Raw genomic sequence first — 72,089 nt, forward strand, 5'->3', positions numbered from 1 at the left:
TCCTCTTGTGATCTAACCTTTTCTGTTATATAACACTCCCCAAATACCTATGGGAACATTTGTCAAAGCCTACTCAGAATAAACCCAGAGTCTCCTTACCTCTTACCACCTCTACTGTTACTCTCTTGCTCTGAGCCACCACCATATTCCATGGATATTTGAAGTGATGGCCTAACTGACCCATGGCCCTAACTCTACCCATTCCTTTCCAGTATATGGGTGATCATGTTACAATATAACCACACTTCTGTTCCAAAATGTTGAATGGGAAACCATCTTGGAGTCAAAGCCATAGTTGTTACAAAGATTTACAGAGCCAGAAAAAGGGTGTGTCCTATGTTAGTCCTTTTTTCCTTCCTTCCTTCCTTCCTTCCTTCCTTCCTTCCTTCCTTCCTTCCTTCCTTCCTTTTTTCCTAGTATCAGGGCTTGAACCTTCTCAGGGGTGGAGCACTTGCTCAGATGGCTTAATTATGACAGGTACTCTACCACCTGTGCCATGTCTCCAATCCTATTACTTCTAACTTGTACTCTTGCTCCTCGGCTCTCCTCCGATACCCTGGCCACCTTCCTGTTTAGGGAAGCTGGCCAAGACATTGCAGAGGCCTTTTTTACATGCAGTTCCTTGTGTGTAAAATGATCTTCCTCCAGATAACCTCTCTCTCTGCCTGCTTTAAGTCTTCGTTCAAGTGTTCCTTGCCTAATAGATCTTCCTTGGCTGTTCTATTTAAAAAGAAAACACATCCCCAAGACTCTTCCTTCTGTGCTTTACTTTTTGATGCTGCCATGGTTTGGGTTATTGTCACGTGGAAAGTACAAAGATGATTTCATTGCAATGCAGCTTCCAAGTCTACACCAAGCAAGCTGTCCTAGAAGGGCTGCCAAGTCAAATTTAAAGGACCTAATCACTGCTCTGATAGAGCAGTGGGGGTGAGTTCACTGCTTTACATGGCACAGAAATGAATAAAAGAACTGTAGTTCCCCCAGCCTCAGTTACCACAAGGCTCACATGGCTGTTTCTCCATCACAACAGCCTGCTCTGATGGTTAGAGAAGAGTTAAATTTAATCAAGCATTCTCAGCAGTCAAAAAAGCATCTGGAACCAGCACACAGCCATGCACTTGGTTTGCCAACTGGCCTGATGAGCAGCTAATGTTTGTGGGTTTTGAACAACAGCCACATGAGATCAGAATGAATTTTGCAAATGAGTGACCAAATTGAAAACCATGAATACTGAGTGCCTTCCATGCATTATGATGTGGTGATTACCAGGTATCCTGGCCCTGCCATTCCATTCTGTCCAGGCTAGTGTGATGATGCTCTCCTTCATCTTTGTACTATGTCTCAGATGCTAATTTACTTATTTCTCCAGTCTGGCTGATTATTTCTGTAGCTGAATTGACTGTTCTCAAGCAACACTGCATGCACAGGACAGCCTTGGCACATATCACATCCTTCCCATACTTCTTTTCTGTCTGTTGTGATTTGGATTCAAAATGTTCTTCCAAAAAGTCACGCACAGGAGGTTTGATCCCCAAATTGGCAGTGTTGTAAGATTCAGCCTTGAAAGGCGATTGGATCATGCGGGTTCTGGCTTCATCTATGGTGTCATGTTATCTAGGAGAGGTAGGTTCTAGTTGGATGAAGTAGGTCACAGGTGTGCCTTATTGGGTTGCCTATTTTATCCTGGGATCCTTGCTCATTTCCTCTGCTTCCCAGCATATGCCCCCACCATGATGCTCTGGTGGAATGATGGATCCAAATGACTACATCCTGAAACTTCTGCAACCAGGAGAAAAAAATCAACAGTTACTACTTTAATATTTTTGCCAGTCCTGGGGCTTAAACTCAGGGCCTATGCACTGTTCTTGAGCCTTCCTCAAGGCTAGAGCTCTACCACTTGAGCCACAGCATCACTCCTGGCTTTTCTATGTATGTGGTATCAAGGAATTGAACCCAGGTCTTTGTGTATGTTAGGCAAGCACTCTACCACTAGGCCAAACTCCTGGCCCCTGCTTTAATTTTTTTTTTCATTCACTTTGTCACAGCAGGCATGAAACTAACTTATCCATGCACCTAATGAGAACAAAAGGACAATGAACAAAATTATGTTTTTGGTTTTGGTTTTCTTATTTTTTCTCCCCCTCTCTCTCCCTGTTTTTATTTTTACTGACAATACTTAGCACCTGGATATGTACTTGGTAGAATGTCACTACTTAGAAATGTCAATTTTGAAACAAAAATGAATGGCATTCAGGAAACCACAAAGATGAAGTGTACGGGAACAGGATGGCTAATGACTTGGGCCAATGACTTGGATCAGGAAAGGAAGAAGAAAGTGAAAGCCAGTTTGGGGCCATGACCCTTGCCCAGCAATCCTTGCCAGGCCCAAGGGTGTGGTAGTAATTAGAATCTTCATTCTGAAACCCTGGAGGTCACCTCTTTTGGGGAGAAATATTCACAATGCTTTCTACACTCCCTATGTAGTTGCTTTTTCGCCCATGCCATTCACAAATGAGTTTAAATTATATGCCATCAAATGGACTGTCATAGTTATACCAAGAGTTCAACACTGCCATGAGGAGTAAAGCTAACATGACTTTCAGTATTCACTCTAACACTGTATTCGTTCAACCCAAAGGAGAACTGGATAGAAGTTGAAACCTAATGGATAGACTCATTCAGGCTTCGGGTTTTGTGTTAGTTTGGGCTGTTATGACAACTACTATAGGCTGAATGGCTACAATCACAGAATTTACTACCCCTGGTTGAGAAACGAACATCCTCAAGCTCAAGTTCCTAACCTATTTAACTCCTGGTGATGGCTGTCTTTCTGCCTTGAAAATATCTATTTTCACAAAAAGTATTTATATAGCCTTTCTGGTTCTTGGAAGTCTGGGAAGGGAGGAGGGCAGAAGAGAAACTAGAAGATGGAAAGAGAGAAAGAGAGAGAGCGAGAAAAAGAAGAAAGAAGGCCTTGGGGGGGAGAATTTCCTTTATAAAGCTAGGGCTCTGTGGGACTAGGACCCCACTTTTATAACTTAAATTAGATTTAATTGCCCTCTGAGGACAATATTCATAAATCTAGTCCTGCTTATGGTTGGGCTTCAACATTTAACTTGGAGAAGGGGAAAGTAAAGAGATTTGGCTCACAGCAGGCCTGATTTCTAACCAGTGCAGTATATTTGACATTTCTCTTCTTCCATATTACTTACCAACTTTAAAAATAATTATGCAGGGGAAGGGAAATGGGTACCAAGACATGTGAAAGGGTATCAATGTATGTAAATTAATGCACCTTCTATCTGGCAAATATCATGTAACCCTTTTATTAATTACAATAAAAATATATTAAAAAATTAATTATGCATTTCCTATAAAATCCACATGTTAATCCTTTACTATTCTTGACTTGCTTCCTTAGACATTGAAGTTTTGGCTCCAAATCTATTTGTTTAATCAGAGACTAGATTTTTCTAAATGGAATTTTAGGATATCGAGCCTATAAGCCTCAGAAGAGTTTTTGAAGAATAGATAGAAAGTCAGAAGTTGGAACTGTCTTGGAAAATCCTGGGTCTGGGAAATATGCTAATAATCTACTTCTCCATGCTTGTCTACCAGAGATCAAGGAGACCCTAATGCCACTAGTAGTCACAGATTCTGTCTGATAAACTGGATTTTTGGATAGTATTGATGCTGGACAACATAGAAGTTGAAAGCAGGCCCAGTTTGCGGTGGTCATAAGCCATAGCAGGTGATTTCACCAGAGACCCTGTATACAGTAACGCACTCTGATCGAGTCTACCCTATTCCATCCCATCCCCGTCCATTCTATAATGCAATGCTTATTATGACATAGTTGACTTCCCAAATCCAAATTCATCATGACTTCTAGTTTTTGTTTCCTTTCTGTTAACTATTTTTGAAGCCAGGTAGAAGTGGCTCACACCTATTGTCTTAGCTATCTAGGAGGATGAGATCTGAAGATGGAGATCTGAAGCCAGCCTGGGCAAGAAAGTATGGGTGACTCTTAATCCCAATTAACCACTAAAAAGCTGAATGTAGAGGTATGACTCGAGTTGCAGAAGGTTAGCCTTGGGTGTATTGGGGGGATGGGGGCAGGGAAGCTCAGAGACAGTGCCCAGGCCCTGAGTTTCATTCCCTTGAAATTTTAACTGTTGAAACTGATCTAGCCATGATAAGAGATGATCCGAGGGGCTGTAGAGGTCCACTCAGCATCTACCACTCATGGAGCGTGCAGGTGACAGCTACTCAGTGTCTGAATGCAGTGATCCTGAAAAAAATAGCTCACAATTGATTCCTTTGGATTTCTGTTTGATATTTCTGAATTCCAGTGTAGTTTACCAGCTGCCTAGTTGCTGTGATCTTGTTCTCCTTTGCAAATCTCACAGAATAGTTATTTGTTTTCTTCATCTTGAGTTTCCTGGCTGCTTTTCCAGCTCACAGTACCATAGTTGTTTTGGTGATATAGTTTAGGATCAGTCTTACTTTGGATAAGTATGGAGAGGTGATGGGGGGAACACCACCAGGATTTGATTGCACACCTCAAAATGCTGTCTGATGGCCAAAGAGCTGCAAAGGAATGGAAGAAACAGCCCTGTTTTCAGCTCACCAGGAAATGTACACTAGAAGCTGATAATTCATGAAGGTGGGTTGTGTGCTGCCATCTATTGGTTGGACTGTGAAACAGCAGTGTTTAGGTTTGAACAATTTTTAAAGGCCACTTGTCTGTTATTTAATACGTTGTTTCCAAAGAACTAAAGTTCCTTTTGCCTATCCACCAAAATTCAATTTCCAAAGCAATTTGAGTCAAGGGAAGAAATCATGATGGAGGTGACCCATTAACCCCAATGAAGCTGTTCTGCCATGGAGACCAAGGGAAGGGGGAATTCCCACCCGGCTCATGGCCCCAGCAGACATGCTTCCCCTTTAGGATGGTTTAAAGGAAGGAGGGACTGTCTGCCTGTCAGAGGACTTCAAAGGACACATTGTTTTAGTCCTTTAGATCTGCGATTGTTTTAAGGGCCCTCTGAGATTACCATATGTTATGGGCAAATGGCAGCTTTCAAACAACACAACATAGTTCTCCTCCCCCCTCCCAGTTTTGAAGTTTGTTGATTCTAAGTGCTCTACCCTTTGGGTTATTTGTTAGTAAGAGAAATGGGACATCAAATTCCAATCACTTCCATTTGTAACCCTAGGGACTCATGAGACTGAGACAGAGAGGTTGACTCTCCATGGCCAGAGTGGGCTGAAAAGAAGTTTTCAGAGCTCCACATCTCAACTACTAAGAAAAGCACAATGCCTGTCATCCTAGCGACATAGGATCGGCACACGCCTATCATCTGCGCATAGTGTTTAACATCCTAACCACTCAAGACTGTAGTCCGGGCAGTCGGGGGCACAATTACGAAGTCTATTTGAAAAATTACAACAACGGCAACAACAAAAACAAAAACAGGTCTGAGAGGATGGCACGTACTTGGTACAAGACCCTCAGTTCAAACCCCCCAAAGAGTTGATGGTTCAAAAGACTAACAAAATTCTAGCTATAAAACTTCCCAAAAGATAGGGTCACATTCATGGACAAATGTATATTGGTCATTATGTCATTATGTCTGATCCCCTGCCATAAAGATGGGGATTAGGGAACCTATGGGAATAGGGTGTAATTTTTGAGGTTATGCCATGGGAAAGCTGCATCTGAGCAGAGATTCCAAGTGTGGGGAGGAAGTAGCCACCTGTATATAAGGAAGAGGAGCACTCTACACCTGGGAGGTGGCCAGCAGGCTGTGCAAAGGACTCAAGGAAAGATATACCTAGAAAGAGAGCAGAGGTCAGGTCAGTCTTCTGGAGGTAAGGTGAGAGAGAATGTGGACTGTAACTGCTGTGGGCGCCAGTGAAATTTTTTTGTGGGTCATGGAGTTTGAACTCTTCAGCTCAAGGCTACCACCCTACCCTTGAGCCAAGCCCCACTTCTTACTTTTTCTAGAGGTTAATTGGAGATAAGAGTCTCAGGTCCTTTTGTGTCTGGGCTGGCATTGAACCTTGGTCCTCAGATCTCAACCTCTTGAGTAGCTAGGATTACACCCCAGCCACACCCTTGGATGTGCTCCTGCTTTCCCCTTCATTCTCACCCCCCAGTTTCTCCATATTTCTCAACTTCAATACAATCGGTGGATTGGACTGGATAATTCCTAATTGCTAGGGAGAAAGGGCTACCCTGTGCCTTTTAGAATGGTTGATTTTTTTTTTTTAGGAAACACCCAAAGTGAGTAAACAAAATGGTTTAGGAAACATTATATTATGAAATGGGTGGTGATATTATGAGATGGGTGGTGATACAGAGATAGAAACAGTTCAGTTTTCCATATTCTAATCAGAGAAATCAGAGCTCACAGGAAGTTTACCAGCCTTCTTGGCCTCTGTTCTCTGTCTGTTTATAGCTCTTTCCTTTAGGGCATGACAACCAGAGTTTCCAAACATTGCTAAATGTCACCAGAGAAGACCACTCTCAACTGTTTAACGCAAGAGTGTAATGGCTAAATTTTGTGACATGTCCTTTGTTTGACCTGCTTCATAAGGTCTCATGCCTATTCTCTATCTAGTCCTGTTCCTTAAGTAGCCCTGTTCCTCTCTTGTGTTTTAGGGGCTGATTTAAAAACATCCCCCCAGCCCTTCAATACATATCCTCAGAGCTCCACCATACTCACCACAACCCTGCCCACAGATCTTCCATGTTTAGGATACGAGGAAAACAGCTATTACAGACATCTGAGGTCCATTGTAAGATGGCATCCCGCTGATCTTTCCTTAGCTTTTGCCTTGGTAAGAAATAGGTTTTGCATTGTTGTTGTTGATGGTAATGCAGATGCCGGAAAATGAGAAGAAGGGGGGAAAAAAAGACGTTAGATGCCAAAATAATCTTTGGCAAAAACTCCTGGGAAACTCCCGGCCTAGTGGGAAAATTACTGGGTTTTGTATGATATTACAAGCATTCACTAATCCTGTGAGGACAGCTGTTAGCCAGGTTGCATAGGGAGAGACCAGCAAAACAAAATTTGTTATGAAATATTATCTGAAAATGTGAAGTGATGTGGAGATAGAATGAGAGCCCAGTGTCCCATATTATAAAAAGAAACTTAGGGCTGCTCGAGATAATCAGTGCAGTTTTATGTGGGATCAAAGCCAAGGCTTTCTACATGCTGTGTTCTTGACCACTGAGCCACATCTCCAACCCTGTCATTCTTTGATTTAGGAAATAACAAAACAGATCATTGCTTTGCCCAATAGATATAAATAGCATTAGAGTCAGGGTTTAAACTTATACCTCTCAATTCTTTGTTTTGATTTGTGATGAAGTGTTATAAGTCCATTGCAAAATTAAAGAAAAACAAAACAATTTGAGATCTCTTTCTAAGTATGAACTAAATTCACACCACTGTCTTTAATCCTGAGATTTATGCCCTTCTAGCCTGTCTAACTTTTGAGTAGAAATATTATCTCTGTTAGACAATAATGATTCTAAACTCATTTGGAGTTTTGGAGGGTTTTCTTAATGCCCTTATTTTATCAATCCAAAAGCTGTTTGTTACCTCTGCCCTTTTCTTAAAACAAACAGAATTCTGAGAACTACTGAAATAGTATACCTATGTCTGAAGAGCAAGACGGATTTGTTCCTAAAGAGCAAGACAGGATGCACAGGTCTGCTGTGTGAAAGAATATGGAGAACCAGCAATGAGCGAGTTTCACAACTAATGGCAGACCGACACTCAGACTTCCTGTACTTTGCTGAATTCCCTCTCCTTTCTCCTCTTCATGGCCTTGTTTCTCAGTAATCTAGAAGCTTCTTGAGTCCTTCAGCATGACTCTTGACTTGACGTCTCTGGGATCACTCAGGCTGTTGGATCCGATCTGAGCCAAATCAGGTCTGGTTAGAGTGAGTTAGAATAGGATTCAGAGCCCCTCAGTTTCCTTTCTGGCTATGACTTACCCTAGAATGCAAAAGCCTGAAGAAATCAGTTCCCTGCTACCATGAAGCCTTCTGCCTGAGAGAAGAATGTCAAGATCCAAGGAAAGACTTTTAGAGCTAGACTGGGTATCGTTTCCTTCACTGGCCCATTCACCATGGTTACTCTAGGAAATGAAAGACTCAAGTTACTAGAAAAATTTCGTCTTTGAGTTTTGAGTCTCTACCAAAATGTCCCAGAAAGGACAGCTAGCCCAGGCTATGTGGATCCCACATTTCCATTTTACCAAGGCTTCCAAGTTGTCTACTGAGGAACCCGGAGGCTCCCCATGGCTGGCACAGGCTTGAGATGGCCTTCCCATGGCGGCGAGTCACATCTGCTGCCATCAGCCCTCTTGGAAAGAACAGCAGGGGTTGGAAGAAAAATGTGACAGTGGTTGTCTCTGAGATCTTAGTGTATTTTCAAGGGAAAAGGAAATAAAAAAATGGAAAGACATTCAAGGTCAGTGTATAGCCTCATTTTCTCGTGGGATTTCTTTTCATCCATTTTCCTGTCTCGCAGATGTGAAAGGGACCAGATGTTATGTCTGGCTAAGGGTAAAGCTGCATTTACATCTGGACTATGTCATGGATAGTTTCATAGGGTCTTCCATGGACTTACCTGGAAACATTGCAAAATACCCTGTGGAGAGGAGAGCAGGAATCTCACCGGTATTGAACATTTCCGTAAGACCGGAGGGGTGTTGCAAAGCCTTCCATGGACGTTCTCATTTCATTGTCATAGCAGCCCCACATGGTAAGTGTATTATCCTTACTTTAGCGAGAAGGAAACATCTGTTTACTGGAGTTAGGTATCTTGACCCAGGTCAGTTGGCTTTAAGAAGACAGCGTGCCCTATTTAGGAGAGGATCAACCAGGATTTGACCTCAGATCCCCACCCCCCCAATGTGCCTGAAGTGATCTTTGATTGGGACCTGATTCTGTCCTATAAACTTGGCCACGAGATGCATTGTGAAAATGAGGATGAGGAGTGCAGCTTTGAGTCATGATGTTACAGAGAAGAAATCTATGGGACAGTGGTAGAGAGGCCTTATTTAGACCTATCACCCATCAATATGCAAGATCAAACTCATTGTGAGTGTCAGGCCTCCTTGTGGCTCCTCCTTGTGACTGTCTTTGAAGTTTTCCACGTGGGAGCCCTGCTGGACAACAGAGATATTTTGGCATAAGATAAAGAGAGATGTTTGTTCCGTTAAAAATAAAACCCCAAATGCTTGGATTTCAGATTTCAATTTTCCATCCAAGGCCATGGAAAGGTGGATGTGCTTGAGTGTGTATCCTTAACAATTTCTAGAGTTGAAACACATGACATTGTCACAACAAAAAATTATCATCTTGGGTTGATTGTTCTGTTTCAGATGACTAAGATAGAATAACGGATATACTACATATTAGATATGGGAAAAGAGCTATGCCTAATGAAGTATGTATATGTGTGTGTATTTTAATATGTGTCCATATAACGTCCTATATAAAATATATAATATATAAGCCTCACATGTATATATATATATATATATATATATACACACACACATGGGGGAAAGCATGAAATCTTAGGGATCCCATGTGACTTTGCACACCCCAGGAAATCCTCTGGCTTCTGTCTGGGGATTTGAAGACTGTTTACATTCCAGTGGAATTCCGGGGAAAGTCCAGAGCGCTCTGTGCTTTGCAAACAATGGCTTATGGAGACAAGCGCCCAACTTCACAACTTGAGAAAGAGAAGACCTGGGGTCCCCTTGGGCAAAGCAGGGCTTTGCCAGCATTCCTTTCTGCTTGCTCCCTCCTGCTGACACTAAGACTGCAAAGAGAGAAAACACATGGATGGATTCAGGCCTGCCAAACCCAACTAGGAAGGCTCTTCCTGCAGTATCTCTTGTCCCCAACAGCAGTGACCACAGATTGTGTCTGCAGGGTTTCAAGTTAATATTCATGGGTGCTGGTATCTTTTTCCTTCACTAGGGAGTTATGAAGTCAAAGTCTCCAGATTTAACAAATCCTTCTGTTTGTAGATGAAGAAACAGAGAACCTACACGTTTCAATCAATATTTTATTTCCTGTGTGTGTGTGTGTGTGTGTGTGTGTGTGTGTGTGTGTGTATACCAATACTGGGGTTTGAACTCAAAGCCTTGCACGCTCATTTGGCTTTCCTGCTCAAGACTAGAGTTCTACTGCATAAGCCATAGTGTTACTTCTGGCTTCTTTGCTGGTTACTTGGAGATAAGAGTCTCACAGACTTTTCTATCCGAACTGGTTTCAGACTGCCATCCTCACATTGTCAACTTCCTGAGCAGTGAGGAATACAAGCATGAGCTACTAGCACCCAGCTCAATCAGTACAGTTGGTTTAGTGGGTAGGCCAAGGCAAAGAGCCAAGTTTCATTTATCTATTAAATCAAGTCATACACTATGTTCTGGGGTCAACTTAGAACAAGGATAGAAAAATTAAATCTATGCAGAAATGAATGGCAGGGGATTTTAATGTAGGATATGCATATGAGGACAAGTAGTAGATATATCCAAAGAGGTTAGGGTTGAGGTAAAGAAGAGCTTTCTTTCTTTCTTTTTTGTTATTGTTGTTGTTGTTGGTCATGGGGCTTGAACTCTGGGCCTGGGCGCTGTCCCTGAACTCTTCAGCTCAAAGCTAGTACTCTACCACTTAAGCCACAGTGCCACTTCTGGTTTTCTGGTGTTTAAGTGGACATAGGAATCTCATAGGCTTTTGAACTCTGGCTGGTTTTGAACTGTGATCCTCAGATCTCAGCCTTCTTAGTAGTTTAGGATTACAAAGGAGAGCTTTCTTAAGGTAGAAAGGAGAAGTCCACATAAACTGCTGTGCAACAGGTCCCACTGGTAACAGAAGCACCTCACAGGCAGTTGGATGAGATAGAGCTCATTAGGCCAGTGATTTCTTATGTTAAACATCGATAGGGAAGTCTGAAGACATGCACAATGCGCAAAGTGTGTGGGACAAAAAGGACATCAGATACTGTATTAGACATGAAGGAATGTCTTGCAGGTTTTAGAACGTTCTAGTGATAGTTCATGACCCCTGGTTCTACTTTTCTCAGAGCCTGACAAGAATGGCTTCATCTAGGCATTGACAATTTTCATATCCAGCATCCGGAAGGGAAGAGCAGTGAGTGAAAGGAGGGATGGCTTGGGGCGTGAGTTCATCCTCCCGGTCTGTTCAGTCATCAGCCATTTGGGAAAGAAAATTCACTTCCCAATTCAATCAAAAGGACAGCGAACTCAGGACTGAGTTTGGAGGTGTGTGTATGAACCACATGTGAAGGGAATTGGCTATAGGGTTTACAAATGTTGGTGGGGGTCCATTTTTAGGCACAGAATGTGGTCACATATCATGTGCTACATGGAGCTAAGGGACTGAGCCCGCTGGCAGACTGAGGCTGCTGCTGAACAAAGCTGGGAAAACACCTGTGTCCTTGACATCATTGGCCCTCTGAGAAAGCACACTGGGAGGCCTTTGTTTATATGTGATCTGATAAAACTGATCTTACTGATGAAGTCAGCTCAGTTAGGTTTTGTAATGCTTGCAACTGAAAATATCCTTTCAAAGATTTTTAAAGTTTCAGTAGCAGGTCATTTTGAGAGTTTCTGTCCCGAATCCATTATATAGATTCTGTGTAAGTAATAAGATGGGAAATCTGAGGGAAGTAGATACTGGAAATCAGATTTGTAGAACCAATCAGGAGTGCTGCTGATATCTGAAACTGTGGGATTCTAGTAGGGATTACCTGTCCACCAAATGGCTATTCTCCAGCTGTGCTCAGCAGGCCAAAGAGAGGAACTCAGAAGGTAGGTCATTGCATTCCACAAGGTGTGGGGGTTTTCCACGCCGGTGCTTTCTTGTCTCTGCTCCATCATATCATTGTCTTCAAGATGTCAGTTCAGTTCAGTATTAATAAGTATCTGCCATGTATAAGACATGCATGTAGGCATTCACATATGAGTATTAAAAATATTCTATATTTCCTGTGAAAACAGATTGGCCCAGACATATTCAGACAATTTCCTAGAGAATACGTGACTTCCTAGCACTAAAGGATCTTCAGTTATAAGAGTCAAGAAGTTCATAGGTTGTTGGGTGCCGGTGGCTCGTGCCTGTTAGCCCATCTACTCAGGAAGCTAAGATCTGAGGATTGAGGTTTGAAGCTAGCTAAGTCCAATTAAGCAGCAAAAAGTTAGAAGTGGAGGTTTGGTTCAAATAGTAAAGTACTAGCCTTGAGCAAATAAAGGTAAGGGAGAGTGCAGACCCAGAGTTCAGGTCTTCTAACCAGCAGTAAAAAACAAACAAACAAAAAAGAATTCATGTGGTTGCAAAGATTTGATAGCTAACAAGGATATAAAATATATATATATATATATATATATATAAGGAAAATAGGATAAATTCCCATTAGCTACTTTGGAATGTCTTTGGTTTAAAGTGATAAGAATACGGTGATGCAACATTACAGGTGGAGTTCAGCCAATAGCAGAATGAGATTGTGCCTGTGACTTTGAGCATTTAGTGTTCTAGCTACAGTGGATAAGGCTGTTTCTTCAGGGCATACCGAGATGTCCAGAGATCACAGATTCAAGCGTCTAAGTTGAGAATTTGAATCCTTAATGACATCCTTTTCTTTTCCCATTTTGTCCAGAAACATTAACAACAAACAACCAAAGGTTTTGTTTTGTTTTTGGTGGTAGTGGTGGGACTTAAACTCTGGGCCTGGGCATTGTCCCTGAGCTCTTCAGCTAAAGGTTATTGCCCTACCCCTTGAGCCACAGAGCCACTTCCAGTTTTCTGGTGATTAATTGGAGATCAGAGTCTTGTGGACATTTTAGTGTCTGGGCTGGCTTTGAGCCTTGATCCTCAGATCCTCAAATCTAAGTAATATGGTGCATATTACTTAGCTCCTTGGTTCATATGAATAGTTAACAAGGGATATCCAATGAAGATCAGTTCTATTTCTATGAGCAACCCTGCCATAGACTATCAGAGCTCTCTTCTGTTTATCAACATCTTTTTCTTATTTCTTTTCCTTTTTCATTATTTTCTATCAGTCCTAGGGCTTAAACTCAGAGCCTGATCACTGGTCCTGAGTTTTTTGCTCAAGGCTAGCATTCTACCACTTTGAGTCATAGCTCCAATTTTGGTTTTCAGATGTTTAATTAGAGATAAGATTAATATGGACTTTCTTGCCCATGCTGGCTTTGAACCATTACCTTCAGATCTCAGACTCCTGAGTAGCTAAGACTACAGCAAGCCACCAGGGCCCAGCCCATCTTTAAATCCAATTAGATTAGACTTCCAATTCCAGAAAATTCAGAAAAATATTTTTTAAAACTCTTAAATTTTTATTTTCCTGGGCCAGGAGTTTGACCTAGTGGTAAGAGTGCTTGCCTAGCATACACGAAGACCCAGGTTTGATTCCTCAGTACCACATACATAGAAAAAGCCAGAAGTGGTGCTGTAGTTCAAGCTGTAGTCTTGAGCAAAAAGTATCCAAGGACAGTGCTCAGACCCTGAGTTCAAGCCCCAGGATTGGCAAAAAAAAAAAAAAAAAATCTACTTTCCTGTAACTAGTCTTGGTACCAAAAAATGTGTTAGTTTTGATTCTTCATGGAGAAAAAATTCCATATTCTCCATATTCTTCAGGGAAAGTAGGAAAGGCATAATTTGTTCTAAAAGCTGAAGAACAAGGAAGCTAGTGGTATGTCCTGGTCATGTCTGAGGACAGGAGAAGATGAACAGCTCAGCCAACAGAGAGAACAATAGGATTATAGTTCCAAACAACATATGGTTTTAAACATCCTAGTTCCCTCAATAGACCAGATGATGCCTGTCCAGACTGGTGAGGGTGATTTGTTTTTCACTGTTTCAAATGCTAATCTCATCTGGAAACAAATATAAGTATTGGGTTTTTTTTCTAGCTATTAGGGCATCCCTTTGTCCAGTCAAATTGACAAATACAAAGTGACCACCACACCCTCGATAAGCTTGTGCACTAAAATTGAATATTTCTTTCTAGGCTATGCCTACTTGGGTAGAGGTTCAGGAAAGTTGGGACCTGGGTACTGAGGGGTCTGGCCCATGAGGCTAATCCATGAAATGGGATAGGAAGAGCCTTTGAGTCTTGAATGGAAGGCACATCTTATAAATCACATCATTTAAATCCATGCATTTCTTATTTATTAAATTATTAAAGCTTCTTAGCCTGAAAAGTACAAAGGAGTTTGGCCCTGTTTCCCATATAGCTAAGGATATAAAACAGTGATATAAATTCAGGGGCATTCTAGTGGTCCTAGTGTCAAAACACCAAAAAATTTCCAAGAAAACAGATCAAATCATAGCAACAAGGCTCAGCCATCCTGTAGACATGAGGTTCTTACTCTAGCATTATTTTTTAAAATCTTGATGCATTGCATTAGGATTGGAGACATTGGCTTTTCTTTTTGTTTGAAACTATAAGAGGTCTTACGCAGAGACAACTAAGTCTATATGTGCTGTTTTAAGATCTTCTATTCATCTACATTCCCATCCCATCTGCCTTTTTTTTTGCCAGTCCTGGGTCTTGAACTCAGGACCTAAGCACTGTCCTTGGGCTTTCCCAAGACTAGAGCTCTACCACTTGAGCCATAGCACCACTTCTGGCTTTTATCTATGTATGTGGTAGCAAGGAATCGAACCGGGTCTTTATGCATGCTAGGCAAGCACTCTACCAGTAGGCCAAACTCCCAGCCCCCAAATCTGCTTTTTATGACACACTTCTGTCAGTGGTAATATCTAACACCAACCATCCCTGTTTCCATAAATTCCTAAACTTCCCAGCTTAATGACCCCTTGGACTTGAAAGATTAGTTGAAGCTTTCCATGGACCAGGCCCAATGCAAATACCTAGTCAGAATTTGTGAATTCATGAACAACATCAAACTAAATGACAAGGGATAAATAAACATCTAATAATCAACTAAAAAATGACTTTCCTGCCGTTTTCCTAAGTATCCTTAAAAAATAATTGAGAAAGGAAGATTGTTTCCTGTCTCCTTTTTCACTGCCAAAGGACTTTCTCCTTTCAGTAGCTTAGTAGTAAGTAGCATTTCCAATGTCCTGAGACCAAATGGCAACAAGAATAAACCTAAGAGCAAAGACTCAGGGTAAGGGACAACTTTAATTAGACTTAGAATATACCCCCAGGGCACTGGAAACTGTCTCATGTGGATTCCTAGGCATTCCCCTGGCCTTCTTATTTCTCAGAGTGGAGTTTCTCAGACTTACTTTCACCCCTACAGAGATGCTATTATGTTTTTGTTCCCCCTTGACCTTTCTCCTTCAGTAATTTCCAAATTGGTTTCCAGGGCTGTGGGATGCAACGCTTATCACCCCGATCACATCTGCTCTGGCCGCTCCTTGGCATGGGATGGTGGGGAGTTCCATGCCATTTCCTACAAGCCTCTGATGTGTTTCCATCTCAGCCCAGCCCATGAAACCCCAGGAACAAAACATCCCACCAGATCTGACCTCTGACCATCCCCTGAGGCAACCTGCCTACTTCTACCTTCCAAACTGTGCACAGACAAATCTTTCCTTGTTTGTCAGAATTCTGACCACCATGCATGAAAAGCCAATCTCAGGGCTTTCATTGCCAAATAAAACCAGGAATGTGCTGTGCTATAGTATTCTGTTGTTGATACACCCAAGGAGCACAAGAGGTTTGACAGCCTTTTGTGATTGACTAAAGCTGTATACTCACTCAGAGGAGAGGGAAGAGGGAATAAAAATGGAGAGACACTGTGGTCCATGAGACAGGCCATCTAAGAACCCAAATTGTTAAATAATAATAATAATAAAACAACCAGAGCCAGGTATTGTGGGGTCAGAGTATGTACAGTCTATTGGATGTACGTGGGCACGTTTAATGATTTACTTCTGAACTCTTCATCATATTGGAGGGCTCATAGTGCTTTTTTAGATAATATAGTTGGCAAAGTATAGTGCAGTAGTCAACAGAAATTTCTGGAACATTTGCTTTAAGAAAATTGAGTGGGAGAGGAGAGGAACTAGTATTAAAGATTTTCAATAGGGAACTTGCAGACAACAACAACAACAAAACCTACTTTCAGTTGACATTTAAAGATACTATTCTAGACATCATTTCTTTTGGAAGGATAAAGAAGGATATTTAGCTTAGATGTATATTTTATTTCTAGACATTGGGTAAAGCCTGAGCCTAAAAGGAAAGACCATCAAAGCAAATTATGGTCAGTAGATGAGGCCTAGAGATGTCTTCTTCTTATACAAGTTTAAAAAAGTAGATGAGACATAGCTTGGGGAAGGAAACTCTGATCCTTCCTCTATTTCCTGTTTCTTGACCTATCACTTAGAAGAAGTACACTTGAGGCCCAAGCCACCAAGTATACTTTTCCCCACAGTAAAGTTCAGCTTATTGTCTGGATCAAGTTCACCTTGAAGAAGAAACAGCAGCAGGTCAAAAATGAGCCAGGAAAGGATGAGTAAAGAGAGTGTGGAATCAGCAGTAATGAATATTTAATGAAAACAGTCTTTTCTATTCAATTCTTGACAAGTAGGTCATATATGAGGGAGAGAGGGAGAGAGAGAGAGAGAGAGAGAGAGAGAGAGAGAGAGAGAGAGAGAGAGAGAGAGAGAGAAAGAGAGAGAGAGCGCCCATACAGGAGCTTGAATTCAAGTTATTATATGGTTACGTGGCCTGTCTTGTCCTCAGATCTCAGCTTCCTGAGTAGCTAGGATTATAGGTATGAGTCACCTGTACTGGACTCAAGCATAGGCATTTTTTTTGCCAGTCCTGGGCTTGAGCTCAGGGCCTGAGCACTGTCCTTGAGGGTCTTTTTTTTTTTTCTCAAAGCTAGAACTCTACCACTAGAGCCACACTTCTGGCTTTTTCTATGTATGTGGTACCAAGGAATTGAACCTGGGTCTTCGTGCAAGCTAGGCAAGCATTAGTGGTAACTAGGCCAAACTCCCAGCCCAAGCACAGGCATTTTTAAGTGAAGGAAGTAAAGAAATAAAGCAAGGCCAAAGAGTCACTTCATAAAGCAAAACATTTCAGCTCAGCCCTGTATCTGGAAGAGAAGGGAGAATCATAATTAAGAGGAACTCAATTTAAAAATGCCAACTTCAGCTAGGTTATGGTAGCTCACACTTGTAATCCTAGCTACTCAAAATGCTGAGATCTGAGGATCACAGTTCCAAGCCAGCCTGGGCAGGAAAGTCCATAAGACTCTAATTCCAATAAACTACTCAAATAAATAAATAAGCCAGGAGTAGAGCTGCAGTTGAAGTGATAGAGTGCTAGCCTTGAACAAAAGAAGTTCAGAGACAGTGTCCAGGCCCTAGGACCAGCACAAAAACAAAAACTAAACAATGGAAAGAAACAGTCAGCTGTCTCTTAGGAGATGTACAGTTTTCCAAACAGATGCCTCAGAGCTGAGCAACCTCAATGTGAAAACTCAGCCTGGTGATGTAAAAGATGATTGTGATTTGAAGTAGAATGCCAAACAAGAGAAAAATGAAGTGCACACTGCCTTAAATATGTTTGTGTGTTTTCTAAACGGTTTTTACATGTGGTAGTTTTCAACACCTGAGTAGATGGAGGAAATGATGGAGGTTTTGACCCAGATTGCAAAAGCACTAGAGAGGCTCGGGGTGGCAATGGTGGGGATTTCGATTATGCTGACAAAGTAGATTCATCCGTGCTAAAAGCACAAGCCTGGGAAATTTCTGACTTACCTGACTGAACGCTGACTCTCCCAGAAGAAACAAGAACTGCGGAGAGAAACTTGGATCCTGAATGAATGGTGAGCAGCAAGTGAAAGCAGGCCGGTGCACTGAAAGCAAGGGAGAGGAAGGTAGAGAGGAAAAGGACAAAACAGTTCCTGAGGCCACCATATGTCACCTGTCACCCAAGACACTTACACTGTGCACCCCACTTGTGTGTCACCCTGAGAGGGAATGTACAATGACAGCACCAAGCCTAGAGAGAAGAAATAATGACTTTTGGTCAGTTGACTGTTGCGGGCAGCTGCAGGTTTCCAGCAAATTCCTGACTAACATTTGGATTCCTTAATAACTCTTCAGAAAAATAGACATGGCCTCTGACTAGTGCCACACATTTAAACTGGATCTAAGAAGACAATCTAGAAGGTTCCCTTAAGCATCACAGGAAAAGGAGAAAAGTCCACATGAAGAATATGAGGGGCTAGGAGTTTGGCCTAGTGGTAGAGTGCTTGCCTAGCATGCACGAAGACCCGGGTTCGATTCCTCGGTACCACATACATAGAAAAAAAAAGCTGGAAATGATGCTGAGGCTCTAGTGGTAGAGCTCTAGCCTTGAGAAAGTCCAAGGACAGTGCTCAGGCCCTGAGCTCAAGCCCAAGACTGGCAAAAAAAAAAAAAGAAGAATATGAAAGTCAGGCACAGTGGCTCACACCTGTAATCCTAGCTACTCAAGAGCCTGAGATCTGATGATGATCAAGGGTCTAAGCCAGCCTGGCACTAAAGACCTTGAGACTTATCTCCAATTAACCACTGGAAAACTGGAAGTGGTGCTGTGGCTCAAGGGGTAGGGTGGTAGCCTTGAGCTGAAGAGCTCAAGGTCAATACCCAGGCTCAGGGATAGGGAGGTAGCCTTGAACTGAAGAGCTCAGGGACAGCATCCAGGCCCAGGGTTTAAGCCCCACGACCAACAACAACAACAAAAAAACCCAAGTAATATGGAAGGGAAATGCTAGCCAGGACCTAGCTCGCTTAGTAGGAACAAAGGATTAGAAGACAAATTAAATTTGGAGGGACCCATCTCTGCCTTTGACATCCTCAAACTTGTGCCCAGTCCTGGATGATGTGATATTAATAGGGAACATGGAGAGCACTAAATATCCGATAGCTGTTTTGGTTTTGTTGTCTCCATCAATTGTTTCCGTTGTTTAGATAGCCACGCTTGCCTGAACTCTTATTATTCCCCTCCTTAGCTTCCTGCAGGGATTACAAGTATGCGGTACCAGGCCTGGCTACGTCGGCAGTGTTACCTCAAACTCTTGTAAAAAGCCTCTTAGAACATTTGTCTAAAGTGTATTTAAGTCTCTTGGCCTAAACTAATGAACCATCTGAAGAAAGGATTTAAGGGTCACAAAGCTACATGACTCTGTGGGAGGAAGAATGGCACAGTACAGAATGATGGGATATTAGAGATGAAACTTTGTGTGTGTGTGTGCATGTGTGTGCGTGTGTATGTGTGTGTGAGTTGATATTAGGGCTTGAGTGTGTGTATGTGTGTGTGTGTTGGCATTAGGGCTTGAACTCAAGTCCTCCCACTCTCCCTTGGCTTTTCATTCAAGGCTGACACTCTGCCAACTGAAGCCAAAGCTCCACCTCTGACATTTTGATGATTAATTGAAGATAAGGGTCCCAGATTGTTCTTCCCAGGTTAGCTTTGAACAGTGATTCTCAGATCTCCCAAGTAGCTAGGATTAAAGGTATGAACTATCAGCACCCAGCTTGTACATTACATTTTGAATACTACATGCCAGAGTCTGGCAAACCAGACACACACCAGAACAGATGGCAAATTGGCATAGATTCCTTCCAAACAATGCAGAAGGGACTCAACCCATTTCTCAGGAAAGCACTTCTCCCAGGAGACAATGGAGGGCCGGGGAAGGTGGTGTTAAAGCCGTTCACACCTATGGCAGTGAAAAGGAGATTTGGTACAGAACATAACAAGTGAGTTAAGTGCACTTGTGTGGCAGGGATCGCAGGTAAGGAAATGCTGCTCATAAAACTAGGTCATCTTGGAGTGAAATTTTTAAGAAGTTTCCCTCAGTATTGGGATTTAAAATTTCTGTTTTAGCTGGATGCTGGTGGCTCATACCTGCAAGAGGCTAAGACCTGAGGATTGCTGTTCAAAGCCAACCCCGGCAGGAAACTCTTTGAGACTCTTGTCTCCAATTAACCTTCAGAAAACCAGAAGTAGTCATGTGGCTCAAAGTGGTAGAGTGCTAGTCTGAAAATAAAAAGAACTCAGGGACAGGGCCCAGATACTGAGCTCAAGCCCCATGACCAGAAAAACAAATGTTTTTTCGTTATATATGCAGTCGACTAGCTTTTTAGTAGAAGTTCCAGTAACTTACACCGATCACTGAGCAGAAGGATTGCAACACTGGATATCCAATAGATGATTTAAAAGGAACTTGATGGATTGGAACGGGGATCCATAAAAGAAGCAAAGAAGATGGTCAATGGTAGGTTAGACTTGGATTAAAAAATGAGCTTACAGATACATGTCCAAAGAGTAGCGCCTGTAGAGAATAATATGGAGCTGTGATCAAATTAAAATGAGACCAGAGTATGCGGAAGACCTGAAAACTTGACCCAGGATTATTTGTTTCATTCATGAAATATATAATCTTGATCAAGACAGCTAAACAGTCTGTTCTATTCAGGCCACAAGACAACTTACTCCAAAAGGAGTATTTGCAGCAATTAGCAACATAGCCAGTAAAGAGGAGTAATGATGGGATATTAGAGATAATAAATAACAGAAAAGATTTGGCCTGGACATCTCTCTATAGACTTAGAAGACCGAACAAAGTCAGTGAAGAATATTTTGAGCTAATAGAATCAACATTCTAAGTATTATAGAGGTGCAGCCCCAAACTGCCTCATTGTATGTTTTCATTCTTTCTTTCTCTACTTCTCCTCTCCTCCCCACCCTCCTCCTCTTTCTTCTCATAGACTTTCCTGCCTACGCTGGCTTTAAACTATGATCCTTAGATCTCAGCTTTCTGAGTAGCTAGGATTACAGGCATGAACACCAGTGTTCAGCCTTGTAAACACAGGTAGATGAGAAGCAGTAATTCCAATATTCTGATCCCTTGAGAGAAAGGTAGGATGCTCTGTTCCCATCTGAAAGGCCACTGTTCTCCAGCATTCTAACCTTCTTGGTGTAGTGGACCATCCAGGTGGACGAGCCCAGCTGGTCATCCTGAGTGACAGAGCCCATCACAACAAAGTTCTTAGGGAAAAGCAACTTTATTGAGGAAGTCCCTACACGGACCAGCCAGAGTCGTAGCCCACAGGCTCAGGAGCTGAATAGTAAGAGCCCAAATGGCCCACAGGCTAGGGTTTTTAAAGGCAAAATCCATGCAGTCAAGACTGGTCATAGGCAGATAACCAATGGGATTGTAACACACACAAAGGATGATAAAGACACACCAGACCACACGCAGGTAGCCAGTAAGGTTACAGTTTATCTCATAATGGCTGTTAAAACCAGCCTATCACTTTGGTTTAAACTGGCACACGAGTTTGGCCGGCAAAAGGCGGGGTTTCTCTTAGGTGGGCAAAAGGCAGGTAGATTACTAAAGGTATTTTTCATAGTTTAAGCATTGCCTAAGGGCCGTGAGACAAGATGAAATCCAGAAGTCCACAAGATGAATTAAAGTTTACACTGAGGTTATGCATAGACAGACCCTTACTCAACTTAATTTGGGGGGCTCCATTTCCTATTTCATTGGTAGAAAAGTATGTAGTCAGTTCTCCATTACCTGCTAATAAGCGAGGGTAAATGCAAATGTGATTAACTAATGGATTCCACGCTTGATGTATGCCATCACCACCATAGAAATGTCTTAAAATCTTGTTACGAGAAAAAAAATAGGTCTAACAAAGGACAATAAGAAATAATCTTTTATAAATATTTAGAGGAAGATCTGGTGTTAAGCCAAGACCCTCAGATTCTTTTTTTTTAAATTGTATTTTATTGTCAAGGTGATATACAGAGGGGTTACAGTTACATAAGTAAGGTAATGAGTAGATCCTCAAATTCTTTTGACATTTGTTTCTAAGTTGTTTATCCTAAACAACCACATTCACGTCCCTACCTCTGCTATGAATTGTAAGCTGTGATTCTCACTTTGCAGTTGGCTGAAGTTTTGACATAGATGTGGACTGCCTCCCTGCAGAGCAAAGAAGCAGAAGAAAAGCTATGTCAGGCAAAGCTGAGTAAGATACTCACAGAGAAGCCTCAGAACTTTCCAGGTCTGTTACATTTCGTTCCTAAAGTTTGGCAGCCTTTCTTTTCTTGGAATTCTTGAAATACACTTCTAGTTTTCTGAGTAAATGTCCCCTTGCTAAAAATAGAAAGGAAAGCAAAAGCAAAAAAACAAGACCCGGTCATTATGTGAGCTATCCTTTAAGCTTTTACTACACTGATGAAAACTTCCCTGATCACTTCAGCCTGAGCAATGAAGTCTTCTGGATTCTTATAAGAGCATTTATCACCTCCAATGAACTTCACTGTCTGTCTGACTGTCTGACTGTCTGTCTATCTGCCATGTCTACATTGGCAGTTATAAGCATATACACCTCAAGAGATTCTATTATTTGAAACTGCAGTATTTTCACTGCGTCCAATTTCACATTACACCAAGTAAAGCATGAGTTTATTGAGACTCAAATAAATTGATACTGATGAATCCAGGCCATGCATGGCAGCTCAAGTTGAACTTGTAGAGAAAGCATTGGTATTAAGTTGGATTTGGTTTTAAAACATGGCCTTACCACATAGGAAACCAAAGGTGGGATTCTTATTGTAATGCTAGTTGGGATTTTCCACTCTTTAAATTAGGGTAGATATTTTTTTAAGGCTCTCAAGATGGTGTGCAAGTTGGGATTAGTCACTGTGAGAAATAGAATGTATGAACAGTTGAACAAATGTAGTCAGTCGCAGACTTGTTATGCATGCTCTGCAATTTGCCTAAGTTTCATGTGTTAACAATCATCTTTGCTAAGCCTTTCCATATTTACATCACCCAAAAAAAAGAAGGAACTTATCGTACAAGTACAGGTTTGGGGAAGTCTTGTCTTGGCAGGCATTATTGCAAAATAAAATAAAATAAATAGATCTTGGTGTACTAACTGATTTCAAGCCCAACGTGAATGGAGAGTTTGCATTTCTTTCTTTTTTATTCTTTTCTTTCCCCCCCTCTCTTTTCTTTTTTTCTCTCTTTCTCTCTCTCTTTCTTTCTTTCTTTCTCTTGCTCTCTTTCTTTCTCTCTCTCTTTCTTTCTTTCTTTCTTTCCTTCTTTCTTTCTTTCTTTCTTTCTTTCTTTCTTTCTTTCTTTCTTTCTTTCTTTCTTCCTTTCTTTCTTGTCCTGGGTGTTAAATTCAGGGCCTGAGCACTGTCCTTGGGCTTTCTCAAGGCTAGAGCTCTACCACTTGAGCCTCAGTGCCACTTCCGGTTTTTTTCTATGTATGTGGTATTGAGGAATCAAATATGGGTCTTCGTGTGTGCTAGGCAAGCACTCTACTAAACTCCCACCCCTGCTTTAATTTCTTAACCAGGCAAATTTAGTCTTAGGTTAGAATAAGCAGAGAATTGCTTTGGCTTACAATGGGATGTTTTTGGTAGTCTAGAAGGCCAGTCTACTCCATGGAGCTGGACTTGACTATTGAAAACTATTCAGAGATCTCCCTTTTGCACCTCCCTACACATGGCCTGTGAAACATTCCACAGTTACGTGGCAGTTATCACAGCTTTTGTCTACATTCCTGACACTTCTAGTCATATTAATTCTACCCACTAAGCCACATAGAACAAGGCTCTCTCACCTCTTTCACCATAATAGAAAAGCAGTTACAAAACAGCCCAAATGTCAGGTCTGCAATATCTCTTCATTCGCTTTAACCTTCTCAAAGTATATAGCTTCTAGATCCTCTTACATTTTGATTGCCTTTCTTGGGGGACTCCGTTTTATGAAAATATGATTTATTCAAAATTATGCAATCAAAAATATTGGAACTAGAAGACAGATATGTCATTGTATACCTGTAATTCCAGCAGTCAGGAGTCTGAGGCAAGAGGATCCTGAGGACAAGACCTAGCTTGGGCTACAGAGGGAGACCCTGCCTCAAAAGCCAAACAAAACCAAAAAGCAAACTCAGCTGAATTTGCAACAAAATGACTCACAGTCCAACGGCTTGTCTTCTAAAATGAAGAGTCTGTACTATGAAACCATAGAAAGTAGGCATGGAGTTACCCACAAGGGGTTGTCAGGCTGGACAACTTCTACCGTTTTTACACCAAATGAAATTGTGGCCACCTTTTTGTCCAAAAAAAATTGACCAAAATTTTATTTCTTTTTGAAAAATGATGAGGTTTAAAGAACATACTATTGACCTGAGCTAAGAAATTGGAGGTGAATACAGATCTTACTAGACTGTACCTTCCTGTTATACTTGGTAACTTGAATTACTGTCTGAGGTTATCTTCTTAAAGAATGTTTCAGCATCATAAAGTCCTGAGAAATAACCTGGAATTCTATTTTCCTTTTTGGAGAAGAATAGAACCTTTGTGGTGACCAAAATTTTTCATTTATTGTTGGGATTATGAGCTATCAAATCAACCTTACCAAAAATCCTAGAAGTGAAAGAAGATGACTTTGGTGTAATTTCTTCTGTAGGTCAGTTAGCGGTCATGTACTTTGAGGCTCTGGGCTGCTTAGTCATGATAGTAGTTGAGGATAACCTGGTTTCCCCACTGAAATTTCCACTTGATCAGCTCTGAAATATGAAAGGGAATGAGCTCCGTTTCATTCTAGATTTAAGGAGCTGGAAACTTCTCCTTTTCTTCCCAAACATACTCCCTTCAATTTATGAAGTCAAAGTCCCAGTAGAAACAGCAGCTCTTTCTGCCATATGACTCACCCCTAGGGACCGTTTGGGGATCATTACAGGAATTTTTCACAAATTAAAACCATTTCTTCCAAATTCAAGCCAATTAATGAAGAGCAGTCTGGGTTAACAAAACCCTCTAATCCTATATTTTTAAAACATATATAATAATTTGAATAATAAATCATATTAATTTATAACTGATGAAAAATCATAAGTATAAAAAGTTATATATACATACTTTACCTCAATTTACAGCTTTAAGCATTTTTATTTTACTTATTTTTATAGTGTAGAGGGGTTACAGTTACATTTATCAGGTAGCAGGTACATTACTTCTCAAACATTGATATCCCTTCCCATGTTTTCATCCCCCTTTCCCTCTCCCACCCCCTCCCAATCATTTGTTTTTTCCCTTCCCTTCCCTATATCAAATAAACAAATAGACGTATATACAATATACCAGGTAACAAATGCAGATATAGTAACAACATGAGGTAAACCATAAGGGGGAAAAAAGAGAGAAAAGAAATAACTTCACGTAGTACGTTAGCTTTAAGTATTTTTACCACATTGTCCATCAAGCTGTCTTTTTGTGTACATGACTCTGCTCTCCATTTTCTCTGAACCATTGGCTAGATTATCCCTTTATATTCCCTTTCACCTCTTAGTAATTCCTGAGTATTCCTAATTCTCTCATTTAGGTGACAACAATAATTTGCAACATACTGGCTCAATCCTGCTACTTACATTCTTCTCGAGTCTCTGAATAATGTCCCTTAAAACCAAAGTGATCTTGAACTTCAGACTCTCCTGCCTCAGCCTCCCAAGTGCTGGTATTATAAGCTTGTACCACCAACCCCACAACTCCTTATTATTGCTTAGCTCCTCCAGTCCAGGTTCCAGTCCAGGGTCATGCATTAGACTTCATTCTCATTTAGTCAGCAACTGTTTCGTAGTCTTTTGTGATATAAATCATTCATAGTTTTCCCAAATCTTTCTCATGTGTATTTGCTGATGATTCCTCAAGGCACTTCTTGCCAGAAACTACATAATGGTTACATGGCCTCCTTTCCTACTGTCCTTGGCACAAGATGGCCCTCCCTCTGTCTCACTTTCATGACGGTGATTTGGTTCACCAGATTGAACTTAGCCATTTTCATCACTTTAGAGTTTCCATTTTCTTCCTTGAAATTCACAAGCAATTTATGGCACACTCTGAGGTCATGCAAGCATCCTGTGCCTCAGCATCCTTCTCCTCCCGCTCTGGAGTCTGTCTTCACTATGACACTTGCTCTGTGAAGTGCTACTTCTCCACCTCTCTCCCTCTCTCTCTCTCTCTCTGTCTCTCTGTCTCTCTCTCTCTCTCTCTCTCTCTCTCTCTCTCTCTCTCTCTCTCTCTCTCTCTTTCTCCTTCTCCTTTCTCATTCCATTCCTACTCTTTGCCCTACTTTTCTCTCTCCTCTCATCTCTCCTTTCTCTCCCCTGTTCCTTCCATCCCTCCATTTCCTCTCAGCTATTATTAGTATGTATTTGTATATTCTAATATTATTCCCTGGGTTATAATCGACTCCTATTATTATAACTTTGAATGCTTAAATAGCCCCAGTAAGGCTTTATTTTCTGGTTCAATAGGATACTCTAGACTCATCATGTATTTTGACAGCCTCTACCCCTTGTCAGGGCCCTCTGTTTCATGGAGAATGGTGTTCAAAAAGCAAGATCTGAACACTAGATATGGTCAGTGCTGGTGGGTTGCCTGTGCCTCTTGATTCCATCAGAGGACAAAGCTAGGAAAAGACATGTACACAGATGTGAATGTGTATACTGACATATCAGTACAAGATTCTACTGTATCTTTATGTCACACCCTCTCCACAGACCCTTCATTGCCCTTCCACATTCCAGCTTCCACCCTCCCTCTATAATTAAATGACTTATGATCTGTAAAACTTATTGCTTACAATATATATTAGCTATGTTTTTAATGCTCTGTGGTTTACAAAGTATTTTGCAATAAGTGTTTTAGCTAATGCATGCAAACACCACCAAAAAGTCAAAAGTGGAATGGTGGCTTAAGTTGTAGATTGTCAGCCATGAGATAAATACTAAGGGACAACACCCAGGCCCTGAGTTCAAGACCTAGTATCAGCACACACACACACACACACACACACACACACACACACACACACCATAATCATAATCATCATCATCATCATTATCATCATTATCATCATCATCATCATCTACCTCAGGGATAATTATTTTTGGTTTAAAAATATTATTAAGGGCTCAGAGCATGGCCTAGTGGTAAAGTGCTTGCCCAGCATGCATGAAGCCCTGGGTTTGATTCCTCCATACCACATACATAGAAAAAAACAGAAATGGTGCTGTGGCACAGGTGGTATAGCGCTAGCCTGGGGAACACCCAAGGACAGTGCTCAGGTCCAGAGTACTAACCCCATGACTAACCAAAAAATGTTATTGAAAGGAGGCATAAGCAGGTGGAAGTTTCAGTCCACATCCAGTTCGAATTCTCTCAAAGGTTAAAATTAAGAGCAAGAGCAGTAGATGCCCAGTACATTATCTCAGTGCCATCAGACATTGGAGTTTATCATAGCCCAGCATAGCTAGAGGGAGGTGCATTCCCCAACTACCTTTCAATTTCATGTTTGTGGCTCCCAATTTTTGTCATCAGGCTGAGTCTTTATGTCAGCTGCACTGTAAGTATCCATTAGTACACGCAGTCCATATTACTTGCAAGTGCCACAAGATGGACAAAGCTCTGACACAAATTCATCTGTAGAGGTGACCGTAGCACTGCATTCATTTTACACCCAGCAGTAAGCTCAGTCTGTGGAGGGCAGCCTGACTCTTGGTGTGCAGAGGTCAGTTGCTACCTCCTCCATCTGTTGCTGTTACCATTTCCCTCCATTGCTTTGTTTTCTGATGTGCTTTATCACATGTTGTTTTGGTCTTCTCAGTGCCTAAATATATAAAATTGGTCACTGTGTTGCCAGTAAGAGGCCATGTTCAGTGACTAGCTTGGAAGTCAAAGTTAAAAGTGCTTAAGGATTACCACAGTGTAGCATCAGTGGTAATTGCTCAATCACCTTTAGTGCAATCCTCAGAGGGACAGGAGGTGGTAAAGGATTCGCTTCACTGAAGGTAGTAACACCAATAAAGGTTGGAGAAAAGCCTAAATTAGACATGAAAAACTTCTAATGACCTAGAGTGAGTGAAGACTGGACACCAGAAATGTATTCCTAGTAAACCATGACAATTAGGCTACATCTTAAACATTTTTCCGAAGGTGACATATGAAATTTAAATAGTTCACAATAGATTCTGTGACTATCATAATTGATCACATATCACTCTAACTTCTGTGACTATAATTATAATATATCACTCCATTGCAATGATAAAATATTACACATAAGTTCCATTGTTCAGGGCCAGGAGCATGGTCTAGAGGTAGAGTGTTCACTTAGCACAAAGCCCTGGGTTCAATTCCTCAGTACCACATACACAGAAAAAGCCAGAAGTGGTGCTGTGGCTCAACTGGCAGAGTGCTAGCCTTGAGCAAAATAAAAAGTGTCCCAGGAAAGTGTCCAGGCCCTGAGTTCAAGCCCCTAGGACTGGCAAAAAAGAAAGGAAAGTTCCATTGTTCATTGTGAATCAAGGAATTGTTTTAATAATTTTATTGGCAATTCCCATAGCTTTGGAGAAAAAAGTTGACCCAAACAGAAACCAACCAGAACTGAGAACAATACTGGTTAGCAGACACTGTACATTACTGTTGATGTAATGAAAACTATATAAAAGTCTGAATCATAACACTACAGTTATTGATTTGACTAAAATGGATGGGAATTTTTATTTCATAAAATAAATACACAAAAATATATGAATGTATATGTCATTATTTAATTATTATTCCAAGTCCAAATCATTTATTACTGCTGAATCATCAACTGGATGTACTACCGCACAAAATGACAAATCCATTTCTGTTCGTATTGTGCTGAAATACAATTATACAAAAAACATAGCTTTGGGTTGGAGATGTAGCTCAAATGGTAGAGCACCAGTTTAGCAAGTTCCTCTCACTGCAAAAAGAAAATCGTATTAAGTGAAGTAAGCCAGACTCAAAGGAACTTAGGCTCAATGGTTTCCCTCATTCGTCATAATCAGTAGAAACCTTGGGCTCTACTAGCAGAGATCTGCAATAGAGCAAAATCTTGATACATAAGGCCATATAGTATGAAGCTAATTGAAAGGACCTCCAGGATATTGAAACAAAAGCCACATAACGAATGATTGTTGTCCTTAATGTACTATGTTATCTCTCATCTCCTTTGCTGTCCCTCAGGTATCTCATATTGTTACAGTATTTCATTTTGTTATCTGATATATTGAATTTATTTGTATTTGGTTATTTGAAATTTGATAGGGAAGGGGGGAAAACCAAGATGGGTGGGGGAGGGGTGGGGAGGGGGTAATGGGTACCAAGACATGTGAAAGGGTATCAATGTATGTGAATTAATGCACCTTCTATCTGGCAAATATCATGTAACCCTTTTATTAATTACAATAAAAATATAAAAAAAAGAAAATCGTATCTTTAAATACGTGTGTCAAATATATTATTATATAGGGATATACTTATTCTAATTTAATATGCTCAGGAAAGGGAGTATCACACAATTTAGGAACAGTTACCAGAGAACCATCTCAGTAGCCAGGGAACATTTTCCAGAGGAGCTGAGATAGTTGTAAGTTATTCTGATCCCCTCAACAGATTTTTATGCTTCTTAAGTATTCCCAGTCTGCTAGAAATGGTGGGATGTCTGGTTAGTCATTTGTGATGTTTGTTTTGCCTGATATGGTCTTACCCATCAACTCTGCCTGGGAAACTTTTGATCCTTCAAGTTCAAGCTGGAGTCAGCTCCTAGGAAGCCTCCTTGTGTTAAGTCCCACAGGGTGGGATTCCCCACTACCCTGGGAGATCTATCTATTAGGCAATTCCCACGGTGGGTGGATGCTGTCCTGTGCGCTGGTCCATTCCAACTGCATGCAAAGCTCTTCAGGGTAAGGAGCATGACAATATAATCACTTCTAATGTCTAAGTTCATAAACAGATTAAATTTGGGGCATGTTTAGAACCTCTGATATCCCAAACACCCACATTCATATCTATTATATACATACTATTATATATTATATACATTGATATCTACTATGCATTATTATATATTATAGTGTTCACTATAATTGTTTACTTTTCCTTTGAGACAGGATCTTTCCATATAGCCTTCAATAAATTTCCTGCACTGGAAATATAGATGTGCCACATCTTAATATATCTGAAAGTGCCTTGCCAACTCATTAGTATTGACATCAAGGCCAGAAATGGAAATCCCCTTTCTTCTCAATCACATAATTAAAAGGCCAGTTGCAATGGCTCATGCCTGTAATTCCAGCGACTTGGGAGGTAGAGATCAGAATGATCACAGTTTGAGGCCATCCTTGGCAAAAAGTTAGCAAGACCCAGTCATAATAAATAAGTCACGTCTATGTCCACTCTGCAGGAAGACATAATTAGGAAGAGGGGTCAGAGGCAAGAACCAAGAAAAAAAAACTAAATATGAAAAAGCACAAAAAGGCTGGGTGCATGACTTAAGTAGTAGTCTATCTGTTTAGTGAGTTTCCAGGGCCCTGAGTTCAAAACCCACTGTACCAAAAGAAAAAGGATAAAAAGAAAGTACACCTAACGTTTTTGGTGGATTCCTGTCAGATATATTTGATGGCTTAAAAAACTAATTTACACACGCATAATCATCTACAGGTTTTTTTAAAAAACCTTCTTTTCCAGGTACTGGTGATTCACTCGTGTTGTCCTACCTACTGAGAAGCTGAGATCTGAAGCTCATAGTTCAAAGCCAACCCAGGTAGGTAAGTCCCTGAGACTGTTATCTACAACTAACTACTACCAAAAACCCAAAAGTAGAGCCATGGTTCCAGTGGTACAACACTAGCCTTGAGAGAGAGAAAAAAAAAAAAACAGTCAGGAACAGCACCAAGGCCCTGAGTTCAAGCCTCAGAACCTGAACACACACACACACACAATCAGAATTAGAGTATTCATATGGTTGTGGTATTTGTTTTTGCCACTTCAATCAATACCTTATTTGAACTTCTCTTATTTTCCCAAGGACCTTGAATACTATATAGCAAGGTATTTTCAGAACTCATTCTCAATAAGTAGTTATAGTGCTAGCTTATTTTGATTATATATCTCATCAAGGTCCCCCACGCCTGCTTTTGTCAATAATATCCATGAGATGTTGGTCTGGTCTTGACAGTCTTGGTTATCAGCATTCACTGTGATATTGCCTGGGAAGTCCAGGCATCTCCATTTTATCCATGGGCTGAAATTGCCCTGGGGATTTCGGTTCCACCTCATATGAAAAATTCAGAAAATTATATAAAATCACAGCAAGAAAAACTTTGATTCAAAAGTTAATTAAGAGCCCCCTTTAACTTTCCCATACATTTTGTTAAAATGTAATGTGTATGTGTGTGAGTGTGTGTGCATAATCACCTACTTTTTAAAAAAAGCTACCAAGCACAGTTTTCATTTTCACTTAGTCTGGCAAAGTGTTAACTCACAATAAACAAACTACCACGTTACTAAGTAAATACGAACTAGCCAGCTTTTCTTAGAAGTTGTTCTCAGGATGTTCATTGGGTTTGGTTGAGGAAGAGGTACCTAAGTGGCTAGCTCTCTTCAAGCTAAGAACAGACAGCTTGGAATCCATGCCTGACCCCATGCGTACACTTCCTCAGAGGCAGTGTCTTGTCAATCACATTATCCCACCCAACCTTCCTGGCTCCCAGGAACCAACAAATCTCTTATCAGCATAGATTCCCCCTCAGCCCACTTGAAATTTGATACTGTCTTTATTTTCAGTTCTACAATGAAAATGTTGAATTACATGATCTCTTGGCACTTTCTAAAATAGTAATCCACAGTACCGTAACTCCAATGAATGTCATAATGCTTTGGTTAGCTATGTCTTCTACTCATTTAGAAGTAGCCCTCTGTGAGCCCTCTGTCCCATTTCCCTATTATAGTTAAACTATGAAAAAAAAAACCATAAAATGGACCAAGAAGTAAAACATCTCATGTTCTCATCACTTCCCTCCTTCTCTGCTCTCCACAAGAGGAAATGAGGAAGGACCTAAAGAGAGATGAGGAAGAGAGAGTCAGAGTCAAGGGCAAAATTAGGTGAGTGTGGCCCCCAGCCTAGGTTGAGGGTCTCAAACACTAGGCTCCCTGATGGTTTTCTCTGTAGCCTGCTCTGTGTGCTGCCAGCAAGCTGGGGACATCATTTTTACCATTTCCTAGGACAGGAAACAGACGCACAGAGATCCCCCCGGTTGCACCAACAGATATGACAGAGCCAGCAGCAAAGATGATCCTCTCCAAGGACATGTTACACTTAAGTGTTCTGCTGCCCAGTTCTCTGGCTTCTTCTGAGGGTCTGCACTGTCTTACTCATGGAGATGCAGTTTCCTTCCTACCACAGAGCATCAGAGACTTTGCTGCTTGAAACTGTGGGGATGGATGAAAGATCCCACCACTGGTTGGAGCTGGCCATCACCCTGACTTGCTTGAGCAATCCCAGCCCCTAATCTAGATAGCCCCAGGAGTGAGAGTCCAGATGTGATTATCCATAGCCAGGTAATGGGATTTCCATGTAAACAGGTGGGACTCTAGGTCCACATCATAATCCAGTCATGGTGTGAATACTTTTAACTACACCTTTGCTCTGCCTCAGGCCTGTGAACACTCTGCTTTTCATTTAATATTCACTTCAAGGAAATTCTTCTCTCCAATCCTATAATACGCATCTCTTCCCTTGGCTGGAAATGACTTGATGACCTTGACTTTTTCCAAATTTCATCTCTGTTCCTGTTGATCTTAGGTGCATGGGCTAGGATACCTGCCATAGCCACGTGGATCTGGCTTCAGGAAAATGTCATGTTTCTCCTAATAAATTTTTTTTGGCCAGTCCTGGGGCTTGAACTCATGGCCAGGGAGAACTGTCCTTAGACACTTTTTGCTCAAGGCTAGTGATCTGCCACTTGAGCCACAGTGCCATTCCCTGCTTTTTCTGTGTATGTGGTACCAAGGAATTGAAACCCGGGTCTTTGTGCATGCTAGGCAAGCATTCTACCACTGAGCTACACTCCCAGCCCTAAAAATATTTTTAACTTAAAAAAAAAATAACCGTGGGTGGGAGTTTTGCCTAGTGGTAGAGTGCTTGCCTAGCATGCATGAAGATCCAAGTTTGATTCCTTGGTATTATGTATACAGAAAAAGCCAGAAGTGTTGCTGTGGTTCAAGTGGTAGACTGCTAGCCCATTGCTAAACAAAATGATTTCTTTTTTATATCTACAAAGGTGTCAAGGGATTGTGTCACCAAATAAGTAACAAATGAAAACCTGGTAAGAAGACAGACTCAGAGACTGCCATATGTGGATAGGTCTGTAGTCCAACTTTTCACACATTCTAGAATGTTTGGTGTCTTTAGAGGGCTGTGGCACATTCTGATAATAATATGGCTGGTAAAATGCAGAAAGGTGGCAGAATTTTTGTCTGTGAAAGCAATTGAGTCATCACCATAGATTTTAGAGATAAAAATAATTCATAGTTTAGAAATCAACTAATAAGGAAGAAGTTTTAATTTTTAAGTTTTGTAATAGGAAACTTGGGATTTCTTTAAACACAAAGACCCCTTACAGGGTTTTACTTGGTTGGTAGAGAAAGGCCCCAGGGAGTGCTCAGGAGGCCAACATAAGCACTGGCTTCAAACTACACAACTTATTCAAGATTTTCCCTGAAATTAATGCTTAGATAACCAAACCAGAAACCTCAGAAATTACTGCCTTTTCACTGTTTTTCTCTCTACTTATTGTGTAAAGTAGGGTACACTGGTTTTTGAATCACAGTGGCTATCAATCCTTAATTAATGATATGAAGGTAGGGAGAGTCCAAGAAGTCTGACTTAGGAGTGTGGTTGGCCTCCTGGCCTGTCAGGGACTCTCTCTTCATATCTTTCTTGTTTATGTAAATTGACCAGCAAGAAACAAAAGTCAAACTCTTGTTTTGTCCAAAAGAGGGCAGTATCATAAATGTTAACTTATATAGGTCAGACTCTAAAGGCTGAGAACTCTGGACAGGCTTGCCAAGTCTCCAAGCTGGAAATGAGCAGGAGAACCTTCCTGGATTTATTGACTTTGGTCTAGAAGAAAGTCAGTGCCACATGGTTTTGATCACTCTGCAGAGAGATGACACCTATTTTTTTTCTACTTGTCTTTCATCCATCCTCCAGCTGCCTATAGAATGCTTGAGGTGCTCTGGGAGACCAGGTAGAGACAGAACTGTGCTGGCCTTTTCATTTTGGATCAGGAGCTTACCATAGTTTGCATCTCTGCACTTCAGTTTAGTCCTGAAGGAAGCATTAAGTTGACTAATTCCCATAAAATATAAAAGCCCCACTATTAAAAATAGAGTTGGCTGAGAGATTGGCCTAGTGGTAGAGTGCCTACCTAGCATGCGCGAAGACCCAGGTTCAATTCCTCAGTACCACATACATAGGAAAGTGGTGCTGGGGCTCAAGTGGTAGAGCACTAGCCTGAAGAAAGACCAAGGACAGTGCTCAGGCCCTGAGTCCAAGCCCCAGACTGGCAAAACAAAAACAAAACAAAATAGAATTGGCTTGAATTTGAACCACATTGCTTTATTACTTCTGAGATTTGAATTCACTTTAATAAAATGAAGATTTTTGGACAACTAAAAAAAAACCTTAATTTGACAAAAAGCTATGAGATCAATTGGCTAATATCTATGCGTGTATTCGGCCTATAAAATCCTCAAGAATGCAAAAGCACAATTCAAAGAAAGTATTTTTAACAACAAGTTTAATTTCACATGCATAGTATTTTCTCTAAAGATTCTCAAGAATTTCTATTAGGAATAATCGCCCTTTTCATGTGCATTAGAAATAAGTTGTTCTTCTGAGAGCAGAGTCTTTGATGCCTCTAAGAAGGTAACTTTGTTTGGATTCCAAATACCCAGATTCCATGGTTAGCTATATTGTAAATGAATTAGTATCCTTACTATCTTCCAACTTAGACATTTTAGGAACCTGTCATCAACTGATTAAACTAATTTATCTTGTTTTATGGGACTATGAACTGCAACCCAGGCTCATACCTATAACCCTTAGCTACTTAGAAGGTTGAAATCCAGAGAGTTGTATTTCAAGGCTAGTCCATGCAGAAAATTCTTTGAGACTCCAGCTTCAAAATAACCAGCAAAAAACAAGACTGGAGGTGTAGAGCATCCATCTAGAATATGTGAGGTCCTGAGTTCAAACTCTAGTACTAACAAAGAAAACAGATTACAAATATACAAGAAGAGTTACTGTGTTATGCATATATTTAACTTTATAAATTCATTAGAGCAACACCTCATATTTCATTTCCCTTGATCCTTTTCTTATGAATATCCTTTCATAAGAAAGGATACTTTTTTTCTAATCTCACAATTGTCTGGAGTCTGATAAACCATACTCTCCTAGTCCCTAGAGGACAAGATTTGAGAGGCAGGGTCTAAGTGATTAATGAGGTAGAGATCTGAACTTCATAGATATTACTTTCTGGAAGGGCTGACATGTCCTTCTGCATATGTGTTTTGTATTTGCATTGGCAAATACAATTTCCTCAAAACACAAGCACACTTAGCCATTTATAAAAGTGTCTAGAGCAATTTCCCTACTCCACTGGTAGAGGGAACTAGTTAGAACTAAGATTCTATATTCAACAAGACCTGCCCGAAATACTTTCTGCCTAATTCCTTATGGGAGGTGGGGTGGAACCAATCTCACTACTATTACTATAGAAACTCAATACAATTCCTTAAAAAGATAAACTAAGTTTTACACTCTTACTAAAATGTCAGAGAATGATCAGGCAAGTAATGAATAGAATTAGCAAATTTTCTGGCTGTCATTGTTCCTGCCAGGTGCATATTTCTTCATGAATGCTGTGACAGGTGTTCAGTTTTACTGTTCTTTTTTAATTATATTTTTTAAGGCTTTAACTAATACTTTTTAGGGAGAGAGTTGGTAATTGAGTGTAATGGAAGCCTGACTTCAGTTTTCACGTGATTCTGCCAGATATTGCATATGGTGTCTTGGTTCTTCTTTAGTCTCTTTGAATAGAAGTTAAAAGTCTTAGGAAACCAACATTTTCTTCTTTTCTTGGTCTGAATTCACAATTTTGTCACCTTTCCAGTTACCTGCCACTGGACAAAACAATGGGCTTTGGATCCCCCCAAAAGTATGTATCTGTATAATGTATATATGTGTTGTGGCTTTTTTTTTTCTAAATAGCAAGCTTTCCGTGACCAGACCAGTGTCTGTAGTATCCTTGGCATTTCCCTGGCTTTACAAGATGGATCACTAAATACAAAACACAAAAACAAAAAATAAAATAAAGAAAGGAAAAGAGAAGAGAAGAAAAATGCACAGGTTGCATTGCATTCATTCCTTCTTAGTACAAAATTCCAATCCCAATGCTTTCTGGAAATATGAATATGCTTTCCTATGCTCTATGGCCTTTGTTGAGTGCTTGGTTTGTAGAAAAAGGCCCCCGGGAGTGCTTAGGGGGACAATGCGAGCACTGGCTTCAATCTATGCAACTTATTCAAGATTTTCCCTGAATCTAATGCTTGGATAGCCAAACCAGAAATCTCAGAAATCAGTGAATTGACTTTCTTCTCATTGGCTAGAACAGAGTTTACTGACTCCACCTAGTGGCAAGAGTATCTTCTTGGGCACAAGTTTCCCATCCTAAACTCAAGTTCCAAGCTTGAGGAGGGAGAGAGAAAGAGGGCAAGGGAGAGAGAGAGGGTGAGGTCCAGGGCAAGGGAGAAGGAGAGGGACAGGGAGAGGAGGAAGGGGAGGGGGAGGGAGAGGAAGAAGAGGAGAGGGAGGGTGAGGGAGAGGGGAGGGGGAAGGAGAGAAAGAGGGGGAGGGGGAAGGAGAGAAAGAGGGGGAGGAGGAGGGAGAGGAAGAGGGGGAGGGAGAGAGAGAGAGGGAGAGAGAGAGAGAGAGAGAGAGAGAGAGAGAGAGAGAGAGTATTCAGAGTGTTCTAGATCTAAATACTCAGGAATATTCTGAAGGATGTTCAGTAGACTAGCTCAAGGAAAGCCTCTCCATACACTGAGCCAGTTAATAACCGAAAAGCCCTTTCATGACTTTAACTACAAACTGTCTTGAGACTGAGCTCAAGTGTTAAAAGGAAAGACCATTCTCTCAGTCTTTGGCTGCCAAACAATGTGTTGACTCACATTCTTTGATCACTAATTAATAAATTGGGTGTAATAAACTTCCTTTCCTTGCCAAGGCTCTTTTCCTCCTTTTTTTGAGTGGGGTGTTGAAGTAGTCATTTACCTATAGCAGTACAGGCATATTAGCACAGAAATACATCCACATTGCAAAGGAACAATACATTAAAAAACAAAAACAAAACACGGGTCCAGGAATCTGATTTAGTGGTAGAGTGCTTGCCTAGCATGCACAAATACCGGGGTTCGATTCCTCGGCACCACACACATAGAAAAAAGCCAGAAGTGGTATTGAGGCTCAAGGGTAGGGCTCTAGCCTTGAGAAAGTCCAAGGACAGTGCTCAGGCTCTGAGTTCAAGCCCAGGACTGGCAAAAAATATCATGAGCAGAGAGGACTGGAATATACAATGGTATTCTAGTACATTGAGCCCTGACCACCCAAACCCTTTCATTACACTGCAATTTAATTATACTGACTATTTGCAAATCTGTGAGGAATTGGCTGATGATCAAAAAACTATGTTAGTACTTTTGGTTTGGTTTGGTTTGGTTTAGTTTGGTCTGGTTTACTTGAGACAGGGTCTTACTATATAGCTATATAGATCAGCTTGATACTGAATTTGAGATCCTCCTGCCCCAACCCTCTGGGTTCTGAGGTCGCAGGTATATGCTACCATCTCGTGCCTTGAAGTGTCTTTAATCTGAATCAGTGTGCCTGTCTAAGATTAGAATAGTCAAAATGCCAAAACAGCACATAGGATTCTGCCTATCACTGCTTTCTGAATCTCTGAGGCTTGGCTACCTTCACTATCTAACGTCTGTCAGGTGCACTATGCCTCCAGGGTCACTGCTATGGCCTCACCCTGTGTTCCTCAGAAGTTCATACGCTGGAAACTTGGACTTTTAGACCCCCGTGTGGCAATGTCGAAAGGTGGTAGAACCTTTCAGTGTGTGTATGGGACGGGGCGGGGGGGGGGGAGACGGAGGAGGGGTCCTAGTGGAAAGTGAGTAGGCCCTTGGGAGACTCATCCTAGGGAGACTAATGAACTTTTGAGTGAATCTAGGTAGTTCCTATGATAGCAAATTGTATATAAAAACGAGTCAACCTGCCCCCTGAATCCTTTTGTCTTCCTGTGCCACTGTGCCATCTCTTCTGCAAGTAGTTCTGCCGGGGCCCACCGGCAGCAAATTGGGGTTCCTGAAATAGGGGGCAGGGACTGGAAAAAATAGAAGAGATACAAACACATCGGGTCCGGGAGGTCTGCAGCCCAGGTAAAAACTGCCGCCTGGTTTATTGTCAACTCCAGGCTTATATCCCTCCTTGAAACCAGGGAACCTCCAGGTGTTACATTCATATGGTAAATCTCAGGTCATTTAAACAGAATAAGGCCAGAAAACAATAAGACAATAAAGCCATTGTCTGATGCAAATCAAGGTACAGTTTGATTCCACTCTGGCTCCCAACATATCCCCCGTTTTTATTTTAAAAGAAACACAAGTGCAATTTTTACTCTTTCCTATACCTCTAATTTATCCTGTCTCACTTTCCAAAAATGACTCTGGTCCCTTCATCTAAAGAGGATTGATGGGCGGAGATTCAGCTTCTGTGACTTCTTCAAGCTGACTCAGGGGCGTTGTCTCTGTGCTTGACTAGGGACCTTAAGAAGCCTAGCCTGTTTTATCAAGGGGTTGCAAGGATTAGATATCAGGAACAATAATTTGCTCCAAACTAGAGATCATATTTAACATTTAACAACTGCACAAACCATCTTTGGCTACAATAGTGTAACTTACTTAGCACCCATTTGCAAAGGCTTTTTCTTGATTGTCTGGGGAACTAAATCTCTGCAACCTTAACAATGCTTCAGTTGTCAGATCTAAACAGATTAATAGAGACACAAGCCCCAGATCCACAAACTTTCCTGAATTTGTGGCTGGTGTCAAATAAAAAATTCGCTCAATTAGGACTTTAAACTACCCACTATCACAGAAGATTGACAAGTTCCTGCCCAGTTATGAAAGGCATGGGCATTAGTAAGGCATGCTTACAAACTATTCTATGACCTCCCGGCTCTGATTAATTTGAATGGCCAAGCACAAGTGACTCTAAGATCTGACACCATCTCTGCCATCCAAGCAGAGGCTTTCGTGTCCCAGTAGTGTCTCTCCACACAGGGATAAACATCCCATTGACATTTCACTTTGTTGGTTGCTGGATTTGAACTCAGGGTCTGGGCGCTGTCTCTCAGCTCTCCAGCTCAAGGCTAGCACTCTGCCACTGTGAGTCCCGAGCTTGGTGCTTGAGTGCTTCCCCCCAGCTTTTCAGCTCAGAGCTAGCACTCTGCCACTTCGAGCTCCAAAGCAACTCTGTCCCAGCATCCAGCTGGCAGATTAGACACCACAGTCTCACAGGGACTTTGCTTTGCCCAGGCAGGCTCAAAGCTGCGGCTTTCAGATCAATGAGTCCTACAAAAGGCCACTTTACTCCAATTAGAAGCAACAAGGTGGTCAACTCAGAAATAGTCTCTAAGCATGATCTTACCTGGAACTTGGTGAGGGCCAAACTTACATCTGAATGAGGATCTGCTGTCCTTCTCCATGGGCCTGCTGGAGATTGCTATAAAGTAACTTACAAGAGTAAGCTGAAATAGCAATTAAGCAACCATTTTGGTAGTCCTAATTTTCCTTGTTTCTTTTTTTGAAACAAAGCTTTAGGACAACTTTACTTTTAAATTTTGTTCAGAAACCATTTCTAATTTTCTTTAAAACTTTTACACTTTTTAACTTAAACTCTTAACACTTTGGTCTTTATTTGCATTTGAAAAACCTTTAAGGCTAAAGGAATTCCCTTTGCCTCCAGGCCCGCTAGGGCCCAAGGCACTCCCTTTGCCTTTAGAAGAGGCTTTTTGTTTTATTCTGCAGTTTAGATTATTACTGCCTAGAAATCCATCAACAGTTTAAACTCAAATAACAGTTTTTCCCTAATGCAAGAATTACAAACATCAGTGCACCAAAAGTCTAAATCTGGACTTAGTTTCCTTCCCCCCCCCCTTTTTTTCCAACATTTTATCATCAGATTTCCAGTGTCAGTCTGCAAGAAAAGACAGATAGGCAAAGTTTCTGACATTAATGAACAATTTTACATTTAAATCTCTAATACATGTCTCCAAACTTTAAAGGTAATAAATCCCAATTCCCTAATACCTCTTGGTTAAACAGGATACAATGTTTACAATGTAAACAGCTCTAAGTATTACAAAACCAGATTTTTTATTAATGCAGATTTCAGGATCTTTAGAAAAATACTTTTTACCAATTTCTCTTTAACACAATGTAATAATCCTTTGAGACATTGTAAAACATTCAAACCTAATATTTTTCTTGAAGTTTTAAGCTTAGATTTACCCAATTGCCTTTGTGTTTAAGTATAAATTTATCCATTGTTTTATACAGCATGCTGACAATTTAACCTTGAACATGTTCACTCACTCATTCACATACATTCATACTCAAAGATCTTAAAGCGTGCAAATTAATGTCGGCTGTTCATTTTCCGGAAGTTTGTGTCAAGAGAGCTTTGCCAATTTTACTCTTGCAGGTGAGAACCAGGTTCAAAACAAAACTTTTTGCAAGGCAACTTAGCTGGAATTTATTTTTCCAGGGCTTGTTACAACTGCAGACACGGGGAGCGGCCATACTAGGCCCAGAAATGTTCAAATAAATAACAAGGATGTGTGCTTAAGTACGCACAGAAAAACCATAAGGATCCATAGTTAGAACTGGTACCAATTTTAAAGACAAAACTGGACAAGGAAAAATATGTAACACGAACAAGACAGAGAAGCGGAGACTTTTAAATAATCAGACATTGACATATAACAAGAAAATTGGACTCAATCAGATACACTTAACACAAAAAACATGAGCTCAGATGAATGTTTTCACCAAACAGCTATTTTTAGATTTAGACATGTCTTGCTGGTGGGACTCTCAGGTATGCCTTGTTATCGACAAGAAACTCAGAAGGGGGGGGGCAAGGCGTCCCTTGACCACCCAGGCCTCTATTTTAGGCCCACAGTGCACCTTTTTTAAAAAAATAAAATAAAAAAATAAAACAAAACACAGACATACAGAGGGTCGGCCGACTTCTACTTACCTCTGGAGGCCTTTGCTTTTCACCTGGGCATCTTTTACAAAAAAGGTTATTAAGAAGAGGGATGGTAAAGACAAAATAAAAAGAACAATCCTTTATCTCAATAGTATACAATTTGTAAAAGAACAATTGTCACATATTAAATTGTGTAGAGTCAATGAATATGTTAAAAGGTCCCTGCATAATAGTAAAAGGAGGAGAAACACAGCTCATATGAATGTGTGGAACAAGTGGATCAGTAGCAGTCCCAATTGACATGCACAAATAACTCAGGTCCTTCCCACATCGCAGGATGCACCACTGGAGGGTTGGGGGTGTAGGCCCAGTGAGTCGCTGCTTGGATGGCCACTGTCACTCTCCACAATCTGAACCCAGCGTTCAGGCAGCCAGCATGTGAAAAAACACATACATGCCCTCGACCCCAGGTTAGAACAGGATCGGGTCCATGCCAAGCACCAATTAGGGGATCCTTCCACTTTACTAAGGCAAAAGCACACTGCTCTCTTTTTTCCCAGAATCGCTGAGCAGCAGATAAATTATTTAAGTCCAAATTCAAAAAATTTAAAACAAATAAAGCATGATTAAGTATATTCACAGGGGTAGCAGAATACAATTCCCCCTTCTGTATTTTAACAGTTTGATGTTTTAGTAATCCATTAGCTCGCTCCACAATACCCTAATCCTTGTCTCTGTGAGCCAGACTGGGGTTGGAGTGGCTCTGGCCCTCCCTGTACTGCTGGGCCTAGTCCCCCAGAAGGGAGGAGGCCTTGATCAAGCAGCTGCTTAGTAACTTCAGCACTAGGACTAAACAAATACAGTCCCATTTTTTCCATGATATCACGACCCCATAAATTAATTGGCAGATGATCCAGGACAAATGGCTGAAAATGACCAGAGTGCCCTTCCTCATCTCTCCAAGCAAGGATCGCACTGCTCTGCTGTGGGTCAGTTGCATACCCAATTCCCTGTAGGGAAGTCATAGAGGTTGTCAAGGGCCATTGGGCTGGCCAATGTTTTTTAGATATCACAGACACATCTGCTCCAGTGTCTAATATTCCTTGAAAGGGCTTTTCTTGTATAAATAAAGTCATCTCAGGCCTCTCTTGTTTTATGCTTTGTACCCAATAGATATCAGAAGATCTAAATCCTCTCTGTCCACCTGGGGAATTTACCTCCCCGGGAGGTAAAGGCACACGCACTAGCTGTGCTATTTTTTGTCCTGCTGGGATCGATATTACGTGTCTCTGGGCAGAGGCCATAACCTTAATTTCTCCAGTAAAATCCTGGTCAATTATGCCAGGTGTAATTTGTATCCCTTTAAGGGCTGGGCTACTTCGCCCTAACAGCAATCCAGCCACTCCCGGGGGAAGGGGGCCGAAGACCCCCGTGGGGAGAGCTTGTATCCCCATCTCTGGGTTCAATACTGAGCAGGTGGAGGAACAGAGGTCCAATCCTGCACTGCCTGGGGTGGCACGGAAGAGGCCGGAGACTGATTTTGGGGGGTTGTTAGAAGATGTACTTGTGGCTGAGAAGAGGGAGGGACTGCCCCATAGTTTTGTGGGGCCAGGGGCTGGCCCCTTCTCCAGTTTCCTGAAAATGGGTGGCCATTGCGATTTGTTGCTGACTTGCAATCTTTAGCCCAGTGCTTCCCTTTACCATAGCGTAGACATGTGCCAGGTGATGTTTCTTTCTCTAACTTGGCCTGGCATGGGCATTGCGTCATCCAATGTCCTATTTGTCCACAAGAGAAGCAACGCCCTGGGGGTCTAGCAGCCCGAGAATGCCATTGGCCCCGATATTTTATAAATCCAGTAACAGTCTTTCCTTGAGGAGTGGCGGCTAATGTGAGGCCTTGTGTATGGGAGGGTCCTATATCAGCACACAGTGTAATATAGTCTGTGATTCCTCCCTTATTCCTATGGGGTCTGATGGCCGCCTGACAGGCGGTGTTGGCATTTTCATAGGCTACTTGTTTAACCCTGCTTGCGTTCTCATCTTGTCCTAGGCGGTCTGCGGTCTCCATTAATCGAGACACAAATTCCTGATAAGGTTCATCAGGTCCCTGTCTAATTTCAACTAGATTTTCAGTACAGTTAGAATTTGGTAATTTTTTCCAAGCCTCTTTCGCCGCTGCATTTATTTGTATGTAGGCTTCCATTGAATAGTCCAATTGATCTTTGGTATTTCTATAGGTTCCCTCTCCTACCAATTGATCAAAAGTATAAGGCAGATTCTCAGCCCTTTTTGCTTCAAGTATAGCTTGACAGTGTTTAGTAAATGCTGTTGTCCATAATAAGTAATCTCCCCCACTAAGGCATGCTCTGGCAAGCTGCTTCCAGTCATTTGGGCATAAAATGTCAGTACACATGGACTCCACTGCTACTTGAGTAAAAGGGGCAGTTGGTCCATATTGGGAACAGGCACTCTTTAAGTCCCGTAATAGTTTAAAAGGAATAGGTCGATGGTATACTTGTTCATCATGATTAACTAAAATGAGGAAGCATCGAGGCCCTGAAATATCTTCCCTCCTTTTAGCAGCCTGAGCCAAGTTTAGTTGGGATGCACTGTGCCTGGTTGTAGTGCCTGTTAGGAGGCACTTGTTGCTAGGACCTTTAGACATGCATAAAAGTTGAGAAGGGGGTTGGGGCTGCAAGGCTGCAGCCGGAGGCAGTGGCAATAGTGGGTAAGGATTAGATTCCACCGAGATTGTGGCCGGGGGTTCATATCTATTTCCTACTTCTGGGGGGGATCTCTGCACTATCCCCGACTTAGATAGTAGATGGAGGATTTCTTCTAACTTCTTCTCCACCGTAGCCAGCCGGTCCTCATCAGATCTTTCCTTCCTGTTATCCAAACCTGAACTCTTATACTCGATATCTGCTGGCTGTTCCCTTCTCAAAATCTCACTTAGATTCTCTCGGGCTGCAGCATACGGCTCAGCCTCAGGTTTCTCAGAAGGGTTCTTTAATTCAAGATTAAGTTCAACATTCTCATTTTGAAGATCTAAGCATTCATTTACTAAATTCCATAAAGTAATAGTCTCTGCTGGGGTCTTTTCAGGGCCATAAACACTATAATAATCTTGAATTCCTTTCCCTATCCTCGGCCAGGTTTCTAAATTTAGGGATTCCTCCTCTGGAAACCACAGGCATGCCTCCTCAACAAACTGTAGGAAGCTCTCAAGCTGCCCTTGTCCCACCCGCGTTCCTGTCCCACCCGCGTTCCGTGGGCTTCAAGTATGCCTCTTAGGTACATATAGCCTGCGGCCATTAACTTGACCCATAATTTTTACTCTGGACAATACAGCCTCCTGCTCTCTCACTCTCTTAAAATCCTATCCTAATAGTCCTACGATGCGTCACTCACCACAGCGGGGTCCTCCACCTTCGTCCCAGATTTTCAGGGTCCCTGTTCGGGCGCCACTTGCCGGGGCCTACCGGCAGCAAATTGGGGTTCCTGAAATAGGGGGCAGGGACTGGAAAAAATAGAAGAGACACAAACACATCGGGTCCAGGAGGTCTGCAGCCCAGGTAAAAACTGCTGCCTCGTTTATTGTCAACTCCAGGCTTATATCCCTCCTTGAAACCAGGGAACTTCCAGGTGTTACATTCATATGGTAAATCTCAAGTCATTTAAACAGAATAAGGCCAGAAAACAATAAGACAATAAAGCCATTGTCTGATGCAAATCAAGGTACAGTTTGTTTCCACTCTGGCTCCCAACATAGTTCCCTGTCAGAATTATGACATAGCCAGTGAATAGAAACCTCAACAGAATTCAAACAGATGGGACTGCCTGAACTTTCATCCTCTGAAACTGTGAGCCAAATAACCCTCACTTATATACATATTCTAGCCTTGTGTATTTTTATATAGTAACAGAAAACAGAATAATATAGAAGTGGTTTGTTTTTCACAAATTCTATTAGTGCAATACCCTCATCACTGGAGTTCTCACAAGAGGCAAGAACACTGCTTAGCGGCAGCAAGTCAACTTAGAAGCCACTAGGAAATACCAATATCTGACCACAGACCCCTTTATGACTGGATGATTTTGAAGCTCTTAGATACAAGGCTTTAATGGCAAATACACTTGTACTGAGCTTACAAACCAATACTCATATGTTTGTCTTATTTTGTAGTAAGCTATACCTTTCTAGTTCTGTGGATTGATTTTTGGATCTAAGTTCTAGGGGATTTTTGGCATTTTATTTCATATTATTTATTGCTTGTTACCTTTATTACTGACAGTGTCAATGAAAACAATAATTGAGTGAATTAAATGCAATACTTTTGGATTCTATCTCCACAACTGCCATAGGGAAAAGGTAACAACATTGAAGCTTAAGTAGAGCCGATTAGTTACATCATCCCTGTCAAACCAACTTGAGTGTTCTAATTTTTTTTCAATTTTGTTTTATGTTTTTGTCAGTTAAGTCTTGAACTTAGGGCCCGGGAGCTGTCCTTTAGCTTTTTCACTCAAAGTTAGCATTCTACCACTTTCAGCCACAGCACCACTTCTGGTTTTCCTGGAGTTAATGGGAATAAGAGTCTCACCGACTTTCCTGTCTGGGCTGGCTTTGAACCAGCCTCAGATCTCAGCCTCCCAAGTAGTTAGGATTACAGGCATAAGCCACGGGCACTCAGCTGGAAAGTACCAATTCCATTAAACTAATCCACGTCCTTGCTAAGTTGGTATATTTGTCTTCTGAGCACCAATGCCAACTTTCCATTAGCAATCAAAGATGTGATCCATGTGCTACATAAATCTCTTCAGGTAACTTTAAAAAATGTGAAAGAGGAATGAATCTCAAAGAAAGGAGGCCTCATTAGAGGCTTCCACCCTGGCTGGCAGAGCCACCTCAGTGCAAACACCAACATGTCCATCCACACCAATAGCTCATCCTCCTCCCCTTTGGTTTCAAGGATGTTGTGGGGTATGACATTGTACCATGCCCAAATCTGTATCCATCCATCAAGGCAAAGAACTCCATCCAGATGGACGTGCTCTAATGAACCAGAAATCACATGTCTCCCCAGAACCAACATGCCTTTACCTCCTGCCTTTCCTGTCAGTACATCGTCCTAGGATTTACCTGTTAGTAACATCAAGCATGTCAATTTACAGTGTGCAGAGTCTAAATCCATATGAAATGTGCTTCCATTTTCATTTTGGGGGAAGTTCCAGCTCTCATGCTGTGGGCTCTTTATCATGAATGTCCACCCATCTCTTCAGACTACTAAGAGATCTCTTTCTCTGTTTTCTCCCTAATTTGCCTAGGCACAAAGAGCAAACCACCTTTAATAAGCTCCATTTGATCAGTTCCATCATTTGCAAAGATTCCCAATAAATCTTGAACTTTCATTGACTTGCCTTTCTCTCTCTGAACAGTCCTGTCTAGAAAGACTACAGTGTATTGGGGGCGGGGGAGAGGAGCGGGGCGGGGGAGGGGAGGGAACGCCTGGTTGGTGAGGTTTAGAGCTTTCTCTCTGAAATCTGTTAACATTACATCATCTGCCCCAGGCAGTGGTAAATTGCTTCCTTGTGTTTCTTGCTCAAGTAAAACTTAACTCCCCCTCTCCTTGTAATTTCCCTTCATATTTTCGTAATATTGAGTTTTGCATCTTTTTCAAGTCTTGGCTTATTCTGGGCGGTAGCCTTTCTGACACTTTAAGCTCATAATTGTGTGCTAAGTGAAGGTTTGTCCCACAATTCTGCATAGACTGCTCATTAATAAGTCAGATAAAAATCCCAGCATCAAGAGAAAATGTGTTATCTGTCTGATCTCTTTCCATTTCTGAACAAATCAACCCCCTCTGTATTAAATTCAAAATTCACAACACATGAAATCACTCTTCTGAGAACTTCCTTGTAGTACCACCTTCCTTTGTTTTATAGGCAAAGAAACACGTTCCCTTGGGAGGGAGTGATAGAAGGGATGACATTCAACAAGTTGTGTGGTACTCACAACCTGACACAATGAATTGAAACCCCTTTGTATAACTACTTAAGGATAATTTTAAAGAAGAAAAAAAGAGAAACATCTTCCAGGTCTTTCTGACACTGCACGGCATGCAGTATCATGCATCACCCCAGTGCTTCTGATTTTAAGTTAAAGACTATGTATAGCAGATAATGGTCTCCATGCCATTCCAGGGTCTGACATAATGAAAGAGCTAACAACAGAGCTTTCCACCTTCGAGAAACCTGAAGCAACAAGAAGAAACACTGCAGGCTAGGGTGGTGTGTCTAAGCTTCCAGAAAAGCTTTCTCATTTCACAGGGAAGAATTTTCTTCCAGAAAACAGCGATTTAATGTTTCTGACTAGCTCTTACCACCAACCAAACCCAAAGTCTTGGGGAATGGTGTTGGAGGTATGACTCGGGTGATAGAGTGTCAGCAAAGGAATGAAAACGTCGGATCAAGAGTTTGAATCCCAGTCTCAGACCAAAAACCAAAAGAACCAAGGGTTTGGGGGGTAATGGGTCATTCCTTGTTTATTTCCTAACCAAATAATTGGAAAGTTCTTAATCAATGAGGAGAGCACGGAAGAATTTGAGAATGAAAACAGATGACCTTAGCTGGATGACTGCTGGGTCATTTTTGGAAGACGCTCTAGTCATCCACAGAGTTTTTTCTGCCTTCTCTCTCTTCCATGCCACGCCATGCCCAGCCTGTTGTTCTGAGAGTACTTTGCATGAGGTTTGGAGGCAGTCTCCACTTCTGTTTGCTCCCTAAGGGTGTAGATGGCCACCACAAGAAGTAATCCTCTCTCTTCTTTTCACTCTGGGCACCAAGGTTTTGTCTGCTGTCTGGGGATCCAGGCACTGGGTGAAATGGGACACGTGCCTTGTTGTCATGAGACACTGTGGACTTTAGTTAAGATAGTGTACAAGCAGAAAAGCGCATATATTTAAATATACCACTCAACTTATTTTCATCATCAACTGACCATCACCTAGTACAGCAACTTTTGTGGTCAGTCCTTGCCAGAACAATTCTACCTTGCTTCTTCTAATCCTTTTTTTTTCCTTCCTCAGCTGGAACAAATGCTACTTTGATTTCTCCAATTGTATACACACACACACACACACACACACACACACACACACACACACACACACACACACACATATATACTCACGTGATTTATATGTATGTGCATATACATAGATGACTATCAAGAGGCCATGAGTGTGAAACAGCTCTCCATCACTTTCTTATAGGGTTACCATGAACAAGTCCATTCACTGCTCTTTTTTCTTCTTTGATTGCCAGCATTTTCCTTCTGAAATCTACCTGCACGCTTTGTGGGATCCACTGTGTGTAAAGCACTAACAACGGAACCATAGCACAACCTAGAGGTTGACATTTGAGCTGCATCTGTATTCCCTTTCAAGGCCACTGCTGCTTGCTTTTACCTCCACTTCTGTGCATTTTCTTACCTCTTCTGTGGGACATCTCAGGAAACAGGCTGATAAGAGAGAATCTATCCCAGAAATAAACTCAACTTGGATAGAAATGGTATGTAGCTTTGAACTGACAGACTTGCTTAGCTTTAAAACAAAATGTTAGAGTGGTTTTCCAGTAAGTACACATCCTTGCCAAGTACATGAAAGGAGAGAGCAATGAGGGAGTGAAGGGAAAGGGAGAAGTGGAGGGGGAGAGGACAAGAGACAGAGAGGAAGAAAGAGAAAGAAAGAGAGAGTGGGGGGGTCAGATGTATGGAAAACCTGGAATTAGTTTTAACCATGTTATAAGACTAGTATCTGAGAGACCCACTCCTTCCCAGAAGCTAGTGCCCTGAATCCTCATCAGGAAAGTGGTTCCATGATACTCTCACCTCTTTTCTTAGTCCTGCACTAGGAGAGTTCTTACCACTGAGATCACTAGCCCGCTGCCCTCCACTTCCCATCCTGTGCCAGTGTCTCCGAGAGCGTGCCATACCTGGAAAACAGATCCGCTAAAAGCTGATCCCAGAACTGGGCTGTTGAAGGGGAAGAATTGTTGAGTGGTAAGAGTCCCCAATTCTTAGTCTCCTTGGCATTGTGAGCTGAGTGTGTCGGGGACCTGCTGCTACCAGCCAAGACCCTAGGTAAAAGAGTTCATGTCACTTCTCTACAAAATCAGAGTATAGATTTCTATACTGGAGAATCTTAGGGAAAATAAAATAAGATCTGGCACATGGAGTTGCTAACATATCATACATGTTAGCTATTATTGTGATTTTATTGTTTTTTATGAGGTTCATATAAAGGAAAGTTTATTTTTTGCTCTGCAGGGGATTGAGGGGCAGCAGCTCAAAACAGCACTAAAGGGATACAATAAAACAGTGAAGTGGACAGGAATATGGGACTGTGAAGAAATCAAGTGGTTGTTTAACTCCCCTACTTCAGCTTTCCTCTGATATTCTTTTCGTGAAGCATAAATTAGACTGTTTAAAAACAAGTGTTCAGTCAGGCCAGCTGCAGTTTAAATCTTGGAATTTATTAGGCACATGAGCTTGGGCAAGTTCCTTAACTTCTAGGTCTTCAGGTTTTTCTCTCTAATAGATGATACAAGAGAGCCAGTATTTTCTGTGGATGTAATATGATGAGGTTATAATACAATAGATGTCCACAATATGTGTGTTCACAATAGATGTCCATTTACTGGCAGTTATATTATTTTCATTTTATGGACATAAACCTATTTAATGATTTTTTCATTAGATAAAATGATATTTCTAAGCCAAGCACAGTAGCTCATGCCTGTAATCCTAACTACACAAGAGGCTGAGATCTGAGGATACCAGTTCAAAGCCAGCCCCAGTAATAAAGACCGCGAGACTTTTATACACAATTGACCTCTAGAAAACAGAAAGTGGTACTGTGGCTCAAGGGGTAGGGCAGTAGCCTTAAGCTGAAGAGCTCAGGGACAATGCCCAGGCCAAGTAACCTTTAGCTGAAGAGCTCAGGGACTGTGCCCAGACCCAGAGTTCAACCCCACAACAGACCAAAAAAAAATGCTGTTTCTATTATTTTAATCAAACTTTGGGCGTATCAGGGTCTCTCTTTTTTATTTTGTTTTGTTTTATTGGCAAGGTATTGTACAGAGAGGTTACGGTTACATTTATCAGGTAGTGGGTATATTACTTCTTGAACATTGATATCCCTTCTCCCATTTCCCTCTCCTCCCAATTATCTTGTTTCCCCCTTCCCTTCCCTATATCAAATAAAGAAATAAATGTATATACAATGTACCAGGTAACAAAGTCAGATACAGTAACCACATGAGATTAACCACTAGGAGAAAAAAAGAGGAAAGAAATAACATAGTGCATAGAACAACATCACAAAGATAAAGTCCTTGTTTCCATATGCTAGAGTTCATTTCATTTAGTCTCATCCTATATGACCTTATGTGCATAGCTTTTGAGCTATTGTGATCCTCTGCTAGGAGAATCCTAAATGTGGACTAATTATTATAAATGAGGGAAAACATGGAGGAACCTATGTTCCTGGCTCCTAGGGTCTGGCTTACTTCATTTAATATGATTTTTTCCCAAGTCTTTCCATTTCCTTACAAATGGGGTGATGTCATTCTTTCTGATAGCAGCATAGAATTCCGTTGTGTATAAGTACCACATCTTCTTGATCCAGTCATCTACGGAGTGGCGTCTGGGTTGGTTTCATATTTTAGCTATGGCAAATAATGCTGCTGCAATGAACATTGTTGTGCTAGTAGCTTTAATATGTCCTTTTTTCTGGACAATTGGATAAATGCCAAGGAGTGGAATTGCTGGGTCATAGGGGAGCCCTATGTTTAGTCTTTTGAAGAACCACCCTACTGCTTTCCAGAGTGGTTGAGCAAGTTTACACTCCCACCAACAGTGTAGTAGTGATCCCTCCTGGCCACATCCCTGCCAGATTTCTTGATCATGGCCATTGTAACTGGAGTGAGATAGAATCTCAAAGTTGTTTTGATTTGCATTTCTTTTATGGCCAGAGATGTTGAGCATTTCTTCATGTGTCTACAGGTCATTTTTTTTTCCTCTTCAGAGAAGTTTCTCTTTAAGTTTTTAGCACACCTTTTAATGAGATGGCTGTTTCTTTGAGGATTTGTTTTTGAGAGACTCAGTTTTTTTAGCTGTATTGCAGCTGTATTGCAGGTATGAGGTCCTACATATGTCTATTGTATGGCTAGTGAAGATCTTCTCTCACTGTGTAGACTTTCTATGTAGCTTGCTAGCTATGTACTTTGCCATACAGAAGCTCTACAGTTTATTGCACTCACATTTGTCCAAACTTTCTTTAATCTGGGCCTTGTCTTTTCTTTTTTCTTTTTTCTTTTCTTTTTTTTTTTTTTTAGCCAGTCCTGGACTTGAGCTCAGGGCCTGAGCTCAAAAAAGTCCTTGGATTTTCTCAAAGCTAGCGCTCTACCACTTGAGCCTCAGCACCACTTCTGGCATTTTTCTATCTATGTGGTACTGAGGAATTGAACCTGGGTCTTCGTGTGTGCTAGGCAAGCATTCTACTACTAGACCAAACTCCTGGCCAGTTTCTGGGTCTTTTTAAAGAAAGTTTTGATCTGTGCCAAGGAGTCCTAGTGTATCTCCTATTCCTTCTTGTAGAGTTTTCAGGGTATTTGCTTTTACTACACAGTCTTTTATCCATTTGGAATTAATTCCGGTGTAGGGTGACATATAAGGATATAAAGCTAGAAATTCATCCATCTCTTCTAGATTCTCAGATTTGTTGGCATAAAGGTTTGAAAAATATTCCCTTTTGATGCTCTGGATCTTGGAAATTTTTGTTGTGATATTTCCATTCTCGTCCATGATTTTGTTTATTTGGGTATGCTCCCCCTTCTTTTATTGGTAAGATTTGCTAAGGGTTTGTCAATTTTTCAAAGAGCTAATTCCTTGTTTTGTTGATTCTTTCTATGGTTTTTTGAACTCTAATTCATTTAATTCTTTAATTTTAATAATTTTTTTCCTTTTACTGGATTTGAGATTGATTTGTTGCTCTTTTTCCAAGAGCTAAGTTGCACCATTAAATTGTTGGTTTGAGAGTTTTCCAATTTGTTAATGTAGGCATTCAGAGCTATAAATTTTCCTTTGCTGTGTCCCAAAGGAGCTAGTATTTTGTGGGCTCCTTTTGTTAAATAACATAAACTGTTGAACTTCTGTTTTGATCTCCTCAATGACCCACTGGTGATTCAACATTGTGTTGTTCAATCTCCATGAGTTACAGGATTTTTCTTGGTGGAGATTGGTGTTCAGCTCCAATTTTATGTCGCTGTGGTCTGAGAGAATGCAGGGAATAATTTCAGTGTTTCTGAATTTGCACAGGTTTGCTTTAGGCCCTTAAATGTGGTCTGTTTTAGAAAATATTCCATGTACTGCTGAAAAAAATTCATATTCTGGTGTTGCTGGGTGGAATAATCTGCAGATGTCTATTAGGTCTAGATGGTCTGTGCAATTGTTCAATTCTGAGGTTTCCCTGTTGTGTTTTTGCCTGGTTGATCTATCCTAAGGTGACAGTAGTGTGTGAAAATCACCAACAATGACTGTGTTTGGATCTATGTGTGGTTTTAGTGTAAGTAAAGTTTGTTTGATGAAATTGGGTGCTCAGGCATTAGGTGTGTAGATATTTAGGATGGTTATATCCTCCTGAAGGAGAGATCCCTTTGGTAGTACCTTTTTTTGTCTCTTCTCACTAATTTTAGTTTGAAGTCTATTTTATCTGATATGAGAATGGCAACTCTAGCCTGTTTGTGGGGGCTGTCAGCTTGATAGATTTTAATCGAGCCTCTCACTGTCAGAATATGTTTGTTTGGGAGGTAAAAGATGTGTCTCTTAAAGACAGCAGAAAGATTGATTGATCTTGCTTTTTGATCCAACTAGACAGTCTATGCCATTTAATTGGAGAGTTAAGTCCATTAAGTTTGAGGGTTAGGATTGAACAGTATTTACTAGTTCCTGCCATTTTTTTTCTATTTCGTTAAGGCCTGTTACTTGTCAATTCTTGCTGTAATTCCCTGGTATGCTTTTTGGGTGCCATTTCTCTGTCAATATCATGTTTATGTTGATTTTCAATGTGTAGAACATCTTTGAGAATTTTCTGTAATTCTGATTTGGTCAATACATACTGCTTCAATTTTTTCCTTGCTCTGGAAGGTTTTTATTGTTCTCTCAGCTATGAAGGAATGCTTAGGTGGGTACAATATTCTTGGTTGGTACTTATTTGTCTTTAGGGCATGGCATACATAATTCCAAGCTCTTCTTGCTTGCATGGTCTCTGCTGAGAAATCTGGGGTTATTCTGATTGGTTTCCCTTTGTAGGTGATTGTTCTCTTCTCCCTGGCCACTTTAAGAATCCTTTCCTTGGTCTCTATTGATCCTGTACAGATTATAATGTTGTGGTGGGTGTCCTTTTCTGGTCAGGTCTGTTTGAGGTTCTAGAACTTTCTTGTATCTGCATGGGCCTGTTCTTCTGGATATTTGGGAAGTTCTCTGAGATGATTTCCTGAAGTATATTTCCTCTTCCACTAACCTTCTTCTCCAGGCCCTTCTCAATACCGATTAGCCTTAAATTAGGATTCCTAATTGTATCTTGTAGCTCCTGAAGATATCTGTCATATTTCTTTGCTTGGTTTGAATCATTTTCTGGTCTTTTTCTATAAATTCTAGACTGTCTTCGATTTCAGAGATTCTCTCTTCTGCATCGTCTAACCTGCTATCAATACTCTCTACTTTGTTCATCTCCCTTCCTTCTAGTTGGTCATTTTTGATGGCTTGCATCTCATGTTTTAGATCTTGTATGAACTTCTTTACCTCCTTGATTTTGATTTGAGTGCTCTCTATGAAGTCCTTTAGCTCAGAAGCTTTACTCTCATTGGACTTTTTTTGGAATTCATTCAGCTTCATGTTTATGGATTCTATGAATTCCTCCATTATTCTTTGATTATCTTCATCATGTTCACATTCACCTATACAAACTTTTCATTGATCATGTTTATCAGTAGCATGTGTAGATCATGTAGAGGACACTCCTCTAGATTCTGCATTGACTGCTCTGTTGCCTGTTTATTTTGAGTGGCAGATGCAATTGTTTGGTTTGCCATTTTTCTTGATTTTCTTGTTCTGCCCATTTGGAAATGGGAGCAAGACTAATACCACACAAGATTACAGTTTTGAGATAATAAACAACCTAGTGCTCTATAGCTGCCCAGACTATACTGAGGCTGATATTCTCTCTCTCTCTCTCTCTCTCTCTCTCTCTCTCTCTCTCTCTCTCTCTCTCTCTCTCTCTCTCTCTCTCTCTCTCTCTCTTTCCTTTTGTGCACTTACAAACAAATCCTATACCAACACCAAAAAGTTTTATGACAAAAGAATAATAAAGCAATCGAATCCCTGTGAGATTTAAATCACTTTGGACCTATAGTATAATCCAACCAATACATATACAGTCTGGATCAACAAAAATCAACTGATGATCCACGAACTATGGAAACTGAAGGAAGAACAAAGGACCAGAGAAAGATGTTATGAAAGGCAAGAGGGGGAAATAAGAGAAGGGTAATGTAAGGAACAAAAAGAACAGAGTGAAGATAACTGTGACATAAAGTGAGAGAAAGGGAAAATAAATGAATAAAAGATAAAAATTAAACTTAAAAAATAAAAAGAATAAAAAGTATATATAAAAGAAAAAAGAAAATATTTAAAAGATCAATAATTAAAAACCTCACAATTGGGGCGGGGAATTTGGCCTAGTGATAGAGTGCTTGCCTAGCATGCATGAAGACCCGGGTTCAATGCCTCGGTAGCCAATGCATGGAAAAAAAGCTGGAAGTGGTGCTGAGGCTCAAGTGGTAGAGCTCTAGCCTTGAGAAAGTCCCAAGGACAGTTCTCAGGCCCTGAGCTCAAGTCCAGCTCTGGCAAAAAACAAACAAACAAACAAAAACCTCACAATTATGAGTACTTAAAGAAGAAATACTAAGATTAAAAATGGTAAGGTTAAAAAACAGAGTATTGGGGCCAGGAGTTTAGCCTTTGGTATAGCGCTTGCCTAGCAAGCATGAAGACCCAGGTTTGATTCCTCAGTACCACATACATAGAAAAAGCCAGAAATGGTGTGGTGGCTCACGTGACAGAGTGCTAGCCTTGAGGGAAAAGCCCAAAGACAGTGCTCAGGCCCTGAGTTCAAGCCCCAGGACAGGAGTCAATAAAAACATAATCCGAAACAAGTATGTATGTATGAAGAACGATGTCTACTAATTTCTATGTTTCTAGGAGTGAACAGATTCACAATGGAAAAAAGAGCAAAAAAGAATGGAGAAAAATGAAAATGGCAAAAAAAGGAACAAGTCAAAATTAAAACAATGAAAAAAGAAGGAAAATTTTTTAAACTTATGGTTAGAAAAAATATTTTCTTCAGTTTTTTGGGAGGGGAATTTGTGTCTCCAACTGAATTTGGGATTCAGTCTCTTTATGAAGTCTCTTACCTCCTGTGATGATTTGTTTTCCTCTGGCATAGTTGGTTTTTCCAATCAGTTTGCTTGGAGAGGGCAGAAAAAGTTCTGCCTTATAGGTTTGGGGTCTTTGTGAACTGCCCACCCAGGTTAATTTACTGGCAGGGCGGATGAGTTTCATGTCCTGCAGGAGGAAGTTGACTGTTTTTGGTAGCTTGGATGTGAATGGAGTTGTGTTCTTTCTGGAGTTCACAGTGAGCTTCAGAACCCTCTGATCCAGCCTGGGGCCACTATTGTTTTTTGCCAGAGAGTAGTCTAGGGGTGGAGCTGCCTCTGCCTTTGTTAACTTGGAGAGGAGAGCCACCCAAAACTAGGAGGAATTGCTCCCTCCAGGGCAGGGAACCCATTGCCCTGGCAAGCTGACACTGGTCAGATCCTCGCCCTTTTGAGAAAAGTCGCTGCCAGTATCACTTATCTGCTAGTTGGTCTGGCAGGGCTTTTGCCAGTAGCCAAGATGCTGCTACTTTCGGCTGGTGGGAAGGGGCTTCCTTTCCAATGCCGTTCTGTGAGGAGGAGTGAGGGTACCTTTTGTGGGGTACTCACACTTCCCCTTGGTTGTCTGTCTGTGCTACAGGAAAGTGAGGCGCTGAGGGCTCAGGCTCCCTGCCTTTGTCTTGGCACAGCTGCTCTGGGGAGCGGCAGCCACTGCTGCTGGTGTGGACTCAAAACTGTCCTCTTAAGCAGGGTGCCTGATTGTGTCCTCTCTGACAGAGATCTCTGTGCTACTGCAGCTTCCATATGCTGTTCTTTAACTGTAAACTTTCCACGACAGTGCTAAAGCTGGTATCTCGGTGAGAGCTCAGTTAAGCTTACCCTGAACCTCCACCATCTTCATAGGCTCACTCAGGGATCTCTTGATTTTAAGTGAAATATCCTGCCATTTGCTAAGGTTGTACTGAACATTCCTCAGGAATATGTCCTTTTCTAGACTTTTCCAAGACGTTCTAGAGAAAGGATCAAAGACTCTTGTCTAGATTCATAGATCTTTTACTGAAAGTATCTGTGTGTGTGTGTGTGTGTGTGTGTGTGTGTGTGTGTGTACAAGCACGTGTGAGTGTATGCAAGTGAGTGCACGTGTACTAGTCCTGGGGCTTAGACTTAGAGCCTGGGTGCTACCCCTGAGCTTTTTCTCACTGTTAGTGTTCTACCACATGAGTTAGTGTGCCACTTCTGGTTTGGGGAAAATAATTTATTGGAGATAAGAGTCTCACAAACTTTCCTGCATGGCCTGGCTTTGTACTGCAACCCTCAGATTTCAGTCTCCTAAGTAGCTAGGTTTACAGGCTGGTGAACCACCAGCACCCAGGTGGAAGTGTCTTTTTATGTAGAAATAATTATTCTGGAACGTGGCATTTAAGCGTTTGTCTATTTTTGCCACAATCAGAAGAAAATAGTCAAATCTGCTCTAACACCAGCAGAGGGCAGTATGAGCTAACAAAACAGAGCCAAGCTCCAGCTGAGAACCACATTGCTTTTTTCTGGTACTGTCTGGATATGATTTCAGGAAGGAAGGAAAGAAAATGACAGGAAGATGAGGGTGGAGGAAAAGAGCAATGGAAGAAAGAATTTGAAAATCCTGTTACTGAGTGATGATGACATGAAAGGGGTGACAAGATAACATGTAAGGTGTTTGTAGAATAGAATCCTACTTTAAATTCTGTAATGAAGGAGACAAATCCCTGCCCAGAGAGGAAAGATGAGGGGAGAGGGTGGGGGAGGGAAATGGGGACAAAAGCACGAGAAGGGGTAGCAATGATTGTTAAGTAATGCATCTTCTTTCTGGCGAATGTAATGTAACCCTTCTATTAATTACAATAAAATATATTTTTTAAAAAAGATCCCTGAACCCAACTGGAATATGTATCTCATACCACTCCAGTACTGTGAGAAATAAATTGTAGCTGTTTATTAAAAAAAAAACAAAACCCAAGTTCTGGGGCCAAGAGTGTGGCCTGATGGTAGCGTGCTTGCATGCACCAAGACCCACGTTCAATTCCTTGGTACCACATACATAGAAAAAGGCGGAAGTGGTGCTGTGGCTCAAGTCGTACAGCACTAGCCTTGAGAAAGCCCAAGGACAGTGCCCAGGCCCTGAGTTCAAGCCCCAGGACTGGAAAACAAACAAACAAACAAACCAAGTTCTGCCTTTAATTTGCTACATTCTTTGTAGCCCCTGTTTTCCTGTTAATAAAATATATGCTTTGAATCAAATGGCTAAGCAAGGGCTCATCTGGTACTCAGACATTCAGATCTTCCATGGTGGCAGACTGATACAAGACTGCACAAAATATACAAGAGAATGGTTAAAAAAATAAGATACCTGACATAGTACAAGTATATGGGTAATGCATTTCTAGGAAAATATACTGCTGGTCTAAGAAAAGACTATACTAAAAGAAATTACTTGCTTGTTAACTGGGATGTTTTCTATTCCTAAAGCCCCAGCATTCAATTTGGCTCATGTCCCAGTGTTTGTTGAGCACTCTCTATGCTCAGGCAGTGAGGGAATCAGTGGCATAAACTGTCCAAATGCAGAGACAAATTCTGTAAAATAGAATGAATACATAAGTCTCCAGAAGAAGGAGACATTCCTTCTGACTCATGGAGCATGTTTGAGATAAGCCTGGTAGGTGTGTTGCTATTATTGTTGTTGGTGGTGGTGGTGATGGTGTGTGTGTGTGTGTGTGTGTGTGTGTGTGTGTGTGTGTGTGTGTGTGTGTGTATGTTTGACAATACTGGGGCTTGTCTTAGCTTTTTTTGTTGTTGTTGTTCCATTCTGGCACTCTTTCTCTTGAGCCAAACCTCCAGTTCAGCTTTTTGCTGGTTAATTCAAGGTAAGAGTTTTATGAACTTTTCTGCCCAGGCTATCTTTGAACTATGATCCTTGGATCTCAGTCTCCTGAGTAGCCAGGGCAAGGTATGTGTAAGCAGTACCCTGGTATCATTCAAGGTTTTGATGGTGGCAAAGGAAGGATGGAGATTTGGTCAGTGTGAGGGGGAAATGCAGCTAGGAAACAGAAGAGGTGGGGTGGGGTCTTTTGGGAATATAGAGTCTGTTTCTCACTCCTAGACTATGAAGCATGGGGTAGGGTAGAGAATGGGGGGGGGTGAATGATGAAGAGCTGGAAGGAGAGAAAGGGAAGACAGAGGAGAGGTATGCAAAGCCTCACAGGCCTCAGATGGCATGCCAAGAGATTTGGACTAAGATTCATGGCCTCAGATCTTGTGAACTAGGGGAAATCAGTGTATGTTACCAGTGTTCATACAAGTTCCATGTATGACTGGGTCCATGGACACCAATGAGAAGGGTGATACTAATGTCAGAATAGATATAACCCAGGAAGTTCACCTGGTTATCCCTGTTGCTGGGATTGGTGGAGCAGATGTATATTGGAAATACCATTAGAAGCCAGGCATGGGAGTGTGACAACTGTAGCACAGCAACAGTGTAGCATAGCTTGTTTTACTTTCATCCTTTGGCAAACACTGGCTATCAGACTTCTATCAGTGTGTCTTCTATGTGTCCGCTGCCCTAATCTTCCTGCATTGTATTCTGCATCAATATTCATCTCAGATATGCTGGATCTTGAGGATGATAAGACAGGTCCCCCCCTAAATATAAGGCTCTTTGTGTTTTCTACATGATATATAGATCCAAGTCTTTGGTTTGGCATTCAGACCAATGCTGTGTAACAAAGCATGAGAAGATTTTTTTTTAATTGTTTGCACCTTGGAAGGTGCTCACGCATTTTAGTGGGAAGATAATCTGAGAATACTTGGAGGTTTCTGTAGACATATATAACACAAAAATTATGGAGAAGAAACTGCATTTGTTCCTTCCCTCAGGATTTTTTAAAATATTGCTAGTCTAATGGATCTTAATGGTAAATACTTTTTAAAATATCTAACTAAAACTGAACCCACTATCCACAAAAAAGTAAACACACACACACACACACACACACACTACTTTCAGATTAATTTTCCAACTCCAAAACTCAATAGACACAAAGATTAAACCCAGGCCCCTTGTGTTAGATATTTACAAAACAATTAGTTGTTTTACTTTATTTATATTATGGCCTCCTAAAGTGTTTCCTTTCCTTGCAATGTTTTCTCTCTCCTTTCTACCTTAAGGACAGTGGTATTTCCTAGACAGGCATTGAATTTGAATCCTCAGATGTAGTTTATTTTGCATTCTCAGGAAATCTTGTAGTTTGAGATTAGTGTGTGTGTGTGTGTGTGTGTGTGTGTGTGTGTGTGTGTGTGTGTGTGAGAGAGAGAGAGAGAGAGAGAGAGAGAGAGAGAGAGAGAGAGAGAGAGAGAGAGAGAGAGGAGGGGGGGATACACCTTCCAAGATAATGTGGGAGATCTTTGAAAACATTGTTCCTTAGGAGAATAAACATTTTTTGTAATGAAAATTCGCAGTCAATTTTCTTTTTCTTTTTTCTCCTGATATGCTAGGAAAGGACCCAAATCACTTCAGGTTCAAGTGTTGTACTGAAGCTTAAGTTTTAAACAAAAGGCTCATTAAGGTGTCATCTTAAGACACAATGGCAAGTTGCAGGTGTGCTGCAGTTCCTCTCTGGCTGCAGGAACGTGGCTAGCTTGGACTCACTGCAGTGTGCCAGTTGCTGCTGTTGGAGCAGCAGAGAAATCCATGTCAACCTCCCAGCCCCTCCCTTCCAGGAGCACAGAGATAGCATTGCCCATTTTAGAGACAAGGAAGCTGAGGCACGCTGAGGGTGCTTTGCTCAGAGTCCAGAGTGGTGGGTCTCCTTATGCCAGAGCCTGTGTACTCTTCATCCTTATGCCACTTACCTCTTATATATGGCAGTCCTTTTTAAAGTAATAGGCTCAGGTATTGAGAATAAATTCTCCTTAGATGGAGGTTAGGTCCTGAAGTCTTACAAAAGGAATTTCCCCTTTTCCAGTTCACTGCAGGCTTTTCCATAGGCTAGGGGCACGGCTCAAGTGGCAAAGTACCTGTTTAGCAACCATGAGCCTCTGCATTCAGATCCCAATATTAATAATATTAGTAATGATGATGATGGTTTCTCTCTGCATGTCTCTGCTGGTGTATGTGTGCGTGTCTCTCTCATCACAAAAATGCAAATCTGAAATATATTTATTCACTTATGTATAACTGCTGGGTACATGGAAAGCAAAATCCCTGCCCTGCCATGTGGTGTCTGTGCTCAGAAAAGAAACTGGAAGTTTCACTGCCTCTTCACCACAGAGCCAACTTAAAATGAATAGTTAGGATTTGCAAATACAAGTAGAAAAACTTTCAGATGCACTAATTCAAGGATTTAGTTTTGTTTTTGTTTCCTGGACATGTCTACTTTGTCTTCTTTCCCTATTCAGTCAGATTTTCTGTATAACATCCCTACAAACTTTTGAGAACAAGATACGTATCCACTGTAGAACTCCTCAAATTCCTAGACTTTGACTTTCTCAACAGTTCTGGTTTAACTTAGAACTTTGTTTCCTTGCTTTTGTGATGATAATAATCACCAGTGGTCTTTGAGGAACGTAAAAAATCTAACCCCACAGTGTTGTATGGACCAAGGCGGAAATCCACGTCCTGGAGACATTGCATGTAAAAGGGAAGGAAAGAGTTTTTAAAATGCAAACATATCTTTCTTACTGATCATTTTCATGCCTGCAGTTAAACTTCAAATGGCAGGAAAGAAATATTGGAAGAATCAGGATCATATTAAAAAAACCAAACTCTAAATATGATAACAAGAGTTTCATGTATATTTTGCTCTTTTTTTTTCTTCATGCAGTATGTATGTTGAGGTCACAGTATGTGAACAGATGGAATATATGACACGGGCCAGCTAATTAACATTGAAGACAGGAGACTCATTGTCTCTCTGTAACTCCCATCCATCTACCTCCATTTCTGTCACCATGGTACCTAGTGGGGTTCAGTTTCTGAGGGCTGTGAATTCACGATTAAACCCAGTCAACTTCATGTAATGCTGCTGGTTGGGGTTTTAGAAATGGTGTCTGATTCTGTTCCTAATTACAGAAGACCTTCTTCATGATTACAGTTATTCAAGTGGCCCTGCTGAGGGACAGGTGACACTGCGGGGATTTTTGTGCAAATAAGTACTTTGTGTGGGATGAGAAATGTCATCTTTTAAACTGAATTATGGACATTCTGTGGTTGCTAGTACTAAAGGCCAAGTTGAGAAATGCCTCAGAGGTCTGAGCCAAAAGAAAGCATGTGGTCCTTGGAAACTTGTACCAACCATATTCAGCATGCTGGAGATTTCCAAGGAGCAGCTGTGACCCCTACAGTTGAATTAGCTACTCCTTCTTGGAGTAGCCATTTCCTGACAGAAGCTGTTTGGAGCAAAACCAGGAAACTCTAGAAGGAAAGAAAGTTCTCAGAATTTTGAGTTTATCCTGCCTTCTCCAAACAGCCTGTAGCAGATGACCAGTGAAAAGAGATGCTGTTTATCACCATATGATGCAGCAGTGCCATATCTAGATATACATGTCCAAGGCTCAAAGACATATCCCTATATTTATTCATTCCAGCAATGCTTAATAATAGTGAAGAGATTAAAGAGACCCACATGTTGGTCAAGGAATGAGTCATAAAATGGTAGTATGTCTATAGAATAGAATAGTACATTGTCTTTCAAAAGAAGGAATTTCTGTCAAATGCTACATGTGGAGGGAGCTTGAGGACATTATATTAAATGAAATGAGCCCTTTAAAAAACAAAAACAAAAACAGCCAAGAGTTTGGCCTAGTGGTACAGTCCTCACCTAACAAATATGAAGCCCTGGATTCTATTTCTTGGTACCACATACCTAGAAAAAGCCGGAAATGGCACTGTGGCTCAAGTGGCAGAGTGCTAGCCTTGAGCAAAAAGTGTCCAAGGACAGTGCTCAGGCCCTGAGTTCAAGCCCCAGGACTGGCAAAAAGAAAAAAGAAAGCAAATGCTGCCTGATTCTATGCCTAGTTGGTGCCTAAGGGAGTTGAGCTTGTAGAAAGACAAAATATAATGGTGATCTAGGACTGGAAGGAAAGAGGCAAAATGGGTAGCTGGAGTTCAGTAAGGGCTTTCAACTTTACAGAGTAAGTTCTTGATGTAGCCATTGTGTAACCCAGTGAACATACTGTGGTTTTGTTTTTTTTTTTTTCATTCATGGAGATTGAACTCAATGCCTGGGGGCTGTCTCTGATTTTCTGCTCAAGCTATTGCTCTGTCACTTTGAGCCATGGCTCCACTTCTGGTTTTCTGATGATAAATTGGTGATAAGAGATTTTCCTGCCTGGGCTGGCTCTGAATAGCAATCCTCAGATCTCAGCCTCCTGAGTAGCTACCATTATAGTTGTGAGCCACCAGCTCTTGGCTTGTTGTATGTTTTATAGCTATGGTTTCATTAAGGCCACCGAAAGAAGCAGCTGTTTTCATTTCATTTTCTTTTTCTTTCTTTTCTTTTTTTTTTCTTTTGCTAGTTATGGGGCTTGAACTCAAAGCCTGAGCACTGTCTTTGGGCTTTTTCTCATGACTAGCACTCTGCCACTTGAGCCACAGCACCACTTCCAGCTTTTTCTATGTATGTGGTACCAAGGAATCAAACCCAGGTTTTCATGCATGCTAAGCAAGCACTCTACCAGTAGGCAAACTCTCGGCCCCTTGGTTTCATTTTCTTGGTGAAGAAACAAAAATCTATGAAAGTTAAATGCTTGTCTACAGACATGAGAGATGGCAGAGGTAAGATTCAAAACGAGCCTTGACCACAGGTGTATATCTATAACCAACAAAGCAATCCAGATTGTGATTAAAATTCACCTTTGGATGCCTGTCACCCAGCTCTGTTACATGCTTTGTAAACAAATGGTTGGTGGAGATTCCTTTGAGTCAAGAATCACTTTTAAAGTTCTCAAAGGAGGAAATGATCTTCAATTATTCACATACAAATATGAAAGAGTTCAATCTGATTGCTTTAACTCTTAGTTGTTGATCGGAGCAGAGAGGACTCTAGTGTGATTCCTAAGAATTGCAGAGTGCATGTTGAGTTTTTAAATCTCCCACACCTGGTGGCTATTGTGGCCATGGGAAAAATGTTTAACTCTTCTATCTCAATTCCCTAAACTGCAAACTGGACAGACATTTCAGTTGAGCTTATCATGGAGCATTGCTCTCTGTATTAGATGAAATGGTATGGATGAGATATTTAGAACAGGCCTACACAGAATGCATTTTGTAAATAGAAATTACTGCACTATTGTTGTTTTCGCTGATTGGTTGGTTGATTGGTTAGTTGATGTGGATACTGGGGCTTGAACTCAAAGGGCTCATACTCTCAGTTAGCATTTTTACTCAAGGATGGTGTTCTACTATATAAGCCATGCCTTTGTTTCTGGTATTTTGCTGGCTAATTTGATATTAGAGTCTCTCGAGTTTATCTGCTTCAAATCTTGATTCTCAGAACTCAGTCTCCTGAGTAGGATCACAGGCACAGCCACTGGTGCGCAGGGTTTTGAAACCTTGTTTGTGTTGGTTTGGTTGTCAGTGCTGGTTTCTAGAAAGGAGTAAAGGTAAACAATTTTAAGTTGTGATTTGGCTGCTGAAATGGGAGACCTGGGCAAAATGTACTGGGAAGGTCTCTGAACATCTGGTAAGACGCTATTATGATTGCTAAGAATAATCTAGAGGAGAACTTGAAAAAAGATAGAACATATCAAAAATATGCTTAAGTGTTGCTCTGGATTTGAATCGGCAGAAGAATTTTTTCCTCCCTCTGTATGTCTTGGCCTCTGATCTGACCTTCTCTGTGGCTCCATTCTCAGCCATACTGTCAGAAAAAGTTTCGGGAGCTCGCATAGGATTCTACCCATAACAAAAATGGAAAAATAATAAAATTCAATTCTTTATTTTAATTATTAATTTTAGTGTTTTTTGAGCCAAGAGCTTGAATTTAGCTGAAATTGGTCTGGAACTTTTGGTCCTTGTGCCTAAGCCCTCAAAGTGCTGAGATGACAGATATGAGCTACCGTGCCAAGGGCACGATTTACTTGTAAATGAATGATTAGGTCTTCAGTTAGCATTTTTCATCCAATTCTATGCTTATTTGTCTACTTAAGGATAAGCAAAAAGAATCAGAGAGTAGACATGCTAGCTAGAGAAAAGGTGCAATGAATTCTAGGTGCAATAGGCATCAGATCAGAGGGTATGATGGGGTTCTCTTTTTATTAATTTATTGGTATTTGTGTGTTGATATACAGAGGGGTTACAGTTATATGAATCAGGTACAATCAGTACAATTTTTTGAACCATGTCTCCCTTTCTGTTGCTCTCTCCCAATCTTTCTCTCCAGTCCCCACCCATGAGATATCCAGCTCATTTTCCATAGTGTCTAATGACTATCACTGTTGCATTCGTTCATCCTTGTTCCCCCTTTTAGGTGTCCTCTCTTACCCTCCCAAATGCATACAAGCTAACAAACAAAAGAAAAAGAAGACAAAAACAGCAAGTGTGGCAACTAAAGAATGTCTCTTGTTTCCTTTTCTTAGCATTCACTTCATAAGATATAATTTTATATGATCATCTGCGCCTAGCTATTGAGACTTTGTCCCCCACTTTTATGTATAGCCTCCTTTGACTAGAGTCCTATATATTTTACCATGTATAGGGTTCTTAAACAATATTTTCTTTCTTTAAAAGAATATGCTTCTGAAGGTTTCCAGGCTACTTGATGCTTCTAACAGAGACTGAACCTAGTTATTTTTTCCTCTTCTAATTTTCTGATCCCATGATTTTATGGATGCCTTTTATAACCACTCCTGATTAATTATTTAGCCTTAAGCAGCAAACTGATTCTCAAATTATTAATTAAACAAGAAGGAAAAGTAAAAGGCACAGAGTCATCTACCCTATAAATGAAATGAATTTAAATTCTACTTAGATAAAACTTCTTATACCATTGAGGGAGAATGTCAGCCATTCTTACAGAATTGTGGAGGTTGAGTGCAGATTTGCCTTTTCTCCATCTACCTTTGGGTCACAGGGAACTACATTTCCCAGGCTCTCTTGCCTCTCACTCTCTTAGCCAATGAGAGTAACTAGTGGAAGAAGAGGGACCCAGAGAGGAATCATCTACCTCCTGAGGCATGCTGCAGTATGGGCTGTGTGAGACCCCTGCATCCTACAACCCCACTTCCTTCCTGTCTTTAACAATAGAAGCAGCCTTCTGCTATTGCTCTTGCTTTACATTGCAAGTTGTTCTTAGCTCTTCCATCATGCTGAGACCAATTCCTGGATCAAAGTTGTTTACTTTGAAAAATCTGCAATAATTTCTGTGTTTGACCCTCCTCCATATCTGACTACTTTAGAGAGAAAAAAGAACTCTATTTACAGAGCAAAATCTTGATACATAAGGACATATAATGTGAAGCTAATTGAAAGGACCTCCAGGATACTGAAACAAAAGCCATATAATGAATGATTGTTGTCCTTAATGTACTATGTTGTCTCTCATCTCCTTTGCTGTCCCTTGGTTATCTCATATTGGTATAGTATCTCACTTTGTTATCTGATATATTGAATTTATTTGTATTTGGATATTTGAAATTTGATAGGGAAGGGGGGAAAACCAAGACGGGTAGGGGGTGTGGGGGGGGAGGGAAACGGGTACCAAGACATGTGAAAGGGTATCAATGTATGTGAATTAATACACCTTCTATCTGGCAAATATCATGTAACCCTTTTACTAATTACAATAAAAAAATATAATAAAAAATAAATAAATAAATAAATAAGAAAACAAAAAAAAGAACTCTATTTACATTTTAGAAAAAAAAAGAAATAAAAAGCACTGTTTTTCTACTTGCTTTTTTTTTTTTTTTTTTGCTTTTTTTTTTTTTTTTTTTGCCAGTCCTGGGCTTGGGCTCAGGGCCTGAGCACTGTCCTTGGACTTTCTCAAGGCTTAGCACTCCACCACTTGAGCCTCAGAACCACTTCCAGCTTTTTTCAATGTATGTGGTACGGAGGAATCGAACCCAGGTCTTTGTGCATGCTAGACAAGCACTCTACCACTAGGCCAAACTCCTGGCGTTTTTTTTTTTTTTGCATTTTAAGGGACTTTTTTTAATTTTTAGAGAGCTATACAAGGCCAACAGTAAATCCACAGACATTCCTCAAGCACTTACTTTCTATGAGGCATCTTAGTGACAACTATCTCTGAAAAGCAATGTCCTAAGACAACTACCCTTTGCTCCTGACAACTGTAAATAAATGTGCCCTAATGACAGTAGCTGGAGATTGACTTTTCCACTTGCTGGCTTTCTTCCTAGACTTTCTATGCCATTGTCTCCCCATCCAGACATGAGCTAAGCCTGGAGCAGTGCTACTGCCCCTTCGAACCTTCACGTTCTGCCTAAGTATCTCACTGGCCACTTGAGCTCAGATATTGCTACAGCAGCATGTGTGACCATGGTTGGCAGAGTGCACTGCGAGTTCAGGTCCACAGTGGGCACTTGCCCATCTGTTGTGCAGTTCGTTTTTCCTTTTTTGAAAAAGAAATACCGTAGCTTTAGAGATATTACCACAACTGCATGTCCATACCTGAGGGGCCCTGACGGCCCCTCATTAAAAATGACCCTTATTTCAAACACTGAGACTGTTGCACAAGTGGTTCCTGTCCTTCAGAAAATGCTTTCACTTTTATAATGCTTCTGTTTTAATAATCATTTTTACTGAAGCTCTAGAGGCTCAGTGCTAGTCCTCTAGGAAGTTTCTCTGGTGAACCACAGGAAAAGATGTCAGAATGTTCAAGCATGAGAGAAATGGGGTTAATATACTTTAGCATTTGCAGACGATTATGATAAACATAAGCTAAATCTCTGAAAGTTTTGCATGTGTCTGACAAAAAGAAGGACCTAGAAGAGAGTTACAAACAAATGATTTCAGAATTGAAATATTGTACACTTTGTACTGCAGTGTCAGAAAAGTTATTTTCCTTTGATGAAAATTATGCTTTTTCTTTGAGAAAATCCTTAACAGCACATGTTTAGCACACATCGCACACATCTAGCCTTATTATGATAATCATGGAGACTTTCTGGTTGTGGGATCTTGGGTCCCCTTTAATGAAGTCAGAAAAGAAATTTTCCAAATTATTTGCCTAGGTAAGTAATTGTCTCTCTTTGCCTTAGTGGACCCAGAATTATTAGTTTTCCTTTTTCCATAATATGGTTTGGATATAAAATAGCCCCAGAAGCTCCTTTGTTAAAAGCTTGGTCTTCAACTGCTAATGCTCTTGAGAGATGATTGGATGGTGAGGATGCTATTGAAAGGCTATAAAAGTGGGGCCTGTTTCGGGGCTGAGTTCACCAGAGGCAGGTCTTTGGAGGATGCATCTTGGCCCTGCTCTTTCTTTCCTCTGTAACTTTCCTCTTCTACATCAGAAGGTAAGCCACTTGGCTTCACCCAAACTCCCCACCATGATTCTCTGCTTCATCACTAACAGGCTCAAAGCAATGCAGTCAAGTAACTACAGGCCTCATTTGGCTGTGCTCTTATAGAAGGGGCTGATGATGGGAGTCGTGGAGAACAAGAACCCTAGTTCCCTCCCAGCATTCTAGCCCTACCCCTGTAGCTACAGCCCCTCTTCCTGTTTTCTAGTGTTCATTAGAGAAAAGAATCTCATGGTCTTTAGTGCAGGAGCTGGCTTTGAACCGCCATCCTCAGATCTCAGCCTCCTGAGTAAAGAGGATTACAGGCTTGAGCCACGGTGCCAGACTCCTTGTTTTGTTCTTTCTCCAACTCACTGGTTCAGAGGTCAGAGAGAGGACCAATAGAAATTAGATGTTCAGTGAGTGGTCCAGGATCGCACAGTTAACTTGACTCTGCATTAAGTAGATGCCTATGAACATTCAAGACTTTGACTATAAACAGCTCGGCAATCACAGGCTGAATCTAGAAGGACTGAACTAAAATTTGTTATTTACAAAAAAATAATCCTTTCCTTATCCCTAAATTTCTTGGATATCAATGCAAAACAAATCAACAACAACAACCTCAACAACAGAAATCCTGGAACTCTCCAGATTGACTTTCAAATGAGCTGAACCATTTTACTTTATTTTATTGTCAAGATGATGTTCTGAGGAGTTAAAATTTCATACGTAAGGTAATGAGTACCTTTCTTTTCTTATCAAACATTGTTACCCTCTACTTCATTTTTCTCCCATTTTCCCCATCACATTTCATTTCCAACACATTGTCTTGTGGGTATCACTGTTTCGTTGATTCACCCTTTGTCCTTTGTCTCACCATTTTGTCGTTTCCTTCCCTTCTTCAATTCAGATAAACATATGCACAAGACAGATGCAGTGTCAACAGGAGATAAAATAAAGGGGAAAATGAAATAAAAAAAGAAATACTTTCACACTGTACATTAAACACAACAGCAGCAAAGAAAACCCTCTTTGTTTCCGTACCTTGGTGTCCACTTATCATCATCTTATAAGGTCGTATGTTCATAGCTATTGTGATCTTCTTCTAGGACTTGTTTTTCCTGCCAGTTCTGGGGCTTGAACTTGAGGCCTGAGCACTGTCCTAGGCTTTCTCAAGGCTAGAACTCTACCACTTGAGCCTCAGCACCACTCCTGGCTTTTTCTATGTATGTGGTACCAAGGAATTGAGGCCGGGTCTTCGTGCATGCTAGGCAAGCACTCTACCACTAGGCCAAACTTCTGCCCCCTAGGATTATTTTTTAATAGTTGTTTAAATCCTTTCAGTTGCCAATGTGAAGTTAGCATTTTAAAGAGAAAGAACACAGTAATGAAACTATGAAGAAAAGAGATTCAACTCGCTAATAAAATAGTAATGCTGCAAGCTCAGCGGCTCATAAAACATTGATAACCTTCAGCGAGTGAAGTGTGAACAGGAGATTTAAATGGGATGGAAGGAGACTTGGTGGAAACATCACTCCAGTGCACTCACTTGGCAATGAGCCACAGGAAAAGCGGGCCCCCATCAAGGTGGATGGCCCCTTTTTTGGACGTTTTTCTTGGAATTGAAAATTGAAAGGAACTCAGGTGAGATGATTGTCCCTGGCAAGCTGTGAACACGAGTATTGAGTTTTCAGTGCCATTGAGAGTGAGGCCATCACAGGCCCAGCCCTGCTTTGCAGCTGCCCGGCTCATGTCTTTCTACAGAAATCTATTCCTTTCAAGGGCCATGAGAAATTCGGGAAGTGAAGGGCTTGCTGAAGTTATCCCTCAGAGCACAAGACAGGTTTAAAAAAACACCAGGGGCCAGCTACCTGTGGCCCACACCTGTAATCCTAGCTCATCTTTTGGGCCTACAGCTGGGTCTGGTTACATGATCAATTCCTTCCTTCTTTCCTCCCTCCCTCTCTCCCTCCTTCCCTTCATCCCAGTCTCCCTCCCTCCATCCTTCCTTCCTTCTTTCCAACCTCCCTTCCTCCTTCCCTCTCTCCCTTCCTCCCTTTCCTCCTCTCGTCTTCCTTTACTTCCTCCCTCCCTCTCTCCCTCCTCTCTCCCTTCCTTCTTACTGCAGGTTGAATTTAGGGCTTTGGAACTCTACCACTTGAGCAAACCCCTAGTTTTGTTTACTTTGCAAACAGGGTCTTCGGGCAACCTTCCTCCAGCTTGCTTCTGTCTGGCATCTTTTTACCTCCATCTCCCAAGTAACATTTTTACAGGTGTATGCTACCATCCTCTGTTATGTTCATACTTTTCTAATCTAATACTGAAGGGAGATAACACTAGCTAATTTAAGATAAGACAGAAATAGGAGCTATGAACAGCAGATCTTTCCTAGACCTTCCTGAGAAAGACTGGGAAAGATTATGCTTGGCTTTTGCAGCAGGGATAAAACTCATATTATTCATGAGGAACAGCTCCTAAAGGGGGAAAGGGAGATTGTTTTTACGTAAAAGTCAAATGTTTTAACCATCACTTAGCTGGGTCTGAACTTGTGTAAAGAGGGCCACAACAAGGTGCTTTGGTTTGGTTTAAAGTGAGTAGAATGGATAGTAAATCCACCCCATTTTTATCAGACAAAGGGTGGCTACAAAAACATCCTTCCCTGTCTGAATAAGGATGGAGCACATAAAACAGGACTTGGCATTCGCTGTTTCAGTGGTAAAGACTACCTGTAATTATTTCCTCAGAAGGGCTGCATAAAACTTGGGTTTCATTTAATCTTACACCAAACTATTTCTATATTTCATGTCATGAATGAGCCTGAAACTAGAGATAGTTCATCAACACCGATCTGTGATATAAAAAAGGAACTATGAAGCCAGGGATATGAGAGTGCATAAAAATGTTTTGTGTTCTGACCAGTACATTGCTCTAAAAAAATTTTACAGTCAGGCCCAATTGTTCATTCTCACCATGCAGAAAACACTCACATATTCATTTTTAAAAGGGCAAATCAACCATAATTCAGTTTATAAACTGTGAAGCTGGTTGCGAATGTCTGGATGAATATTCATTAGAATCTCTTAATCTGCCATCGACTGTGATTCATTAGGCATATGTAAATATCACTCACTTTAATTGCCCCTAAACTGACTTAACATAATATTGTCATTAGCAAATTATTAGTTATTTGTGTAACTAATGGTACATTATGGTGAGCACGTTAAATCTCTAAATATATGATTGCAATTATGATGATGTTTTATGCTGGGGCCTTTCTAAACTATTTGATAAAATATAATGGAGTCAAATCAAATCGGGTATGTTAATAGGACACTTACAGAACTTTTTTTTTTAACACTTTGGTGCTGATATCATGTCCCTGCTCTTTGCTCTTTCTGATGATTTTCTGTGGGTTCTTTCTAGTCTCTGCTGCCCCTAGAAATCTCAGGAACTCCTTCATCTTTATTCCCTGGCACCTTATCTAAGGGGCTCAGTGCTAATTTGTTTTGGGTAAAAGTAATTTTCTTTAAAATTAAAAAAAAAGGACTCACTGTGGTCAAGGGCCCATGGTTCATAGCTGTAACCCTAGTTAATCAAGAGGCTGAGATCTGAAGTTTGTGACAAAGCCAGCCTGGGCAAGAAAGTCTGTGAGACTCTTACCTCCACTTAACCAGAAAACAAAACAAAACAAAACATTAGTTATACTGTGTCTCAAGTGGTAGAGTACCACACTTGATATGAGAAAAGCTAAAGGACATTTCCCAGGGCCTGAGTTCAAGCCCCAGAACAATTATATAAAAATT

This window comes from Megascapheus bottae, chromosome 8, assembly GCF_031878675.1.
Source record: "Megascapheus bottae isolate mThoBot1 chromosome 8, mThoBot2.hap1, whole genome shotgun sequence".
NCBI classification, from domain to species: Eukaryota; Metazoa; Chordata; class Mammalia; order Rodentia; family Geomyidae; genus Megascapheus; species Megascapheus bottae.